Genomic DNA, 72,089 nt, shown 5'->3' on the forward strand with positions numbered 1-72,089 from the left:
TCCAGAAAGGATTCTATAAATTTTGGTAACTTCTCTCGAAGATTGTATTTATACATATTTTGCAATATTCCATATCTCCAAGTCATGTCGTAAGCACCCTTTATATCAAAGAAAACCGCAACCAGGTGTTCACCACTGTCAAATGCACTCGGAATTCTCTCGGTCAATTTGACCATATGGTCAGCCGTTGCCCGTCCCTTCCAGAAACCCGTTTGATAAGGTACGTATATATTGTTATCTTCAAGAAATGTTTGCAGCCGCACATTAACCATTTTCTCTAGCAGTTTTCCAAGCAAGATGTTAAACTAATTGGGCGATAACTTTGTGCCAGCAACGGATCTTTTCCAGGTTTCGGTATAGGAATGACAACGACCTGTTCATTCCAACAAATATTAAAGAAATTTAATATACTTTGTTGCATTTCAGGAGTACAGTGATGAAACATCTGGTTGTGGATATCGTCTTCTCCCGGTGAACATAACTTGGTGTTACGGATAGCGATATTCAACTCTTCTAAGGTAAACGGAGTATTATAATTTAATTTTTCGTTAGTATAAAAAATAATAGGAATGGATTCTGTATGTTCTTTAGTGTGAAGAAACGTATCCGCATAATTTCTGGAGGTACTAACTTGGTAAAATTGGGTTACTATGATATCCGATATATCCTCTGGTTTATTTGTGATTTGTCCCTCCGAATCTCGCAAGAAGACCAGATAGTGCAGGCGCTGGATGGATTTGAGTGTGCAAAAACCGAGGACCGTATTCTGTCAATTGATCCCAGTTCAGAAAAGCTTGTAGATTAATAATTCGGATGTTGCCGGAACACCTCTTGGTCCAATTTTGTGTTATGCCGAGAGAAGTTGCCTGAGTGCATGTTATATTTCTATCCTGATGATAATTTTGTGACAATTATTGTTTTTTTTAATGATTAACCATAATTAAAGGTTGACAAATGAAATTAAAACAGAAATGATGAATAAATAATTCATAAATTAAATAGGTACACGAGAAAAATCAATAATCTTCCTGCAAAAAATGCAAATATATCGATATGAGAAAATGTGAAAAGAGGGTCGACATTGTCCTTGTTAGATATCATATCAAGCACATCATATATTTGCAAAAGAAATTGCAATAACAATTATTATTTACACATCAATAAAAATAATAATATATAAATATAACATATATTATAACGCAACTCACAAGTAATTACAATGAAGACGAATATATAGCAGCAACAAATATGATGATACAACTTTAAAATATAAAATTTGGACGCAGAAGGAGGAGGAGAAGGAAATTTTCAAAATGGGAACTGGCTCTGGAAATTGAAAATAACCACAAACACGCGACAGAGGACGTTTTAAATTTGAATACTACAAAAATTAATATTGTCAATAATGGAATGGCACTTGTTCATTGAATTCAATTAAAAAAAGTTCAACACCTTTGGCGATTTTCTGAGGCATTCTTCAAAAAAATCTGTAACCTTTTCTTGCAGCTAAATATATAAGACGAATTGATGATATTGCGATAAAAACTTTACGTAGTAAAGGTCAAAAGATTAAAAATTTTATCATATCAAATGATCGCACAAAAATGCCAAAAATTGTAATAATTTCTTTTCAAACCCTGAAAATAAATTAGATACAGCTCGTTCGAATGCTCTGTACTGCCACTCCTAGATACACACAAGTACAAGAAGATCGCGATCTGTATATCTGTGGAGGATTTGATGATCCAACGAAATGTTTCAAGGCTCTTCATAATTGGAAGTACCTGACTTGAATTTGAACCATTTAGAAGCCGATTCAGGGATGTTTTATAACATATTTCACGCAGTAAAAACTCAATCTGCTCACATCATAATCCTTAGCCTGATACAGATGGTTTCATCCTAGGAATCTATTTCTGGAAGAAGCTAGCTCGTCTAGGTTGTTTAGGTGTATGGTTTGAATGTTCTTATGACTTATATAAGAGGAAATACATTTCAGGATGTCATTTGGCTGCTCAATCCCTTGGCGAAAACATTTGTCGTATTTTGCCATCATTACACTCTGTGATTCAACTAGCAGATTGGGTTCGAAATAGTTTACAAGCTGCATCGTTGAATTTTGTACAGAAAGCTCTTTTGCTTTATGGATAACTTATGTTAACATTTGCTTTTTCGTATGAAATAATTTCTTTTGTCAACAGTTCTTGTTTTTATTTCAATTATTTTATATTGTTGTGACAATTGACTAGCTAAAAGTTAAACATAAGAAGCAACTGGATATTGTCATTAAAATAGTTCCAAAGCATAATTTGTTCAGTCTATTTACATGATATCTAAAGAGGTAGGGTATAAAAAATAAATGGACCAACAAAGCTGCTGGCAACATCCAGAATTATATTCTGCAAGCTTTTCAGAGTTCAAAACTATTTACAGAATGCGGTCCTCATATTTTGCACACTCAAGTCTATCTAGCGCCCGGTCTAAGACTATTGCAACCAATTTTACCTGATACGGCTCCAACCTTTTACCACACTTCCTTGCTAGTAGTGTCCGGTGTAATCGTGGACACGTATAGATTCCAGAAGCTCCTCTGTGCTTCCAGTATTTTTCGGTGACACTCTGAACGACGTTTTTTTAAAAACTATTAAATTGTCCAACATAGGATTACGTCTAAATCTATATAACGCTTGATTTTTTAATGATATTTTTCTTTTATTTCAGACGACCACCACAGAACCATTTTTGTTTTATTGCCAGGTTTGAATTTTGGAATACTGGCGTTCGCAGCGTCTAATATAGCAGATGTAAGAGTTTTTAAATTTAAGCTATCTAGGGTTGGAGGAACGAACTTCCTTGCGAAAAGTTCCCAATCTGCTCGTGGGATTTTAAATCTAGCCACTGATCTTATCGTGGGATTTTTGCCTCTAACAGTAATGATTATGGTAAAATGATCACTGTGATGGAGATCAGTTTCCACCTCCCATTCAAAATTGCACTATATATTTGGAGAACATATAGAGAGATCAATTGCGTCGAATGTTCCGGATCACATGTCGAAAAACGTGGCCGAACCGTTATTCAAGATACTTAAGTTATCGTTTTCTACGAGTTCCAATAACTCTTTGCCTCGGGCATCATTTGAGGTAGAGTCCCAAACAATGTTGTGGGAATTGAAATCTCCGACAACAACAAAGGGGGTTGGGAGCTGATTTATAATTTATCTAATTTGCTCAACTTCATATTGGAATGGTTAGATAGTCCCCGACAGTTCCATTGGATAATTTTTGTTGTATCCAGTAAGTAGAAACAAACAGTTGAATAATTTAACATAAATAAAAATAACCATTTACAGTGTATATTGGGACTATTACAAACAATTAATTAACAGTATCACATGGTAGACAAAGACAAGAAAACATTTATATCACAGATGTAATCACAGATTAAATTTAATGACCAAAAATTTGCGGATCACCTGCCGTTTTATGAGGCAATGTGGGCTTGCCTTTCGTCCAACCTTTCTTTTTCTTTTGTTGTTTGGCCTCCTGCACTGTCTGCGAATCGACAGAGGTGATGCTGGAGGACCTTGTCCTAGCCAATGACATCCTACGCTTTGACCCTCGCGTTTCGACGTCTATGGTCTCAACTTCCGATGCAGTGGTCGGCTGTAAAGAACTGAGTAATTGTTTCGCTTACTTGTGAGATAGGCTTTAGGCTTTGATTTATGAAGTCCAGATGCATGTCGAGAAAGTTGTTCGATTTTGGTGGTAAGTGCCTTCATACAACTTTTCATCTCTTCCTGTATTATTTTTCCGATTTCTGATTTTAGTCAGCGTTAATCGGATTTCCTACGCAGGCTATTCAAGTTTTTGAGATCAATCAGTCAAGGCACCACCTTCAGCCTTCGGTTTGAGCGTGGGAACGTTTTTCGTGCGCAATCATCAGTGTATTTTAAGAAGAACTGTACAATGAGGATTCCCATGATGTTCCAATGCAAGCAATGGTTAGAGGAGCAGCTCATACCAAGGTAACCATCAAATTCAATTGTGGTTATGGATAACGCACCGTACACCATAGGGTTCAAATAAACAAGCACCTAGGTTTTCAATGCGATTGCTTTAAGAACTGCCCATATTCATACAACAGAAGTGCATGAGAATTGAAAATTGTTCATGAAAGTCTGATACCCTTGTGAAAGAGACAAGTCTAATTTTTGGAAAAACACAATGTTAAGTGAACTGGGGTGGAAATTACAACTTGGTTTACATGACCCGCAAGCCCTGAAGAAAAAGTAATTATTCAAGAGTCGGAAACTCTGAATTTTGTGACAAAAGCTTAAAAAGATCCATATTCTGTGAAAATGGATGTAAAAATGAAAGTAAGCAACATTTCTTAGTTTATCAAACAATACAATAACAATATATATATATATATAATATATAAACAGTAGACTTGTTTGTGTCGACGAAAGTTATGTATCACATAAGTTGTTGCAATTGCTTTTATGGCCTACGACTTCCCTTAAGGTATTTTATTGAATGTTATTTTTTGTATTTTATATTTCAAAGATTACACAATTTTAAAATGTATTATACTAACTAAATAAATAGAACGCGAAAAAATTAAAATATATTTTATTTATATCGAAATGTGGTGATTCGGAGTACTACGTTCCTTTCCCCTTTCTTAATTTTAAACTAACATCTTAATAACTTTCTCTCCTAACAGTTTTTATCATTAGAACAATGTACAATTCTGGCAAATTCATTACTTGTAGTATCACAATCAAACACAAGTTAAAAAGTAATCGTAAACGATTTACATAAAGCGCATTTCCACTTGCATTCATTTCCCATTTGTAAGATGCAACTTCTGTTAAAATCGTAAAAATCCGCCCACAAATATGAAAGATAGCGTTGCACATGGGCAATCCATTGTTGACGTGCTACTTCAATTTCAGTTTATGCGAAGAATTTCATTTCAATGCTTTTCTAAATAAGAAAGTTGGAACTGCGCATGCGCAAACCTAAATTTTAAAACTAATGTTAGATTTTCCTTTGTTCCAAGCGCCTAAGTATCAAATTTCACTTAAATAGTTCCATAGATAAAAAAGTTGGCACTGCGCATGCGCAAAATAAAATTTTGAAACTGGCGCTAGATTTTCCTTTATTCCAAGTGCCTATGTATCACATTTCATTTAAATTCTTCCATAAATAAAAAAGTTGGCACTGCGCATGCGCAAAACCAAATTTTGAAATTGGCGTTTGATTTTCCTTTATCCCAAGTGCCTATGTATCAAATTTCGTTTAAATTCTTCCATAAATAAAAAAGTTGGCACTGCGCATGCGCAAAACCAAATTTTGAAATTGGCGTTTGATTTTCCTTTATTCGAAGTGCTTATGTATCAAATTTCGTTTAAATTCTTCCATAAATAAAAAAGTTGGCACTGCGCATGCGCAAAACCAAATTTTGAAATTGGCGTTTGATTTTCCTTTATCCCAAGTGCCTATGTATCAAATTTCGTTTAAATTCTTCCATAAATAAAAAAGTTGGCACTGCGCATGCGCAAAACCAAATTTTGAAATTGGCGTTTGATTTTCCTTTATCCCAAGTGCCTATGTATCAAATTTCGTTTAAATTCTTCCATAAATAAAAAAGTTGACACTGCGCATGCGCAAAACCAAATTTTGAAATTGGCGTTTGATTTTCCTTTATTCCAAGTGCCTATGTATCAAATTTCATTCAAATACTTTTATAAGTAAAAAAGTTTGCAATTCGGCTTATAAATGGTCGAGATGCGAAAAGGGCACTGTGAATTTTGAATCGATTCGATTCAACTTTTGGCATTGCGTATTATATGGCTAAATCTATGCCCATATTGAATTTCATGCAATTCAGTTCATAACTAACGGAGATGTAAAAGCGATCGAACATTTCTAAACAAAGTTATCGTTCACACGGACAGATAGATGGACAGACAGACAAAGGAACAGACGGAGAGACCAACCGGCAGGCGACAGATAGCAATGCAAAATTATAAACGATCTCTAGGCTGAGTCCCGGCCACGGCTACTGGGCCTGGCCCAGCGCGCTGGCCCTTTTTAGGGCCTCTCTCCATAAGCCCCATCCTTCCTTGGTGGAGGGGGGGCTCATGCCGTCGGGGGGCGTTCTGCTCCCTGACATCAAGGTGGAGGTATCCCCTCCACCCTCGCCGCCCATCTGGCCAGCGGCTGCGTAGCAGCAAGCGCCCGAGGCTGGCTAATCTTCAAGAACTGCCTGCCCACCCAATCCCACCCAAGCCAAGAGGCGGCGTGGAGCCAGAGGTCCCAGTCCGCCGCAGACCGCTGAACCGGCTGATGCGGCCCTCTGCTCTGTGGTTCTAGACCGACGCTCAGTCCGTAAGTGGAAGAGGCGCCCGGGCTGGGGGTGGAACGTGGATCGGGAGGTGGTCCGGGCTGCCTCTCGTTGGTGCTCCTGAAGGAGATGCTTCCAACCCGCGCGCGGTCCACAAGAAGATGCGTGAGTTGGCACGCCTAACTTCCCGTGGATTCGCAGGCCCGACACACCCCGACGAACCGGTGCGCACCAACACGAAAATCCCGACGTCAATTTACAACAAACATCAGATCAGATTTATGACTCTGATGTTGGATTTCGCTGCTCACAATGCAATCATTTGTGCATGACGAAACATGGTTTGAAAAGACACTTTAACTCGGTTAAATGTAAGAAGCTTCTTCTGACAAAAAAAAATCAGACGGTTCAAAATGATAGGACAACTCCAGATGTCATTAATCACGATAATCTGCTTTCTACTTTGCAGACACTAAAACATTCATTTACACTGATAAAAAGGATTCCACGGTCTCTCTGTGAACTTATTGCTGATTCTTTGTCCGACACTATCAATAATTGCATTGATAAAAACTCTTTTGAAAGTTGGAAGCAACTGTCTTTGTTTGCATATAAGGTTTTCAAATTACCTGGATAAAAAAAAACTGACCGAAAAACTTCTCTTACTACTGTGATTAAACGAAACCTCAAGAATCTTTCTAATTTAAGTGATACATCAGATCTTTTTGGAGAGGGTAAATCTGCAAACAGAGTTTTTGGACACGGCGATAATCTTTTAGGTCGTCGGGTTACTTCGAAAATTGAAGCTGGAAATATTAGCGGAGCTGTACGTATTCTATGTTCAGATGACTCTATCGCTGCTTACTCTGAGGATTCCCTTCGAATGCTGGAAATGAAACATCCACTGTCTCCCCCTGATATTGATCTCTTGCCTATTCCAGATGATTTGCCACCATTTCCGGAAATTACTTTGAAAGAATTGTTATCTGCTGTAGCAAGTTTTCCTCACGATTCCGCTGGAAGTATTGATGGTTTTCGACCACAACATTTTAAAGATTTGCTTGGAAAGTCATTGGATCTTCAACATCCGTCATATCAGCTTGGATTATCACTAACACGACTTGTGAATTTGATAGTACGAGGGGAAATACCTGAATTCTTCCGTCATATTTTCTTTGGAGCTTCACTGATAGCTCTGAATAAAAAGGATGGAGGAGTACGGCCTATTGCCGTTGGAATGACTCTACGGCGTTTAGTTGCGAAAATCATCTGTTCCCGTGTACATCAGAGAGCTGGAGAGTTTTGTAGACCTTACCAATTGGGTTTTGGAACTAAGGGAGGTGCAGAAGCAGTTGTTCATGGTGCTAGAAGATTCATTGAAGTTAATTCTGACTCTTGCAAGGTTTTACTGAAATTGGATTTTACTAATGCCTTTAATATGGTTCGTCGTGACAAAGTTCTTTCTGCTTGGATGAACCTTTTCCCAGCATACTACAAATTTATACATCAAGCCTATGGATTTCCATCTTCGTTATCATACGGCAAGAATGTCATTTTATCAGCTTGTGGAGTACAACAAGGTGACCCGTTAGGACCTTTGTTATTTTGTCTAATGTGCTTGGATAAACTGAAAACCTGAAATCTCCTTTTAAAGTTGGCTACCTTGACGATTGGACTTTAGGTGGTGAATTTGACACAGTTTTAGATGATCTCTAATCCATCAAAAATTCAACTATTGAATTAGGACTGCATCTAAATGTAGCAAAATGTGAAGCTTTTTGTACAGGCGGATCCGAAGAACAGAAACAGGAGGTTTTTTCTCGTATCCTTCGTGCAGCTCCAGGTATTCAGTTTCCAGATCTGAAATCCTTTATGTTATTGGGATCTCCTCTGAATACATCCTCTATAAAGACTTGTCTTATGGCCAAATTAGAAAATTTCAAAATTTTGTCGACTCGTTTAAAATTAATATCAGCTCATCATGGACTATTTTTACTCAAGAATTGTCTAGCTGTACCAAAGCTGTTGTACGTTTTACGTACTTCTCCTGCATTCCTTGTTACTGACTGCCTAGCTGCTCTTGATAATGAATTTATAAAAGCTATTGGATCTGTTTGTAATATTGAAATGACTGATACAGTATCGTTACAGTCCAATCTGCCTGTTAATAATAGTGGTTTGGGAGTCAGAAGTACGGAAAGATTAGCCCTTCCAGCCTATTTGGCTTCGATCTTTTTCGTGCTTCCTGTCGTTTCTCAGATTATTGATTGCAATGATGCAGAATGGATTTCTGATACAATTAACCAATGGAAGATACTTGCTGAATCTCAAGAACCTGCTGAAGAAATTCGTCACATCCAAAAATCTTGGGACACTCCTTTGGTTGAAAAGTGATTCGATCAATTGTTCAATAAATTCGTCAATGATCCAGTACACCAAGCAAGGCTGTTAGCACTGAAAGAAAAAGAGTCAGGCGCTTGGTTACTAGCTCTTCCTGCAAGGCAAATCTCCACACATCTTGAAGATTCTGTTTTGCAGATAAGTGTTGCTTTACGCTTAGGTGCTACAGTTTGTACTCCTCATATTTGTAAATGTGGTGTCAATGTGGATAAGTTTAGGCATCATGGTTTATCTTGTCAGAAGAACACAGGAAAGTACAGTCGCCATCGAAACATCTTAGAATGTCAGAAAAGAGCATTCCATGAGGCTGGTTATTCAGTCATCTTAGAACCTGCTCGTCTTTTTGGAATTGATAAAAAACGACCCGATGGGAGAACTTTAACACCTTGGATGGAAGGAAGATGTCTGGCATGGGACTTCACTTGTGTTGATACCTTATGTCCTTCATATCTCTTCTCCTCGGTGAAGAAAGCAGGTTCTGCAGCCGCTTTAGCTGAACGCAGAAAAAAAAATACTTGGTTATTCAGTCATCTTAGAACCTCCTCATCTTTTTGGAATTGATAAAAAACGACCCGATGGGAGAACTTTAACACCATGGCATGGGACTTTACTTGTGTTGATACCTTATGTCCTTCATATCTCTTCTCCTCGGTGAAAAAAGCAGGTTCTGCAGCCGCTTTAGCTGAACGCAGAAAGAAAAATACTTACGCTGCTTTAGAACCTACATTTATTTTTAACGGATTCGCTGTAGAAACCATGGGTCCGTGGGGAAATGAAGCCAAAATGATGACAGCGGCAATTGGTAAAAGACTCAGGCAAAAAACAGGAGAGTCCCGCTCAACCCAGTTTATTTACCAACGGATAGGTATAGAAATTCAAAAAGGCAACGCCGAATGTGTTTTAGGAACTTTACCTTTTTTTAGTAATTCTTTTCATGAAATTTATTATGTTTTAAAACCTCGTTCTTATATGTAATTTGTTCTTGTTCTATTATTTTCATTAAACAATTTGTTCCTTTCAAAAAAAAAAAATCTCTAGGATCGTTAATAAACGGCAAAAGTGTAAAATTATGGAACATGTGAAAAACGGTTTTTTGTTTTTTTTACAATAACTTTTTTTGTAAGCGGTACAGAAAAAATTCCTTCCTTGGTACAAGACTCGACACCATAACGAACCAAATAGCGAAAAAAGTAGAACAATAGCTCTTAAGATAAAAAACTAGTAGCGTCGCAAAGTTAGCGGACGGACGGACAAAGTGGCCACAATAGCGCATTTTTTTTTTATTTTTGTGGAAATGCGCTAAAAATACCTAAATTGTAATTACGTTCACTACCCAGTACAAACTCTATCTTTACAATAAGCATCGGTGGTTCAGTGGTAGAATGCTCGCCTGCCACGCGGGCGGCCCGGGTTCGATTCCCGGCCGATGCAAGTTTTTATTTTGTGAAAGATAATTTATAATAATAGTATATTATGCAATGAGCATTATTAATGATGGCTATTAAGACACGAGTATGAGAATTGGCGAGTTTCGTAATGAATATGAGTGTCATAATAGCCATTAAATGCGAGTTTCATACACTATTTTTTCTACGACTATAATAATAATATATTTATCCAGTTATAAGACGTTTACAAAAATGTATATGGACATGTCACTAATGTACAAGTATTCACAAACAATACAACGTACAACAAAAACTATTAAAAAAATCTTGGTAAAAATCTAAATATCTAGAGTGGACTCATAAAACTCGTTTATGTTGTAAAAACTACCATTTAACAGCAGATATCTGATTTTACTTTTGAATTTGATTAAATTAACTAGTTCCTTAATATCATCTGGTAATTTATTAGAAAGTTTTATGCCGACAATACAAAATTTTTGTGAAAAAATTCCGTCCTATGCTGTGGCCCTTGTAGGAGGATTTTTTATTCTTGCTTCTTGTGTTGTGCTCCGGAACCGTAGCTACAGTGTTCGCTATGATACGCTTTTATTTAAAGGTATGGATTAAACATTCTTGGATGTATAAACTTGCTAATGGCATTATTTTCAGGTTTTTAAATGATGAGCTACAAGAGGTGATTCCACGGTGGCTTCAAAAGCGGTCCAAAATTTGAGATTTTTATTACGTGCAGATAGTGAAGTCAGGGACCTTAAAGCATGCGCAGTCATGGTAATGCGTTTCAGCGGAGAGTCACTGTCAAATTTAATGACCGCTGATTGAAATCTTACGATTAAGAGCCCTATTCTTGAACGCGTGACTACCGTGTGAGTGAGTGAGTATGACGTCATCTCGAGCGATTTTCATATTTTCGTATTCTTGACGCTTTAAACCGTTCGAGTGGTTGACTCACACTGTCACATGTCGAGCGCTTTCAGTCGATCAGTTTTTTTTCAGTGACTTGAGTTGTGCGATCCTTTTAAACTGATTTTTGGTGATCTTACTCGTATATTTTCCTAAAGTATAGGCAATAAATAAAACCGTCACGCTTTTCGTGAGTATTTTATGCATCCTTTCACCTTGTCGTTTCTCAGTGTTTATATGATTTATGAATGAAATCTAACCTCGCTTTTGATAAATTTTCGTGCTCGTTCTCCTGTGATTTCTAGGCGATTTTTATTATTTATTTATACGAAACTGTTTATTAAACTTCCTTCTTTTTAACGATTATCATTTTGCTCGCGAAAGTGTGCATAATCCGTGTGAAGTGTACAATTTTTACACCTCTGTTTTTACCACAGTTTTGCTAAGTATATAAAGATTCATTCAAGAAATTAAAATGGACGAACTGGTTATGTTGGATTTGCTGGACGCCGAAGAGGAAGCAGAAGAAGTTGTCCGTGTTCAAAGACCCCGGGCTGACGCAATTGCCATTCTTAGCGATGTCCAGTTTAAAAACATGTTTCGTTTTCCCAAGGAACTGTTTAGGATTATTGTGGAGGTGTTGTCCCCCCATATGAGACCAACAAATCGAGCTTCAGATTTGGAGATTCCCATTCGTGTAAGTAAAGAAAATTTTCCACTTACAGCTTATTGGTTTCTTTTCTTATATGGCAGATATTGATTGCATTACGCTTTTTTGCTTCGGGATCTTATCAGATGGATGTAGGCTCCAACTTGTTCATGTCTGTCTCCCAACCGACTGTAAGTCGATGCATCAGTGAAGTGAGCGATGCTTTCAATGTCCCAGCGATTTTCAATCGATTTGTAAGATTCCCTCATAACTTCGAGGAACTGGACCGAGTACGAATGGGTTTTTTCGAAAAGTACAACTTCCCTGGTGTTGTCGGCTGTATAGATTGTACTCACGTGGCAATTGTGGCGCCCCCCGCGGAAGATCCCGATCGACCAGGACACTTGTACATAAATCGCAAAGGATTTCATTCGATAAACGTTCAGCTCATTTGCGATTCAAATCTTAAGATATTGAACGTAAAAGCATCTCATCCTGGAAGTACCCACGATGCATTCATTTGGAATAATTCTAATGTCCAAGAGGTAATGCGTACCATCCATGCAGAGAGACGAGGAACCTATTTTTTACTTGGTTAGTACATTCTCAATAAAATCAATGAAATGATAAAACGTGTTGTACGTTTTTGTAGGAGATAGTGGCTATCCTTTACGGCCTTGGCTTTTAACACCTTTGGAAGTTGAACCTGAAGAGGGTACACCAGAACACAATTACAACTGTGCCCATAAACGCGCAAGGGCTTCCATAGAGCGCTGCAATGGTGTTTTGAAAAGCAGGTTCCGGTGTCTTTTGAAACATCGAGTTTTACATTATTCCCCTCATAGGGCAGCTCTAATTATAAATTCGTGTGTAGTTTTGCATAATATTTGTATGGAGCGCAATTTGGTGGAGGATCTGGATGAGTTTGATAATCAGGACATTAATGACGGTGAGACTTTACATTACTCCGGACTGCACTGATTGCTGGCCGATTCATAAATAATTAATTTGTTAAAAGTCGTTTGAGAGAGCAATTATGTTTAATTAATATTTTCATAAAAATCTGGCATATTTTTCACAATGTAAATGTGAATGAATTGCTATAGGCTTGACAATATTTCATAAAACAGAATTCGTGAAATCTTATCAAACTAGACCTTGAATATTTTGGTATGCTACATTTGTGGTTAACCTCTGTACGAATCACTCACATTTAATATAGATCAATGCTTGTATAGTTATTTTCTAGTTTAGCTTATTACTTATCGTCATAATCACTAGAGCTGGCGTGTGATTATATAAGAAATTCTGTATAAAATAGGTTCTCACCTACTGAAATACATGTGTTGATGTACATTTCAAATGTGCACAATAGAATAATCATAAACTAGTAGACACAATCACTACAGACCGACGAAAGGGTATTTTCTCAGGAAGGAAGTGACTAGTCCAAAAAATCTTTTGTCGATCTGGTCTTGAAGCAGTGCTACACTGTATAAGAAAAAAATCACGAAGAAAAAGCTTAAAACGGAGGAGTAGTAGTGGCCCAGATGGACCAAGTGCAGGCAACAGCTTTAATTTTCTTTTAGGAAAATGCACTGAAAAATTTATTAGCCGCTCCCCAGCACTTGTAATTATACAACTAGAAAATTTATATCATTATGTAATTATCAATAAAAATCGTTTGTCGTTATATTTTACATATTACCATTAGTTGGAGCTATATTTAAGTTTTTTTAATTCTAGCAATTGTGTATTAATAATGAGTTGCTGTTCCATTAAAACAGTTTGTTGCCGTAAGTGCTCAATTTTTGCGTCGTAATAGTCTTTTTTTATTTTTAATTTTTTATTCAAATATTCTGCATATTCCGCCCTCGATTCTTCTGCCGTTCGCTTCTTCCCTTTTTTAACAATTTCTGAAGCTGCTGAACTGGTTAGATTCTTGGATGTCGTGGGTTGCGTAGGTGGGATTTTGGTTACCTCGTCAATGTTGATAACCTCGATGTCGACTTCGTCAACAGGGTTCAATATTATGGGATGAACAATTGCACCACTGGAATTGGAGATCATGGATGTGGCTAAAAGGACAAGGAAAAATTGTAACGTGAAAGTTGTTACAAAATCGTAGCCTATATACTTGTATCATTCGCATGGAAATTGCAGACACTTTCTTTAATTAATGAATCTCCTTCTACCACTACCGGCTTGATAAAAGTGTCCACAATATCCTGCTCGAATGTGGTCAATTTTTCATCACTGGGGGGACCGCCACCTGTTTGGTTTGTTGACCGGTTGATTCTGGCAGCTTTCGCCTTTACGCGAGAATATAAATCTTGCCAAGTCTAAAATTGCAACAATATATATAGCTTTAATAAGGTATTGAGTTGCATATTAATGAAAACATTACTTTTCGCCAATTTTTCCAATCTTTGTAAGGCCTTCCAGTGCTATTCAAAGATGCTGCAACCGTCTTCCACTTCTCGTGTATATTTTTGTTGGTAAAATTAGGTGACGTTTTCCCTGCCACGACGTTTTTATTTTTTTTTAAAAACTGAACAAGTATCAGCTTTTGCTCTTCTGAAGCGCGAGACATATTTTAATTTTAAATTTGAATAAATCGCAAAAATTACAAACGCAAGCGCAATGAATCACAATTTGACAGATTCAAACAAGTGACATGAGAAAAAAGTGAGAATACAGTGGTGCCAAGTTGACAAACTCGAGCGGTTTTCAATTAGTGTCAAGAATACGGAATTTGGTGAGTGAGTGAGTCACCGATGACAAAGTTACCCACTCACCGATTTTTATCGAGCGGTTCAAGAATAGGAGTCTAAGTTCGTATGGGAATTGGGAGAGAACACAAATTCGCTATGCCCAGCAGCTGTCAAAACTAATAAATATTAGATCTGTCATTGGTATGGCAACTTTGATTTTCATAAACTATGCGTCGTTATTCCGTGATTCTGCATTTCTATTGGTCGTAAACTTGGATCTTAATGAAAATCTGTATCGAAATGACTATCGTTTAAGTACAGGTGGCCAGTGGCGTACCTAGGCCTTTTTAGGGAGGGCAGCAGCTCCTCCAATTCTGTATCCAGCCCCCCTTTATATAATTTAAAAGTTTTTATTATAAGGGTATTTAGGCGCGCTTAATGTTTTTAATGGTAACCGAGGTAAAACAATTTGCGTTAATTTTGGTATATAACATGCGCAAAAAAATGAAGAAAACCACAAAGAATCACATCATATCTTCTTAGAGGGACAAGCGGCTCGAAGCCGCGCTATAGAGAGCAATAACAGGTCTGTGATGCCATTAGATGTCCTGGGCCGCACGCGCGCTACACTGAAGGAATCAGCATGTGTGCAGATAGCCCTCGGCCGAGAGGCCCGGATAATCCGCTGAAACTCCTTCGTGCTAGGGATTGGGGCTTGAAATTCTTCCCCATGAACGAGGAATTCCCAGTCTAGTCCAGGCGCTAATATACGTATTGAGCATGCATTGAAAGTCGAACGCAGTTTGACTTTTGATTACTGTTGGGGGCATATAGTAGATGAAAAATATCGATGTCGTCGCATTTCCGCGGTGGGCATAACATGAAGGGGAGGGGGCAAAGTCGCGCGCGCGGCGATTCACTTTATCGTTTCTAACTCAAAGACGGTAATAGTTACCTACGGTTAAAGGTACGACTTTTATCCTTAGGGCCTTTTTTGTAGGCAATATAAGTAGCTGAAAATAGCCGCTTCAAGCATTGCTCTAACTATTACCGTCTTTGAGTTAGAAACTATAAAGTGAATCGCCACGCGCGCGACCTTGCCCCCTTCCCCTCATGTGATGTTCACTGCGGAAATGCGACGACATCGATTTTTTTCATCTACTATATGATCCCAACAATAATCAAAAGTCAAACTGCGTTCGACTTTCAATGCATGCTCAAACCCTTTAGCGCCCGGACTAGTAAGCGCGAGTCATAAGCTCGCGTTGATTACGTCCCTGCCATTTGTACACACCGCCAGTCGCTACTACCCATGATACTAGTAGTATCATTCTACTACCGATCGAACGATTTAGCGAGGTCTTCGGACCGACGCCCGTCGGCCTACCGTCGACGGACACGTGGGAAAGTCGACCGAACTTGATCCTTTAGACCGGTTTAGAGGAAGTAAAAGTCGTAGTTCGTCGTCGAGCTTAGTTTTTTCGCGAGGGGGTCTACGGTTCTTAAATACACTGGACATGGACTAATATTATATTTTAATTTAAATGAAAGTCAATTTACGTTAAATTTATCTCTTTTTTTGTATGTTTTGTACCGACTGAATATGTAGAGGGGGGTTAAACTGGCCTTAATTGGCTTCGCCAAACCCTTAATAAAGATTATTATTATTATTAAAGAATCTGTTATCAAAACGTCTGGAATGGAATCGCCAAACTTATCCAGGAGAAATATTTCAAGGATTTACAATACAAAAATTGATCCCTTCCGGACATTGAATTGAAGACTGCACTAGACGCCCGTAATTGTAAACGTCGAAAACTTCAAAATATTCCCGAAAAGAGAAAATCATCTTCTGTAGCTCTCAGGAAAGAATTGGTGCAATATTTTAGAGAAGAACTAGGTCATTATGGAAATTATACTGGCAGGATAGAATATAACCCAATCATTTCTAAAACCACACAAGGTGGATCGCGCAGGTTAGCCGATAGCAAATTTCTAACACCAAATGACACTGACAAATGTCCGATACGTCTTTTTCATAAATTAATGTCAAAAAGAACTGAAAATATCCAAATTGATGGTTTCTTTTTGACACCTAATACAAATTGGCAGGAATCTTTATCTAAGGGGTGGTATAAAAATCTCCCTGTAGGGCAAAACGAAATGGGAAAATGGACAAAACAAGCGGCCCAAAAATTGGCTTGGATCCTACCAAAATAAAAATTACAAACCATTCAAATCGTTCTTCTGCTATAACACAACTAGCTAGAAGTGGAGTAGGCGATCAACAGTTGTTAAAGATAACAGGACATTCTTCTGCAAGCTCCACCAAACGTTATCTACAACTTGACGAGGAGCATCATACCACAATAATCAACAATTTCAGAAAAAAAACGCCGTTTCATCCTCATCTCAAGGAAATTGTACAATTACCCACAATAATTGCACAATTAATTACAATAATTTTGTAATCATTCTTAATTATATAATAAAAATACTTAGTACTTGCTCGAAATGTTAAGAATATAGTTTAAAAAATAACACATTTATGTGTGGGGTTTAAGTTAAAGCAGCGTCAGCTTAATACATTGGTAACTTTAACATAGGATTTGGCAGCCCACCAATAATGTACCTATGTAATTTTTGTGTTAGATCAGCAACCCAAATCACTTTGAAGAAACTTGAACCAGGATAATATCGTACAAAATGTTAAGATACATTATGCAGCGTACAAACATCAGCGCCCTTATTTGTAAGGAGCCGATAAAAAAAGGTAGAGATATAATTTCGTTTTTCTCGCACTAATTTTTGTGCAATAAACGATGTACGTTGATCTATAATGGGATTGAGGGGAATTGGCTGATGCTAATGGATACCTTTACTTAATTAATTTCATAAAACTTTGACGACGTATATTTCAAAACGGTCAACGAACATAACGGAGCGTCAAGTGCAAAAGAAAATCGCCCTTCCCTGTCATTATAAACAAGCCTTATCGCGAACCACTTCTCCTTTTCTTTTTAAAACGTAAATTTTCCGGAAATCCCACTATATTGCCGTTCTATTAAAACAAAATGTTATCAAGTATTTATGTCTTATTTGGATAGAGCCGAGTCCTAGGATGGCTCGAAGAAAAACATAATATCGACACTGGACCAAGAGCAGCTGGGACTGCACTGCCACCAGGCATGATCACCGTGCCCCGCATGGCAGACTGTTTTCCTACGAGAATGTGTGACATTACAACTTTGAAAAAGCAGCGGAGACTCTTCAAGATATTAGTCTCCCTGAAGGAACCATTGTTCGCAAGGGGCCACTTCTCTGGTCCATCCATCCACCTTATACTCCCGACTTATTTAGGTTTCAAAAATCCTCTTTTGCGGTAGTTAAATATTCGAGTTACAGTGCTATTCATTTAGAAATAGAGATGGGATTTTTACAAATGACAAAAATCCTCCTCAAGAGGCCTAATTTTATGTAACCGATATAACATGCGCACGCATTTTTCATTGTCATTCTAGATTTTAGTAAAAACGACATATAGTAAATAGTACGCTTTTAGGTTTAGGAGTAGGGGAGAGGGGGGGAATGCCGCCATAGGAGGGAATACCGCCACCCGTCTTATTTTAGTAGTTGCCGCCAATATGATTCTTAATTATGTACTGTCCTCTAGTACTATAGGTTTTAAATGTCTGCTTGAAATTTGAGGAATCTACAATACCGACAGATCGTCGTTCGTGCGAGTCAACAAATTCGACTTGGTTCGTTATAACTTTGGCGCTCTCAAAAATAGCGGTGAGTAGATAAACGAAAAAAGGAGTTCACTTTATTTTGGCATGTGCAGCATCGGCACAGTTTAGTGCTTACGTAGTGGTATGTATTTTTCTGCAAAAGACACACTGTGTGACTAGTAGAAAAAACATTGTGCTATTATCAGTGCGGGGGAATGCCGCCAGTCACCGTTGGGAAAATTTAGTAGAGGCTTATATTATTTGTGGGGAGAAAGGCAAGGATCAAGTGTGGTACAGATGTGTCCTTTGTGGAAAATGGGCCCATACGGAGTGTAGTGGGGTTGTTACTGCCAGAAATTTCAAGTGTGACTGTTGTCAATTTTGAAATTTACTGGAAACCTAAGAATTACAATCATTTTGATTTTGAAATATTTTATTTTCGAAGAAAAACGTTTTGTTTTGCATTAACAAATAAAGTTTATTAAAAAACAACTGACCCTCATTCAAGTTACTACAAAAGGTAGGCACTTAAGGTAATGGCAGTATTACCCCAAATGAATGGCGGTATTGCCCCCACACGTCGGGGTTATTCCGCCATAACTGACATTTTTTCATTCCTTAGCAACTGAAATGTGTGTTAGAGAAGCGCTTTTTTAAGGATACATATTTGTTGGTAAAGGTTTCAAGTATTTAAAAAAAAATTCATTTGTTAATAAACAACGTGTACTTCCAAATAATAACCATATTCTCTTAAGGTGGCGGCATTCCCCCCTTCTCCCCTACACCAGATCTTATTATCCCCTGGAACTTATGGAATGTGTTGGTTAATATTAGCACTACACTATATTCACCTATTCGCGTTTTTAATTGAGCGAAATTTTCATGCAAAAATACACTATGCTACGTATCCTGCAAAGTATAGACCGACCCGAAAGTAATACGCTTACGTTCCTGACATAGGTCCGACCTCACAAGATTATGAAGAAACCTCAGTTACGCGACTCATTTGTAGAGGAAGCACTGTGTGATCTAGTTGAATCACGAAGTGCATTTAATGAGTACACCAGATGTTATTATACCCTGGAAGGGCATTACGTCAACCTTTGGTTGTATGACCGCCCTATCACATCCCCCGTTGTTGATCCTTGCTATAGTGAAGCTATAAGGATAACACGTGAAGCTTTTTATCTCTTCGAGAGACCAAGCTTTATCCCCGGGGATCGTCTGAAAGATGTTCAGGAGTTCCGGCGCAGGTTGGAACTATGTTGGAAAGAAGGGAAACCCTGGGACAATCTAGAGCATTTGGTCATTTACGATCTTGGAAAGAAGCCCAAGCATCCTTGGGTTATACACCAGACTTAACTTGGACTCGCACCCAATTAGGGACTTTCGAATCACCTAAAATGCGGAACGTATGGGGAAAGGCCTTCCACTATATTATTATAGAGGGAATGATCGCCGCGCCACTAATACGTTGATACCAGGCATACCAACACATCAACCAACTCTTCCAACAAAAATTAAAACATTCAGTTTCATGTCCTACGTTAAAATTGAGGATTGTCCTATGTGGATCACATTTAAATATCCACTTATTTTAAAGTGACAAGTAACGCTTCTAAATCTATTACCGATACTATTCCAATTGACAATATCAACCTTCACTTAATACATCGCACACGGACGAAAATAAAGATACGGAAGTTAAAGCAATATTTCGATTAATTAATATGACAGGAAAATCTTCATTTGTTTTAAGAAGTTATTTTGGTTGCATAAAATTAGGCGTCCCTCAGAAGAGTTTTTGTCATTTAAAACTAGACATAGGAATTCCCTGTGTCTACTTCTAAATGAATATCACTGTATAATCTCTCGCGTTTCATTCTAATTTATTCTATCGTGGAGATAATGTTTCCGGCGGTTCACTCTCAATCATTTTTCTTTAGCGATGTTATTCCAGATTTGAAGGTTTTTGTTGGCGTATTCTGAGTATATTAATATCGCATCAAATAAATAGTCACAATTTGAAGTTGCCGTCTGTGATCGCATGATATTTTGCATCGTAATCATTTTTCTCATCTATCATTATGTTTACGTTTTTAGATAAATTGCGCAACAAGTTTGCTGAGAGCTAGTAAATCATTTTCTGTTTATTTTTCTTATGTGATTTTGCCAACTAACTGTTAATACGTTTCGCTGAACACTCTCAGAATAATAATATAACTGAAGAACCAGTAATGATTTTTATCACCTCTTCACGTAAACGACGGATAGAAAAATTTATTGTTAAATTGATACAACTCCACTTCGGCAGACGCAATTTGTGAAATGGGATGCGATTTGCATATAAGTGTTAACTCTGTCGGGTATGGTTATGTCGGCCAGGGCCATATCGAAATTGCCCCTCCGAAATAATCGGCGAATGGAAATAACTTTTTCTTATCTACAACATGCGGGTGCCCAATTATTTATGCATGATATGTATCAACATCTTTGAAATCCTGTTGTGTACTACTATTTAAATATAACTAACCATAGGGTTAACCTGAGAATAATAGAGGGCGATACAGTGCTATTCCCACATCGTTTCGCCGCAAAGGGAAATAATATTTCATTTTAATTTAACGATTTAAACCACTTTTTCGGCAGTCAAAAGCCCTACTTTTACAAACGTGTGCCATTGGATATTATATAAGAAATACAGGACACAATCAATTTTCTTTATGGCAAAAATTACGCTGCCAATCAAGTGTGTATCGACAGTGATTTATTAATTGTGTACAAAAGCCTCAAAGGAACAGTTTTAATTTTTATGGATTTTTCGCTTCTCTTATTTCTTCTTCAACACAAACTGATTCTGTTCGGAAATTATTGAGAAACTCGACTACTCATTTTTACTATTAAAATCGACGGAGAGCTTAATGAAATGAGACGATCTAAAGAGTAAACTCGCCGTTATACACTATTGAAAAGCAAAGCATGTAAAAGAACAGCCATCAGCCGCCTCAGTAAATTCACTTTACGCGATCGCTGCTTTCTAAGACCTGCTTTGTATGCAAATGCGGGGTTTCTTTTGCATTGTTTTAATCCTAGCTCCTTTCTTGTCCAGGAGACAGAGGTCCCTATAAATGCCCGATTAAATCAGATCTTTCTTTATACTCAAGTGCATTTTTGTTCCGGATATCTCACTACCGACGCAAATTAAATTTCATTTTTATACGAAGGGAACCGCTTTATTGTTAACGTTCTCTCTTATACAAAGTTAATATAGGGAAACGGTGAAAATGGGAAAATGCAAACGCAATCCTTTTCTGGAAAGGACTCAGATTAATTGTAACTTCTTCCGAATTAGCCTAATCTTGTTTAAATATGAGCGCGGTAACACGATTCTACGTAACGCAAATTTTATCGTTTTAAGTGTGTATATATCCAATTGAATTTCAAATTTATGGAAATCAGCGACTATAGCTAAGGTGTGCGGAGATTGAACATTCTCAGCTTTCTTTGTTTTTGTCCTTTTTGTTTACTTTAATTTAACAGCGACACTTTGTTATTTTTATAACGAGGTTCAATTTCTTGCCTCAACCACTTTCTAAAAATATTAAAATTAGTTGCTCTGATTACGGTCGGCCGCCTTTTTAACTCCGATAATGTCAATGTGTAAATATTGATTGGGTTGCAGAATTGAATTAATAGCTAGCTATAAGGCGAAATCTCACCTCGTGTATAAGACACGCCAAGCTGAAGCGTCACCACCATTTACACTTGAAACGGTCTCGCTTGAAAAGATTTATCTAGAAGCAAGGCAGGAGCCGGCTTTAATACAAGTAGATTACCATATTTCCGCTATAACTGGAACGCACCACCGAGCAGCACTTTCAAGAAAATTATACCACCTTCTTTTCACAAAGAAAAGAAATTATATACAGTAAAAAGTATTTGTGCCACTATTTACTACGAAACATACCAAGAGATATATCATGTTTTGCTACCACTCGAACACAATTATAATGGAAAACGCAGATCGGAAGACATCATATTCCTTTTTTGTAGCTACACGGTGCGAACCCTTAATTTCAAGTACAGACAGATACAGTTGTACATTATTTTTCATTATTTACGAAAATGGCATCACTCATTCAATCTTATGCGTATATAAAATGTTTCTGCTCCTATACTTTGATATATTAAACATTTGCTACCTGTACCTAAATGATGGTAATTTCGATACAACATAGAAGTTTACGACCAATAGAAATGTAGCCTCACAGGAAGACGACGTATAATTTATGAAACGCAAAGTTGCCATAACAATGACAGATCTAACATCTATTAGTTGTGACAGCTGCAGCTAGGTCTAGCGAGTTGGTGTTTCGTTTTCTTAAGGCCAATTCACATTGTCGCTCACACGATACACTTACAACGGTATGCTCTTGCGCATCTAGCGTGACGTCACGTGCGAACAAAACCACAGAATATAAGAGCAAAATTACGATGCTTAGATCGACAAATCACAAGGTTAGTTGATGATTTGTGTAGAGATCCTCGCGTAAGTTATTTCTGGGATTTCGTGATCGTATGAAATAAACTCTAACCATAAACATTGGCCCTAAACATGAAATGCGGCTGTTTCAGTAAAAATTATATAATTCATGCATTATCAAAAGATCTAATCGCTCCTCCGTGTCCCTTTTATTTTGATTTTCATTATTACGCGGTAGTTTTAAAGTAGGTAAAGCATCAGGTTTCAAACATCCGCTGTTTTTAAAAGTAGGTCTAATTAAGGAGTCGTTCCCTTGCGGTGCTTCAAAACGGCTGGCTTCAAAATGTTCATAACAAATACAGGATATAGGATTAAACAGCAATGGAAAGACTTAAACACACCACTTAATAATAATGCAACACCATTTTTCAAGGTAATTTTGTCCTTACGACGACTTGCAACAATCCATTTTAGAGAAAAGTCTTCAATTTTCGGAAATCGAAAGTACCTATTTTATTTCCACACACAACCTGGCATTTTGGAATTTTCACTAATGATTACTTAGCTATCAACAAATTAATGCTTAGCTATCAACAAATTAACGCTATAAAACTCGTAAATACAACTGAAAAGGTGCAAACTGTCACGCGTGACATCTGTACTGGATTTTTCCGTGCGTAAACATTTGAATTTTGGCGCCACACGTTCGCAGGTGACGTAATGCGCAGTAGAAAACGCGTTTGAGAAAAATAATGAGCATACCGTGTGTAAGTGTATCGTGGTCGCTCACATTACGGTCAGATCACGGTCCGGTCAATTATTGTAACGTGTATTTCTACGGTCAGGTCACAGTACGTTCACAGTCAATTCACTGGCGCTCATTTTAGTCAGTGTCATCAAAAACGTCGACAGATCCGTGTTGTAAAATGGAAACATTTTCAATAGTCAATTTAGCAATTGCCGTATGTTTGGATGAAGAGCAAAAAAACAAAAAACGCAAGAAGATATGGGTTCATGACATCTTGAAAAGCGGAAAAAAAAACAAAAAAACATTTTTTTTACATATTAATATAGAATTGTTACAACTTCTGTTACAATATACAAGAGCACGCGAGGTGTATCTGGAAAGAAATGTTCACAATAGGATGACGCAGATGATAAAGGTGTATGTATGGTTACTGAAGCAGAATGTGATTGTGTATATGAAGAGTGTGACGAAGGACAGCCTTCATTGTTATAATTCGTATTATATTCACATCCTGAATGTACATGATTGTAGTCTGCCATTTCAAAATGATGCTGATTTCCAGAGGACTGATTGTTGGAAGAAAATATATCTTTTCTTTCAATTTCCGCCACTATATTAAAGATTCTTGTTTTTGCGGTATGATAATCACGAGGTGAAAAAGTGCGCGCAGTGGCCTTAATACTATCAATCTAAACTGTATTTTTCTTTTACCGGTGCTTTTGTTTGTTCCCCATCTTTTTGACTAAGTGTCGAACTCGCAGGTTCTGTTGAACGCCTTCTTCGAGGTAATACCTTCCTTTTTTTGGGTATTTTGAGACATTAAATCAAAGCGCCGGACATTTAGGATTGGTAACATAGACAGATGTAAGTTGGGTTTCATCCACCATGATGAACTATGGACAAGAGATCCTATATAAGAGGGCGTACATGGCACAAGGATCAAAAAGAATGTCCACAACAATGTCTGATATCAATGAGGTGTACTCCACTCTATTCAACAAAATTTCAGCAATGGAAACTACCGAATTAGCTACCTCTCAGAAGGGGTATGGTTTATTTGTTGAATATCATCTGTACTACAGTGACTTTATAGGGACAGTGGCGACAACTTATCATAAATCGGCCATATTGGAGCAAACTAATAATAACAATCATAACTAATAGATGGCGCCAACCATTTATCCGATTTACAGCGACTGTAGTAAGTACTGGTTACACCTCTGAGGTTTACACTAACTGATTGTGACGAAACTCTGGGGAATGGTTAGACGCTATAGTTGGACGTACAGTGACTGTGTTAGGGACATGACAACAGTTCTCAGAGATTTAGAAATAGGTAAAGACAAAATTCATTCATAGAAAAATGTGTTTATTTACAATGGCCAGCAACTGATTTGCTGGCGTATATTGCACTTGAGGCCTTGCGTTTCATTGATCTTATTTTTAACCTGAATGTTACAAATCTATTAATAAATTTATATTTTAACCGGTGACATTCGGGGATTGAAACATCTTTGGAGTTCATTTTCTCCAAGTAAAACTCCTTTAAATTAATATTTTGAGTTGAAATTATGGGAAAAAACTTTTGAAATATCCATTCTAATTGCAAAACAAAATGAAAAAATTCTTCTGTACAGAAGAAAAGTGTATTTTCTTTGAATCTTTTAAGATTAGTAAACTTAGAAAACACATTTTTTATCGGTTTTTTGGAACCCACAGCCGCCAAACATCGTGGACATGTTTTTGAAGTTTTCATTATACTGTGGACTAAATATCCACAAACGTTGTACAAAGAATTTAGTTCACTAAAATTTAAATTATATCCATCGTAATTTACTTGTTCTGGAATCTTTACTTCATCATATTTTCGGATAAGATGAGGTAAGGTGTCTAAAAAACCTGACAAAAATTCTCTATCATCTTCATCGTAGCTGCCTCTGATGGGGTTTTTTAAATACTGCGCGACACAAATCAACTTTAAATGGTTTTTGACTTGTAAAGCATTTGGTACTACTTGTTTGCTTCTTAAAACACAAAACAGATTTTCCAAGCAGTCCTGAGTAAACCTACTAGTCAGAATAAACTTATATTGTTTGTTTTCTAGAAGATGTTCTTGGAGTTCTAACAGTGACTGCGTTGTAATTAACACACCTGTCTGCGAAGGTTTCCAAACTTTCTTCACTCCAACTTCTAAAGATTTAAAAATGTGCATAAAATCCTTTAAAAAGGTTATGGAATCCGTATATGCACATTTATTATACTTGCTTAATGCACTCGATGGATGTCGGGATGTCATTAAATAAAACCATTGTTCGACTTGATCCAAAAACCAAGCAGTTGTCAAGTACTCGGGTTTTTTCATTTCTTCTGCAAGAAACTTGAGGGCACTGCTAACATTGTGGCTAATTATGTTGGTAGAAGTAGATACCTTCATCTTATTAAAATGTGATGGCAGCAAATCAGCTTCTGACAATCTTGGTGCCAATTTAAATTCGTGTTCTTCTTGGTATGCCGCAATTTCCGAAATATGATTTGCTCTTATTTCATTGGTGGGCAATTTATATTTTTCTTTTAGCGTGTCGGGTATTCTTATTATTTTATTTGACAAAAGCATAGATTTAATATTCTTAAAAAGATGTGGTGCATCAGCAAACATATATACATACTCATTGTTATTTATTGGGTGGGGAATTTTGCATTTAGTTTCAGAATGCCTTCCTGCCATAACACCCAATGCTTTCCACAATGCTTGATTAGAAGCACCCATATCTGATGTTACGCTTAGAATGTTCAGTTTTAATTCTTCCGCTCTTTTAAGGATTTCCATTATAATGTCTTTAAAAACTGTACCATTCACCGAATTGCTAGTATAATAGTAAGCAACGACCTGTTTCCAACGCACAGTAATTCCACCCAACATAAAAACTAGCACATGAGTTGCTATTCCAGTATGCTCTGGTAAAGTCACATCACCAAAATATTTGGAAAGAGATGAATCGTACGTGTTGCCTGGAGTGATGGCCATTTCGTCTAACACTAAAACACAATCTTTTTCAAATTCACAAAATGATTCAACTTTTGTTTGTAAAAACTCGAAAACTTCAATTAAAATCCCACTATCAAATGTTAGATTCTGTAGTCTTCTTTGCAGGGTTCGTTTTGAAGGAAGAGGATGGCCTTGTTTTAGCAGCTCCTCATAGCCATTACCTCCACAACTGAATTTGAGTTTGAGCGATTTAGTAATTGTAGAATTTGACCACTTCAAGCCCTTACTTGATCGGTTGCTTTTTCGTTTCTTCAAAACCTCTACTTGATCCTCATTAAAAATATTTCTTAATATAGGATATTCATCTGGAATATTGCTTGCCTTATCTTTTAAGGTTTTGTTTTCCTTCTTAATGTTACATAACATTTGTTTGTACCGTCTGGCCTTTTGTCTTTCTCTTATATACATTTTTTCATATCGCAAAAATTTAGATTTGCAGTCTTTATGAACATCAATGAATGAAGTCGAAGCTGTTAAGGTTGACGGTGACGATTCTCGAATATTTTCATCTAACGTGACAGAAAGGATGTCTGATGATGCCGCTGATGTTGAAGGTTCTGGATCACTGATACCATAATCCGTGGTTTGATCTAAGACATAAAAAATGTATTTTACATCTGCTAGTAGGTATACTACTATACACATTTTGCAATTTTAGAATAGCAATTTATATAACCAGTTTTGATGTTTGTTTACGGAAATTGTCAATGAAAAAGGTATAGGTACAGTAATTATTTTTAAGCAATTGAGTATAAACTTACTTAATTCTTGGACTGACGTATTTTCTGGTGTAGGTGCTTTTCTTGTTAATGTTGATTTGGAGAAAGCAAACATTGTCGGAACAGCATTACATTTTAGTACACGCTTTCCATCTACGCGGGTCTTTTCCCACATCTCGGGACCAAAGTGGACCTACAGAAATAACTAGTTATTTAATAATATATGTACTCCATGTTAATTAAGAAGTGTAAAAGTTATCTCGTAGGACATGATTAAATAAACTTAGAATAAACTTACTTCGCATAAGCGCATTGCATCAGTTGGTTGCCAGTTGCCTTTTTTCATTTTGATTATCCATTCCATCCATTCCTGCTTTCTTTTTGGGTCCCTCGGAAATCGTTTCATCAAGAAACCTTTCTTTGCGGAATTGCTGCATCCTTCAGCGGCACACCCACCCATTATATCTAAAAACTAGACACATGTCCTTCGTCAAACAAACAAAATTGTATTACCCAATTAAGAAAATACTTACATTTCTATTAACTTTTAACACACTAAACTACGTCTTTACGTAGAACCGATTATTTGCAATACAAATTTTAGTTTAAACAGCACCTTTAATGACAAATTTCGTAAAACAAAAAACACGTGTAAAAATATTAGCGATTTACAAATTGTGAGGCGCCCTCTCCCGACAGTTATTTGAGTTAGTATTGTGCTGTCAGCGTATTATCTGAACGTCAAAAACAGTTTCAAACGGTAATGTAAATCACGAATAGCCATGATTTTGCTCCAATATGGCGATCGGAACCAACTTCCAATCAAAAACGAGTACCGGGTTGTCGCCACTGTGCCTATAAAGTCACTGTAATCTGTACAACCAAAACCTTGATGATCAATTGACAATAGAAGTCAAACACTCATTGTTATTAGGAGGGTTAATGCCAAAACTAAGCAAAAACTGGGCATCTGACCTGGCCGTACAACTCTTCATGCTGTACGGTATGTTTTTAGTCTCTCTCTATTCATAGGGGACATCCCGATCCTTTAACCACTTGTATTACTTTCATCTTTGATAACATCACCCACTGTTCCACATGTCGGGATATTATATTCGTGTATCACCAGGTTGGGGGAGACTTTGGGTCATGGTCGCGCGGCTGCTTCATTCAATACGGTTGACGGTTGTAGTGAGGCTCGAAACTCACGGAATTAGAGTGAGAAGTGCGAAGAGAGATGCAGTAAATCGTCCGCACGGCGGGTGCTTCAGAATAAGTTAAATACCCCCTTCGTTGACTTTTTATCTTTTTTATCGTGTTACTTTAATTTAATCAGTACTATAGTAAATGTATGTAACGTTTCAGCTTACAAAAAAAAACGTTACATGAACTTTTTCAAACCCATTTGGAATTTGTTGTTTTTTGTAATTCGCATAAAAGTCGAGATAAAAGGAGGATTTTGGCAAAAGCTGTTCACTTTTTTATGTAGTAATGCGAATTAAACAATTTTAGGAAGAAAACAACATAAGCATTTGGTAAATTGAAGAATTTGGCCACCACACTGGGAATACCACCAACTTTGTGAACCCCTACAGGTTGAACCGTGCACTTTCCATTCTGATAATTGATAAAAAATCTGTTGTGTGACGTTACTTTAGGACGAATGGCTATGTATTTTCTAATTATGTGAGTAAATTGTGTTTTCCTGGTAATATGACGCTGTCTTTTTTTTTAGTAAAGACTTTCTCAGATACTTTCATAATATTACAAAATAAAAGTGGAAATTATGATATTTAAAAGTTTCTTTGTTGTAGTCGGAGAATTTATTACAAACATGGCATTTTAAAACGCCTTATCTTTTTTGGTTTTTGTATCGATGATCTCGACTAGAAAATGTTTTTCCTGATCTTCAACATTTGTCGTCTGCAAAAAAAAAACAATTTCTGACGTCTACAGGCACCCGCCACTCCAAAGATAAGAATGACCTTAAAACATATCTTCAACAATTATGCCTCTAAAAATACGGACATACCTTATTTAGCAAATGGTGTTCATCCTGAGCGCTTAATAAAGAGGAATCCACCTTTTCATCCGTTAGAATCAGCGATTTTGTTGGCGTACATCCTTCTCCTTTTCTTTTAAGAAACGAAATAACACTGTGAAACTTGCTAATATCTACTCCTTCGTTCAATTGAATCGTAGTGCAAAATATTTACACCATAAGCTTGATGCTTTATACGATGAGAGATCGGTAGTGAAGTAAGCCAGAATTGTATCTTCAACGGTTTTTTTTACATTTCTCTTCACGCACCATTTCTTGTATGCATTGTAAGCTTCTTCATATACCGTTCTCGATTTGCAGGGAAGAAGAGTTTCCTTCGCTGCGGATGCAATTTGCGATATTTCTTCCACATGTTTGAAACTGTTCCAGTCGTCCTCGGGCAGTGCAATGGCTGACGATCTTGCGTATGCTAGTGCGAATTTTCTCGTTGTAAATTATTTGTGTTGGTAGAAAACACGTCCACATTGAGCACGTACCGCGCACGCACCGAGGACGAATCTCTTTGATGTACCGACCGACGATGGATCGAGTCGAGGACATACCGAGGACGATCTGAGGCATGTGCCTCGCCTCAATTCGGCGTCCACACTCACGTGCTCATGCATCCTCGGGCTGCCTCATTCGCGTGCGTGCTCAAGTCTGGACGCGCCTTTATGATAACGACCGCGGGTTTGTCATCCACTAGTTTAGAGGCGTTGTGGGCGAAACCTTAAGTGGAACCTTGTGAGAACGCCGGTATGACATCTGACGTGTGAGTGAACAGTTTTCCAACATGGATGCCGTTAAGGTGATCGTAATGCGTAAAAAATACGAAAGTGAATATTCATCGAGTTCTGATGATGAGTGGGAATTAGTGCTATGTAAATGTAAAAGGAAGAAGAGAACGTCCGCGAATTCCCATAATTACAGCGATATTGTGGATCGCTATGCGGACTATGAATGCTCACTTTATTAGGTTGGAGTAAATATTCATTTTTCCCTACCAATATTGACATATACTTCTTCATTTTGCACAAGATGTTGATGAGAGTGATTAAAATAAAATAAATGATATTTTCTCCATAGCTCAAACGAAAGATTTGTAACGCATGCGTAGTCAACCGATCAGTGTATGACAGCTAAATGTCTCCTGTCAAGAATGTAAGTGACCAAGCAGGTTTCGCGCGCTGTGACTGCACACAATAAAAGCGAGAAAAAGCGAAGCCGGTGGCGCAGTGGTTGCGTTGCCGACTGCTATTCGGGAGGTTGTGGGTTCGATTCCCGCTGCAGACTGCTCTGTCTGGGGTTTCCCTCAGACGTACGTAGCTTCGCATAATGCTAGCATTATGTTGAAATCTACGAGCCGAATGCTGGGGCAGTACTCTCCCCCTCAGCACCCTAACTCCGTTCCTTCCGTTCCCATCCTTAACTGTACCCATCCATACATTCCCGTTCTCTGGCTGAAGAGGGTCAGGAAACCCCGAGCAGCCCGCCTCCGGTATCCCTCGAGATGTCGGAGGAATAAAACACGTTGGCCTTTTCCTTATTTCCTAATCTGGCAGTCTGCTTTTAATCCTGATGTAAAAATATCTTCATCTGACGACGACCTATTTATTTTGGAGTTTGTATTAAGCAAGGGTAAAAGAAATAAAGTTGGTATATATCCCCTTAATCGGGGACTATGGAGAATATTATCATTTATTTAAATCGTTAAAAAATGATAGTGACCGCTTTTTTCAGTACCTATGTAATTTATTTCAATTATCCCTTATAGATGTTCTCTCAAACACTGTCCTTACAAGAGCTTCTTTATCCAAAACTCGCGCGAGAATCGGCAGAAAAAACTAAATTTTTGTTCAGACAAAAGCGTGGACGCAGGCGACCGGCGCGGCGGCGACAAGTTTTAACCTGCGTTGACTACATACAAGCTACTTTTGAAAACATTATATGGTTTCCAAAGCAAGAAGCGCGAGTCGGCGCTGGTAACCGGTAAGCGAGAAACCTGCCTCCACTCTGTTCGTACCCTTAGGAGCACCGTGGGCTCGTTGCCGTCGAGACTGCGACCATAACAACTGCCGCCGTTATGTGGAACGGTCGCCGGGCGTTAAGTGGAACGTACCCAAAGTGTCATATCTAACGCCGCGCCGTCAATGACAACGACGACTTTTTATACGCTGCCAATGCCAACGCACATACGTCTAAAATATCTAACTTTTATGTCATGAAATATAAGTTGAAAAATGTAATGTTTTATTGAAATCCTTTTTTCGTAATGTGCTTGTTACAAAAAGGGGCGCCATTTAAAAAATAATAGGCACGAAAGTGTGATTTTGCCGCGTTATTCATATCTATCACACTAGTTACTAAAACTGGGCCATTGTAATTTTCTCACATCATCCGAGGTCGTTACATTCATTAGTCATTCGTGACGTTTAATCAGTTTAGTGCCGTTATGATAGTTTTCTACAGCTTTGGACAGTAATAACGGCCAGTCGTCTTTGATATAAATCACGACAGGCTAACATCAGATTCCGCATAATTTCTAAACAACCAATCTAAGAGCAAGTGGAAGAATTGTGTATTTAATTAGAAGCAAACTGTGGACTATATATCGGCGTAATTGGAGAACGCAGGTCTTGCAAACGACCGGCTAATTTCACACAAAGTCTCAGCAGTGCAATTCTTACAATACATTGACAATAAACCTTTTGTTTCTAGCCTGAAATGAAAGGAGCTAATCTAAATATTTAATTTCTTAACATGGAAAATGAAATTCCATTTCAGAATAAAGTTTTTAACTGCCTTCATTCTAAGTAATAGTTCCTCCAAGAGAACTACAAAATTAATTTTTCTTTTTGTTCTATACTTTAATGAAATGGTGTGGGCTCAAAATTTGCAATTTTATCCAATACGTTATTCAAATGGCCTCGCAGATAGCAGTTAATGCGTCCTGCATCAGGATCACACAAAATTATAATGGGAGGAATAAGCGTTTACTTGCCACTTCTGAAGAGGTCAGAAGAATGCGCGTAGAAAAGGGGAATGTTTCGGCACGCTTCGAAGCAGGCTTTAAAATTAGTGAAGAAGTTCGTTTAGCTTTTGTCAAATTTTATCAGCCTATAGTAGTTTTAATATCATCGGTGTTCAAACTACTCTTACGGAAGTATTCATATGACACTTTTAGATGTTATCCGAGGTTTGAAGGTATAAGTATACAAGTATAAATTGTGCACAACTGTTGTGCAAATAAAGCGCATTTTTTTAAACCGAAATAGCTTAGAAAATGGTTGGGATATAAGCCAGTAGCATGCTATTGATGTTTACTTTACCGTTGTAGTTTGTAATATGTCTATTTTAAAGCCCGTAAAATCATTGCAAAGAAGAATGAAGGCATGGTTCGAAAACGAGTTGTCGGTACAAAATAAATATATAATATAATTGGAAATATCGATGTCGATTTAGAAATGGTCTCAATTGTATCCAAACAGTTAGCGGATCTAAAAAAGCGGCAGAGCACCTTAGTATGACCCTACGGGATCATAGGATTTGACCCATTTTCAATAGGCCTATTACATGTGGCATATAGGTCAACCTGTGCAAAGATTGAACCGAATAGCCCATGCGCTTGACAGTTATCGTGTTCACGGACATATGCACACCATCGACTCCCCTATAAAAGTTGCATTGCTTTGCTCTGCCGATGAGTCTTCGAGGTATAATCATTTCTGCATACGCCAAAAGAACTAACTACGTCACTGTCTAGGTATGTCAAAATTGCGGGGAATTTCTTACTGTTGTGCAATAATAGGTAATCCAAATTGTACGTAGAGATTTCACAAAGGATACCGATGTAGATCGTAGTATTCAGGTAGAAGAACAGGAAGGAAAAGCTTCCAATGTTAACCAAATGTTGCGCAGTGTTAAACAATATATCCAACGGACTTAAACTTGTAAATATATCCGCCAGTGCATCAGCAATGCAAAAGAAAGGGAATATCACAGAGAAATCACAACGCCAGCAAATCCCTTTTTAGGTAAGACAAAATTGTCAAAGTAAAAATGGGGCATTGTTTTAATTTAAAAGTAAGCAACCAACAGCAAATCTCTCGTTCTTCTAAAGGATTACGTTATGCGCAAGCGAAAGGAAAAAGAAAGAAAGATATCAAAGCGGAGGTTTCCACGGTCAGAGTCATTAATATGCGAGCTTCCGGGACGCATTTAAGCATACTGTACAGTCGCTGGACGATCAGGCCAAGTGATGCAATTGGTCCACTCAAGGACGGGCGGCGACAGCAATCCGAATGAGACCGATAAGAGCTGCCTGCAAACGCGCAATAACCCGGTGTTCGTTTTAGCAGTGTAAATTATGTTCAATTGTTTCGTCCAAATACGAAAATAATATGAGCCGTTTTTTGCTTCAAATAAGTGATACGCCTTTAAAAATAAAAACCTTACATTTGGCTCACGGCACTGATGATAACCAAATTGTAATTCGAAGCAATATAAAGACATTTCATGAAATTAATAAATGGATTAACGAGTTTGCCATCCACTGGAGAAAAGGTTATAAAAAACGTTCTAGCTCTTGTCATCCACATGCCGGGCAACAACATCATCGTGGCAGACGTGCAGGTCTGCTGGGAAGGCTCGGACCGCTCCTTGGCGGAGTCGTGGGAGGCCAAGCGAGTGGTATACTATAACCCAAGGTTTCGGGAGGCTGCCCCGTTCGTCCGCCGGAGAAAATCGCAATCATGCTCGATCGCGATCCGATTCGAGGACACCGCCAGGCGGAGAGTTTGACTGGGGCGGTACATCTGGCAAAGAGTAACGCAGGTGTCGCAAGGCCAGCTCAGCGAGGACAGAAACTTCGCATAGAGCAAAAGGGCAAATGCTGGCTTGATCCCGATGCTCAGTAAGCAGCGGGGCCTATCGATCCTTTTCGCTTTTAGGAGTTTTAAGCAAGAGGTGTCAGAAAAGTTACCACAGGGATAACTGGCTTGTGGCGGCCAAGCGTTCATAGTGACGTCGCTTTTTGATCCTTCGATTGGTTAAGCACTCGCCCGAGCGGGCGTTGGTGCGAAGCTACCATCCGTGGGACTAGGCCTAAACGCCTCTAAGGCCGCATTCCGTCTAGACGAAGGGTGCAACGATGCCAACTTAGAAGTTTTGGGAGTCGGAAGGCTCGATAACCTCCTTAGGCCGCTCGGTCGTTTCGCGTTTGACGACCGCGGTCGCCAGAGCCCTTTAAGGCCGAAACCCATTTTCAACACGCCACGCCACGCCATGTGACGAAAATGTATGCGTATATTCATCCATTTATTTACATGTACCGCGTACACACTTGACACACGCTATGCCACGCCACGCCACGCCACGCCACCTCACGTGTGACGATTCAAAACCCTCAGATGTGACCGACGCGTGTTGGTACGTGTGAATGTTCCCCGGTCGCCTCTCCACTCCCGCGGCAATCTGTTTCCGGATTTATTTTAGTATTAATAGTTTAAGGATAAAATCAGTAGCAGGACATTGGTCCTGTGCAGGTGCGTCCAGCGTGGTTTGTCGATTGGGAGCTGGTACTGGAAGCAGGGGAAGCGTTTTTTGTTATTGTTGTGGGTTTGCTGAAAAGGGGTGCTGATAAGCTAAGGAAAGATTCAGGAGCCCGTGGAGTGCATCCGACATCTGTTCACCCACTATTTCGATTCCGGTTACGCACCTAATCATTCGGCAGTCCGCCGCTTCTTCGCCGTGTATTACCAGTTGTTCTTTTGTGATACGAGATAGAGAGGAGTTGGGTCGTGATTATCGTTGTCAAGCCAGGTACAGAAATTATCGTCGAATTGGACGAGGATCCACGTGCTCGAGGTCGTCACGTCTAAAGTGCGTGAAAAGAAGGTGAAGGTGGTATTAGCTGTAATCCGTTTGTGTTTGTAAGTCGAGTTGATTTTTTTGTGGTATAAGGGTACCCTAGGAATTATTGTACATAAGTAGGTAATATAAGAATCTTGTTAGAAGTTAAGTAGATTTGGGGTCGTTGTTCCGTTATCTGCTCGAAATATTATTATAAGAAACCCGGCCCACCATATACGTACATGTGAAATGGTAAAATTTGAAATAAAGAAAACAAAAAGGTTTTTTTGTAGTTTTGTTAAGAAGTATTATAATTGTTTTTTGTTGTATATTGTGGTGGTAATACTACAAATTGGCTTACTATTAGCAAAGAGTAACCATAATAAGAGATTCAACGGCATAGAGAATAGTGTTGCATATGTATTGTGTGTTGCCTAACCAATTTTACTTTAATCTCATTACATTTCAGTCCGACCGACCCACGCATTCCGGAGATATTTAAACGCTCCAGAAACCCTATATTTGGAGTGGAAGCCAACAGTCATTACTGTCTATTCAATAGACGCCAACTAAACAGGAAAATACCAATGTAATTAACAATAGGTACTGAATCGTTGCTGTTTTCTTTTATACGTAAGTAATGTTTTCTAATTATATCATGTCCACATTTTATACAGCCAATAAGAAAGAAAATTAAATGTGACAACCGCGCAAATATTTTAAACCGAAATTCTATAAAGAATTCTGTAAATTTGCAATACGCGCCAATATTTAAAGAGGCGGTTAGTTCTGGCCACCTCTACGCGAGGGCCCGCTTTTGGAATCCTAGCGGGCGAGTTCTTATAGCCAACACGCGTTTATACCATTGCGCTGTATCTCTTATTATGGGTACTCTTTGGTATTACTGACAGTATCTTCGATATTATCTAGTATTATTTGGAGCTATTTTATATTATCAGGTATTATTGGTATTATCTGGTATTCTTGAGTAATCTTTAGTATTATTTGGTATTATGGTATTATAAACAAAATAATACCTTTTTTTTTATTATGGTGTACACAATTTGAGCTTGTAAGCCACCCCTCGATGAGCTCTGAACAACGACTAATGAGATATTACTAGATTATTAACACGGGTATTCAATAGATCTCTCCACGATTGAACTGAGTGCGATGTCGAACCTCTGTGGTTATCCTCAGACACTGCTATGGGTTTGGATAAGATAAGGACAACAACATGAGGTGACAAGGTAAAAAGTGAATCTTCTTTTATGTTCTATAAAGAGAAACTTTATCCATTCACACCTTCTAAGATATAAGAGATGGCATGTATTGCTTTTCAACAACAATGTCAAACCAACATTAGTGTACTGTCGTTTTAAAAATCTATGGATTGATCCCAAATTCCGGACAGATATCCAAAGGTTTCTTTAGCTCTTGAATTCTTGGTTATCAAGCTCACTCAAAAAGAACGAGAGAGGGGAGATTTTTTGACCGATCGCCTTATATAGAAAGAGCTCCAAATTAATGAGCAAATTTAATAAGAATTAGGGGCTATGACACTAAGCGAGCTTCAAAAAAACATACTATCTCGACTTGATTATGTCCAAAGTGACTATACACGGTGTTATATGACCGAATGCAAAACAAAAATTGGGTAATAGAGGGGATCAAGACAAACACTTTTTCCAAATAAACCGATGAATAAAACAGATATTAAGAACTACCGGCCAATATCACTACTATCAGTAATATCAAAAATAATTGAATCTGCTATGAAAACTCGCTTATCTCAATATATTCAAAAAAAAAGTTACTCGCAGAAAAACAATTTGGTTTCCAAAAAAATAAAAATACCTCAGCTGCAGTAGGGAATTTCATGCAGGATATCTTCGATTTTATGTCTCTGAGACAGTTCACTATAGGGATTTTCTGCGACCTTTCAAAAGCCTTCGATTGTGTTTCGCATGAGCTGTTACTACAAAAACTTGAAAAGCTTGGGGTCAGAGGAGTGGCGAAACTGTGGTTTACTTCCTACCTTGAAAATAGACAACAATTGTGTGAAATTAAATATTTAACAAATATTGGCATCATTGATACCTTCCAGTCCGGATACAGAACGGTTAAATGTGGTGTTCCGCAAGGAAGCGTACTTGGTCCACTTCTATTCCTAATGTATATCAACGTCTTAGTTGCTTCATTCCCCACTGTTAAATTTACCTTATTTGCAGATGACACTTCCCTGATCATTCACAACGCTTGCTATAACACACTCTTATTACACGCTAACCATATCATTGGACAAATTAACAATTGGATGAATCATCATAAGCTGTTCTTAAATATCAACAAGTCATGCTACATCTTTTTTCATTCATCGAATGTACAAATCAACTGTCCCGATATAACTGTAGATAACAATCACATTAAACCGGTCTCATGCACCAAATTTCTTGGCATTACAATTGACTATGTACCTTCTCTTGGGCACCGCATATAGAAGACCTTTGCTTCAAACTAGCTAAGTCGATTTTTCTTATTAAAAGCGTAAAGGATATATTGGGTACTAAAACGACTAAGCAAGTGTATCACGCCTGCTTCGAAAGTCTTCTCTTACGGTATTGAGATTTGGGGTAGTAGTGTTCATGTACATAAGGCGTTTAAATTGCAAAAGCGAGCGATTCGCACGATTCTCAATATGAACCGTTTAGATTCTTGCAGAGGAAAGTTTTGTTTCATGCAACTGTTTACATTAACAAATCTCTACATTTTTAGAATATCTTCGTTTACCTAAGGTACATAGTACTCAATTACAAAATTTTCCAATATACCAGGGCCTTAAAATATTCAATAAGTTGCCGTCACATATTACAAATTTACAGTCTATGAATAAATTCAAAAGCAAACTTAAATCGTGGCTAAAACAAAATAAGTTTTATTCACTGGATGAGTTTTTTTCAAGTACAAACGGTTAATATAATTCCTTATTTTTTATTTTTGTGTAATTATTTCCATTTAGTTCATTTAATATTCTATTTTGAAGCTTATATATATAATATGGTTTGGCTGTTTTGCATATTAATTTTTGTTTGTTTGTAAATATACTACTTGTAAAACAGTGGAGGAATAAATATTATTATTATTATGATCCAACGTGTTTCGTTTGGGAGCCACCCCCACAAAAGTGGCGAAATTTGCGTTTCTTTTTAAATTTTTTTCTCAGCAACCATAAGACTTAGAAAGACTGGTGGCACGTCTTTGAATAGGTTTTCGGGTATGCCCTTGCCGATTTTGCAAAAAAATTCAGATTTCGACGAAATTTGGTATCTGGAGGTTATTAAACATGAAACTCACGAATCTGAATGTAGTTTTTGAAAATTCGAAAAAAAAATTCCACCGCCATGGAGAGAATTCCACGAAATTCGTTGTGTATATACTTGATGAGTTAAGGAACAAAATTGTCGAACAGTTTTTTAAAATCACTTTTCAAACAAAAGTTATACTCATTTGAATATTGGGGCTTCTGGTCACAAAGTGTCTCCGTCTGTTTGTTAGTGATCTAATTTTGCATGTAGTGAATTGAAAATATCGCAAATAACAAAAAATTAACGATTTAAGTCGATATTATATCTATCTCCCCCCCCCCCTCGTTATCAGCAGCACTTCAAAAACGCCTCGTGAGAAGGGGTTCTAAGGGCCTTTTCACACGGACCACTGTTTGGCGCTGCTGAGGGGGCTATATTTTGTTTGCCACCAACCAACAGATCAGGTGTAGGTATTCAGTTCACAATGCGTAGTGGAAGTGTAGAATTGTTTTACACTCATTAGTGGACGACTCGAATAAGCACTGTTTCAATCGGTTGTAGAGAGATTTGGAACAAGACGATGAAACATTTTTTAGCTACTTTTGAATGTCGAGAAATTGTTTTATGAAATGAAATCTAAAACACTCAGTTGCGCCACAAAGTGGTCCGTGTAAAAAGGCTCAAGGGTCTAAGTGGTTCACACGGCACACGTTTGCTGGTTATTTTAAAATTTACAGTAAACTATTTAACTATTAGCAATTTAAGTACTGTAACCGCTTACTAGTTTGCAAAGGAAAGGAATTGAGATTTTGTTTTAAGTGTACGTTTGGACTAAATTGCTAATTGTACTACTGAATTGTTTGATTCTCTTGCATTACTATCTAACGTAACTAGTGATTGTAATTATTTGAACGACATTGTACATAATATAACCATGCTTTGAATTTATTACGGAGACACTTACATTTCATAAAATTAATATATGTCATTAAAACGGTTCATGTTATACAGTAATTGAAAATTAAAGAAGTGGTTTAATTAAAATTTAATTGCAACTGTGGAACTTGTAGTTTGAACTAAATTTAACTGTGCGTTATTAAAATTACATGTTACTTTCCACTCATTTTCTACCGTGTAAGTGGCCGCTTTGATGTGTCAACCTTAAAATGTGTGTTTGTAAAAAAGAACTCCCCGAGTTGATACTATTAATGGGGAAATTTCCAAAATTTCACTTGAAATACTTCAGAAGGAAAAAGTGTAAAGCTTTTACTTTTTATTATTTAGGATTGAACTTTTTAAAAAATTTACGACTCGGATAATTGCCAGCTGTTAATGTTTGAAATTTAATTTCCCAAATGTTTCAAACTGAAACTCAAGGGCAAAGTTGTAGGAACTATAAAGTCGCTCGTAAATTAATAATTTTATGGATGTAAATATAAATATAATTGTTTGTTTCGTTACAAATTCGGTCATTAATTTTTTATGTTGTGCTCCCAACCTGAGAACTTAAGGAAATCCGTATTATTAACAATCCTTCCGTCATGTCACAAATTTTCTGTCGGTTTTCGAGCCTCGCTATTGGTTAGATTGCACGATCGCGAACGACATCACTTGCCACGGACGAATTGCTTTCATTGGAAGCTTCCCCAGTAAACAATTTTGTGACATTAACCTCGCAGTTACATAATTTTGGCAGCACAATTTTACGTTAAGTTTGTACGTAGCTGCTATACGGGTGAGACGATTCTGATTTAACCAATAAAGTAACGTTTACATAAATATTACATTTATATAACTCTAACGTAAATACAGGCGTTCGTGCGATGTATTATAATGTTACGTTTAACGTAAACGATATGCACATCAACATATCGTAATGTTAACTTGGCGTTACTTGTGATGAGAAATATAACATAAACTCATAATAACATGTGTGTTAAACAGACGTAAATGCGATGCACAGAATTTTCTGTTCTTACCAAGGTGAACTTGGAAGTCGCCATGTCGATGTTTATTTACTATTTTAAATTTAGCGCCAATATCTTTAGTAACTTTTGTTCGGTATCGGTGGTGTGGTATGGATGGTAAGTATCTGAGGTTAGCGGGTGGAAAAATGGCTGCTTTGTGAGCTTGTTCACTTTTCGCGGTAGTTTGTGTGCTGATTGCTTCAGTTTTTTAACGTTGTGATTTACTTTTGTGTAAAAATCAGGAAAGTATTTAGTTTTATCGTTATTATTCATTGTTGTATAAAAACGACGAATTGGGCTGATATCCTTATATTCATTGTGGGTTCATAGCTGGAACATGCTGGCGAAGTCTGTAATAATTTTTTTCCAACCATGAAATATTTATATACCATTTACTTGTAAAATAATTAGACAATGGATAATATTTTTCACAATGTGTAATGTGTTTCTTTATACAGGGTGTTAATGTGACTATGTTACAACGCTTTAGGGCAGAAAGGGGAGCTCATATCTGATCTTTTTTGCCAATAAACTTATAGTCGGAGATGCCTCTTCTTAGAGATACACGCCTACCAATATTTAAGAAATAGACCTGCACGGTCACCAGATCTTACCCCTTTAGATTTTTATTTGTGGGGGCACATGAAAAGTCTGGTATATGAAACTCCTGTAGAGTCCGAGGAAGATCTGGTGGCCAGAATTACTGTTGCATCAAACATCATCCAGGACACTCCAGGCACATTTGGCAAGATCAATTTTAATATGCTACGCCGATATAATACGTGCATTGAATGTCGTGGTCAAAATTTTGAGCACCTCTTATAAGTTTGACATTAGTTTTTCATTTGTTTTTTGTGTCATATCATAGGAAGTATGATTTTAAATAAAGTTTTGTTCAAACCCAATAAACTATTTCTTAAATATTGGTAGGCGTGTATCTCTAAGAGGAGGCATCTCCGACTATAAGTTTATTGGCAAAAATGATCAGATATGAGCTCCCCTTTCTACCCTAAAGCGTTGTAACATAGTCATTAACACCCTGTATAAAGTACCATATGCCACAAATTTCTCTTCGGCATGGTAATTAGCTGTTAGTACTCGAAGGTGCATAAACCTTTAGTCAAATATTTGTAATTGCCAAACCTCTCATCTTTTTCTTTTCATTATTTATTTCAGATTTCATACATGAAGAATATTGGCGGTCACGACCCAAAGGACAACATTAACCGATGTCTATCCCGTGTTTTTACTAACAATTTAGGGGTACAGTGCTCCTGGATGGGCCACAGAGGCAATTTCAAGGTTCAAAACCTCACGATCATGAACGCTATTATTGGTAAGACGGCACATTTCAAATTTTACGATTAACAATTATAATTGACTAGATATTAGTAGTAGTGTTTTTGTAAGCCTTAGTTTATTGTAAAAAAATTAATCCCACATTTATTTCAATTAAGATTACTGATTCATATTTTGTTTGTTTAGAAGTGGTAATGCTGCGCTACAATAGCTTAATTCAACTCAGCGATCTTGAGCGAAATGTGGGAGAATGGTTTCGTCTTAGCAAACAAAGACTGCAGCGAGGCAAGGAAAAGGATAAGGAAAATGTCAACAATTCGTAGTATACGTTTGTCCTGAAGCAATATTTAAGAATTCATTTTATTTATTTTCCTGTTGATTGTTGTTTTTTATAAATTGTATTTTTTTATATTAATATGGTATTTTATGTTATCAAAAATCTCTAAACCTTCCCCATATAGTTTTATTCGTTGAAGTTTTTAAAAATAACAGCGACTATAGTTTCGGCGTACTGCCATCATCAGGCGACTAGAAGTGTTAAAAATAACAGCGACTATAGTTTCGGCGTACTGCCATCATCAGGCGACTAGAAGTGTTAAAAATAACAGCGACTATAGTTTCGGCGTACTGCCATCATCAGGCGACTTCTAGTCGCAATTCCTAATGTATGATTCAGAAGCTAGACTTCCTTCTGGTCGGATATTAATTTTTTCCACACAATCAAATCTATTACTGTTGGCGGAGAGCAGAGAGTGGTTTGCGGATGGGACTTTCAGCACGGCACTGCTCTTTTTGCACAGATTTAGATGTTGTGCGATATAACATAGTGATTCCTGTGGTGTACGCTCTCCTCCCGAACAAAACACGCGCATCGTACGTTAAGCTCCTTCAAGAACTTAAGCGTATTCAGGTGGGCCTGCAACCTATGCAATTGATGACTGATTTCGAGCACGCCGCGATGCAAGCTTTTCAGCAGGAATTTCCAGAAACCAATAGAAGTGGTTGTTTTTTTCATCTCACTCAATCCGTTTGGAGGAAAGTGCAGGAGCAAGGTTTAAAGGCAAGGACGGACATTTTTCAGTCAGTATGACTATAATAAATTGAAATCATCTCTTGTTAGGTTCGCTACGAACAAGATTACCAATTTGCTCGTTGGGTACGCATGATTCCGGCATTAGCATTTCTTCGTCCTGAGAATGTGTCCGACGCTTTTGAAGACTTAAACCGGAGACGAAGAATTTCCCGAAGATACCATTGTAATAGTGAATAACTTTGAAGACACATACATTGGCCGAAGACAAAGACGAGGGCGACAAAATCCGCAATTTCCAATTCCACTGTGGAACATGTACCAATGAACAATTAATAGGCAGCATCGTACGAACAACGATGTCGAAGGTTGGCATAGAAGTTTCCAGGAAACTTGTGGGTCACTTTTTCCACATATTTACCGGTTTGTAAAATGCTTGAAAGCACAACAAGGGATTCATAATTATGAGATACTCCAGTTAATCGCTGGTAACCCCGGAAATCCACGAAACAAGAAATATGCAGCAATTTCAGCCAGGGTTAAAGCGCTTTGCGAAGACATAGACAATCGTGGAGTGATAGATTTTTTACGCGGCATAGCTTATAACTATGAATTTTAAAAACTACATCTTTCGTATATATTACATTTTTTATATCATTATAGTAAATAAATGAATTGAAAATCGCTTAAGGTGTGTCGTAGTTTTCACCTTTTTTTAAATATTTTATACCTCTGAGATGTGATGATTGAGGTATTCCAGGGATAAAACGTGGGAGGATGAACTTTCCGGGTACGGGATGTAACGGAACGAAGTTTCCCGGGGACAACATGTGAGATACGAACGTTCCCTCTGCTCACCATAAACCACTCAACACTTCACAGTTCAAACCGTATCAAAATGCGTAGTTACATTAAGTTTAAATCGAAACCGTAAAAAGAACACTATGTATTAGTCATTGACACAGTATGTAAGAAAAGGTAACTGCAAAACATAAAATATGTCATCTGGTTGTTCGGAGGAATAAGCCGAACAATGAACCAAAGGTTTGGTGTTTGGTTGATTATCGTGACCAGGACACATAGCTTGTGCTTATGCAACAATATATAAAGAGCGACTCGTACATATGCTCCGATCAATGGGCGAGTCGGTGATGTTTTTTCAGGTCACGACATGGTAAACCACAGTGTGCAGTTAACCCACCAAGAGACGAAGATCCGGTTTGGGTTCCTGAAGGAAGGTTCCACGTCAACTGTTTAGACCACCTCCACGACCTTTATCTTTCAGGATCCACACCAACCGAACAGAGAGATCGTGGCGTGACTTGAAGGAACAGCTCTGAACACTCAACACCCTGGACCTCTGCGACGCATACATCGGGGAGTGTATGTACAGAAGAAATGTGTTAGATGGAGATATCGACACAAGTGCACGTTTCGAGCGGTTTCTTCGTGACATTGCACGAACATATCCCGATTCCCGGTGTGGGACTGGGACCAATTGTCGCCGTTTTAGACGAGTGCGAATGCGTGCCGCCATAATGGGGTTCTTGGGACGATGATAACCTAACTGCATTTGCTGTTTCTATCCATATATCATACTGGTACTCCTACAATCTCCACTTTATACAGTACCATATAGCGGGCAGCTAGAAAACGCCGATAATCCCATTTTTTTTAAATGATAAATATGTATCATTACAATGAAATTTTGTAGCTGGATTCATATTTGTAGATCGGAGTTCGAGAATTGGCAATGTAGGCCAAACAAAAGGGAAGGCACGACATCTCCGTTAGTTATGACACGAATTGCATGGGGGAGTGTAAAGCCTGTATATACATTTTGGGACATATTATCGTAGACACCCCAGAGCCCTACTCTAACCGAGACCTTAGCCGTAAAGAAAAATATGGACATCAAATACCCAAAATTAACTACATTTCTGAAACGCCAGAATGTAAGTTACATACCAACACACGTACGTTTTCATGGAAACTACTTTACCTCCCGTAGGGAGTTTTTGATTACTTTACCTCCCGTAAAAAGTAAACGCATACTTTGCTCTAGCAAATGACTGGGCAAAATCTGGTTTTCGGTAGAGTTCGGAGATAACAAAATTTGTTGTGGCTAGCCCCACTGCACAGATACCACCCGTACACGCGCGATTCTGCCTTTTTATGCCTATGAATATGTGTACCAAATTTGCTTCCAATCGGTTCAATCGGAAATGAGAGTGTGACGCACTTGCGCATGCGCGATCTGCCCAAAAGCTTTTCCTGTTATGTGTAAAGCGGCCTACTCACTACCTATGTGTTGATGCGTTCATTCGTCGGAATGATTCATGAATTTACGTGGCTATGCATCATGATTTTTTGTCGTCTTGCAGGGAGAAACAAAACCGTAGGCATGTTTCCCCTTAAGCAGCGAGTATTGATTAGTTAAAATAAACAAATCTGTAAACTTTCAAACATGTACCTACTGATCACATTTGCTATTTCCTTGAGAATAATAATAAATATCGCTTCATAATATTCATTTCGTGAATGTGAGTACATGCCTTAACAAAATTGTGCTTGCATAATTTCTTAACATCGATTTATAATTCACGAGATTAAAATTATTAAGTTCTTTCCTTCCTTAAGTAAATTGCTAGCAGAAAAGTTGATGTGAAAGTCAATATTACTGGAGAGTTCAAAGTTTCATACATGTTGAAGTTGAAACTAGAAACAAATACTCATATTGTTACATTTATTCCGATAAGTTGAGGTTTTAGAAAGTCGCGCAAAAGCTTCATTGTAAGCATACCTACGTTTTACGGAGGTAACAAGTTTAAATCATGGCTTATTTATTTTGGACGTGTCCGAGACCATCGCTGACCGGAAACAAACTACGCGCATTTAAACCTCATAAAAGAACCTTATTACTACTTTTTAATACGTTTCACAACTTTACGGCAAAATAGGGGATAGTTGTTATTGGTCTATAAAACCCATTGCTGAAAGAAGTACGTTTAAAACCAAGTAAAGGCATGAATCGCCCTAAAGTTATTTGTATTCCGCTCCAGAATTTGCTGTTATAGTCACAAACAATTTCGAATCAATTTGTAATGTGCTACGTGTTATATTGTCTTTTTCGCATTATTTTGAAGATGTCCAGACAAATATATCTTTATACTCGGCTCTAAGAAAAGCGATTATAAGACCCCTACTAGGGATGGTATAAGCTTAATATGAGTTTATTTATTGCTGAGAAGTAGATCCACCGACTAGCTAGGAAGCATCGAAGGTTTAACGAAGAATTATTTTTGTTTTACGGTCCCTCTATTAAACCTATATATTTTTATTACGATCAATCGTTGAAATTTGCAGCTTTCCAGATCCCTTCAATATTTGTTCAAATAGAGTTTACCTCGTTTTGGTAGTAGCCGAGTGATCATGCGTCGGGTCATAATGTATAAAAATGAATCCCTATTTCCCTTGGTTACGCCATAACTTTTACCGATTTCATTCATCTTTTCGTTGGAGTTGTAGGTATGCATTTGTATAAGGTGTTACCAGTGGTAATAGACACACCACACCGATTGGGATCCGAATCGATTTCACGAGCTTTGACGGTAGCCCTGCATGATCAAAATGCGTTCAACAATCGGAAGAACTTCACCTCTAGTGAGGAAGGTATTGCGTAGGAATTCAGGGAAAAGTATTTCGTTGAGACACCCGCAACTACGGAATGGGACATTTCATTGCCGCCATTTCTAGACCGCCACTTCATTGCCGTGTCAACTCTTTGCAGACCCATCTCATTACCGATCCAACTCATAGCCAGTACGAATTGGTTATAGAATGAAATTTGAGACCGGTCCTGTTTTAGGTGAAGGCACCTAATCTTAGGTAAAGAATCCAATAATTGGTTTCCGCGGTAAATTCGCGTTTATTGTTTACAAACACAAGCATTACGTACCTAGGTATGTGTTTGTGTTTTCCAATAAATCTCAATTCGGATACTCAGGATTAACTTTATTTGAAACTTAAAACGAATTCTTTACAACGTTCATCAAAGTGTGTCTAAAAATAGCTAATAATCTAATGGCGATCAACTTAAAAGTAACTAACTTCGTGTAGCTTACAAAACTACAACGTTGCCAAATTAACTAAATTACGATATCAAACAGTATGCTTTTGTGATAAGAAAGATTATTATAATGTAAAGTACAATTTCAAAGGAAAATCATCAATATAACTAGAATAACTAGAATAGTTCTTGTCTAGGTTCTTGTTTTCCTTTGAAATTGTACTTTACATTATAATAATGAAAGTCATTAAGTGTAGGTACCTGTTACCATTGTATTAGGTGTACATTCAAGTTAAGAGGGTAGGTAGGTATTATACATACTTAGTCAAGATTAATAGAATAAAGACTGGGTGTGCCACGGGTACCTAATGATATTGTTATTTCCCTCCTAATTACCTTCCCGTTGTTCTTTCACTTTTGGGGTAGAAATATAATTTTTCACCGTAACTAGTTTAGTCTATGCCACCGTTTCTCAAAGTGGGGTACGCGTACCACTGGGGGTACGCCATTGAATGATAGGGGGTACGCGAAAAAATTTACGTAATGGTGGCAGCTTACAATAAGCGTGACGGCGCACGGGCAAAGTCGCACTTATTTATGTGAGAGTGGGGTTTCACACCTGGTCATGTTAAAGACGAAATATAGGAATCGACTGACCGCCGAATATCAATCAAGACTAAAAAATTGAGCAAAATTGCTCCGAGAATCGACTCCATTTGCGAAAAAAAACAAGCCCACCCACCACATTAATTTCAGTAGGTATAAGGTAGCTACTTATTGAAGTGAAGGGTTGTAGGGTGAGTAGGCTCAAATTTTTTTGAACCTACTCACCCTATACAAACCTTCACTTCAACACCACCTAAAGCCGAAAGAAAAATAAACCTTTTAGTAGCTACTTATGTTATTTTTTAAATTATTTTATTTTTTATTAAAAATAGTTCTTTTGTTTTTTTTTTAGAAAATACCTTATTTGTTTTACCAAATTTAAAACATGATTTTTTAAATAAAATGCCTATCTGTAGTCTGTATTTTTTAAAGGGGTTCGCCGTGGGCTTGACAGTCCAATAGGGGTACGTGGAACAATTAAGTTTGAGAAACCCTGCTATGCAAACAAGTTCTAGGAACGACAACGTGGTAAAGAATATAATTATAAAATATGAATAATGATATCTTAACTCAACGAGGGCGCGAAAAGTTTAATCACTCAAATTATTTATATGTGTACGAAAAAACTAGTAAGCGTGATGAATCAGTGAAGTTTTGGATTTCTGAGCAAATTGGGAGATGTGCTAGAATCCATGTTCAAAATGGAACTGTGATTAAAGAAATAAATCATCACACACATGATCCGAGTCCTGCAAATGTGGAGGTTGAAACATTTATAAGTAACATTAAAAGACGTGCAGAAGCAACACAAGAAAGTGAGTATATTGATTGTTTTTTTTTTAATATTTTGCAATGAAATACTATTCGAAAAAGTACCTACATAATTAAAATTTAAGTTTTTTACCATCCTGTGGTTTTTTATTCTTAACCTCTGTTGGTTATTATGTAATGTACATCAATTTTATAATTTGGTACTTTATAGCTACAGCACAAGTGATAAATGCTATCTCGGAGAATACAGACAGATGTATATTAGGGAATGTACCTAATATAGCTGCTTTAAAAAAATGTGTTAGAAGAAAAAGAAGAGAAATTCTCGCACCGCCAGTCCCGATGAATTTAACGGAATTAGTGATTCCCCAAGACTATATTATTTATAACGTTGCAGGGGTAGAAGAATTGTTTCTAGTAGCCGAAAGAGGAGTTGATAATAAAAAATACTCATATTTGGCCGCGAATCATGGCCACCCTTTTTACAGACTGATGTATGGTATGCGGATGGAACCTTCTCTATAGCACCATCACTATTTCACCAAGTGTATGTCATTTCTGTGAAAAAGCATGGTGGAGTATTGCCGGTAATTTATGCTGTCCTTCCTAATAAAAGAAGAACGCCGTACAACTTGTTATTCGAAACATTGAAAGAGCTTGTGCAAAATTTGAATCCTGGTTCTATTTGTTGCGACTTTGAATCGGCAGATTTTACGGCAATGCAACAGAATTTTGATGGTGTTACAATAAAAGGCTGTTTTTTTCACCTTGTGAAGAATATGAAACATAAACTGTCGCAGTTAGGTCTGCTGAGAAGGTATGCAAATGAAGTGCAATTCGCACTGCACGCAAAAATGATTGTAGCTGTAGCATTTGTGCCACTTGAGCATATCGATGCTGTAATACTTGAATTGGACAATTTTTCGCATGCTGATTTGCGTCCATTACTTAACTGGTTCGAAGATAATTACATGGGGCGTCCAAATCGGCGAGAGGATGGACAAGAGGCGCCAATTTTCCCTATTTCTATGTGGAATCTTTACAATAGGGTGCTGAACAACGAAGACAGGACGAATAACCATCCTGAAGAGATTAATCGTATGTTGAAAAGTCAACTCGGTATACAACATCCAACAATATGGCAATTCATCAACACCATTAGAAAACTGCAGAAAGGCAGAGACTTGTACTACGAGCAGTTAATTGCAGGTAAGGTGGTAAACATAATCGAATAATTGAAACTAACCCTTATTTATTTATTACGCAGGTAACCGTCCTCCGCTAAAACTGCGAAAATACAGGGACACTGATCAACGAATTCTTCGGTTAGTAGAAGATTTTATTAATAGAGTTAGAGAACCCATTGACTTTTTACGAGGGATAGCCTATAATTATGGAACAATAAAACTAGTCTTAGTTACCTTTTACATTTGTTACCGATAGAAATTATAGTGATATAAATTGTACTTATTCAGAAGTTTGTTTATTATATGATCAATAGTGATATATGGCAATCAGAGGGCAATACTTATCTATAGGAAATTTCAAGGAAATAGCTGGGAAATATGTAGAAAACGGAAGAAATTAGAGAACGTTCTGCGGAAATAGGAGGAATTGTCAATTCCTATCTAAAATAAGTCTTGACCAACCCTCGTAAAAACCTCGAATTCTCGACCTTTTCTGCTGTGGGTGAAACAAGGGGCAAATTACTTGTATGCAAGGGGCAAATTCTCTCTTTTAAGTCATCCTTCCCGATCTCCAGAGTGTTTCTTGACAAATAAACTGGCTGTATCTAGAGCAATAAAAACTTTTATCCAGTGCGCTACAATATTAAATACATACACGACGATAACTGCCGATTTCATGTAACTGGCGATGAACTGGCCGGCGATGAATCGGCCGCGCAGGATAAACGTAGTACCAGTAACTGGGATTATTACACAATGTTGCGGAATTACACTAATATGGCAATTGACAATGAAAAAAAAGCTTACTTCAATCACAAATTGCGTAATTCAGATAAAAAATCTATGTGGAATGAACTTAAAACACCTATCGGCCGACAAAAAAAACAATTTTTAGATGATAATTTTGATGTAGATTTTTTTTAATAATGATATTGTTCCTGACATTTCAATTGATCATAATCTGCTCTCATTCTATTCAAACAATTCTGCATCAAATTTCGATGATCAATTTCATTTCAGAGCCGTCAGCTGCCACACGGTGCTTGAGATAATTGATTCTAACAAGAGTAAAGCCATGGGTGCCGATGGGATCAGTGGCGTTATGTTAAAAATGTGCCGTCCTTATGTTGTGCAGTTCATTACTCACATATAAATTGCTGTTTACTGGATGCCGTTTTCCCTAATGCATGGAAGTACGCTCTAGTAACCCCTGTAGCAAAAAATAATCAACTCTCTGGCTATAATGATTTCAGGCTCCCGTTTCTATTTATAATTATAGAAAAAATAATTAGCCATCAACTAAAGAATCATTTGCAGACTCATAATATTATCCCCCCCATTTAATCAGGTGTTCGTTCGTCATATAGCTGTACAACTGCACGTGTTTTTTGTGATTTTTATATCAAAATCAAAATGAACATAAATATTTTCGACTCTGACGAATTTCTTTGAAGAATATGACGATTTGGAATTCTTTACACAGTTTCGTCTACAAAAGCGTACATGTGAAATGCTCCTAGAAATGATTCAGCATAGAATTCAAAGTACCACAGACAAATCATGCGATAACACCAACAGGAAAGTATCTCTTAAGTTTACGTTTTTATGCAACATGCTCATTTGAGTTGCAGATTTTGCAGGTGTTAGCAAAACCTCTGCCTGTGGCATTGTAACTCAGGTGACCAATGCAATCACCTCTTTTCATAATAACTTCATAACACTTCCTACTATACCCTTGAATTTTTCAACCAAGCTAACTAGCACATCTACTTCATCAGATGTAAAATTACTGCACCTTTTTTTACCCTCGCCACTTTCCATCATTTCTAAGACCCGCGAAATCAATACACAAATCACAAAAAATTCTGTAATCAGTACAAATGTCAGAACAAACTGAACTAATAGGCGTACAAATGAGCTACTCCCCGGATATACGAGGTATAGCTATTCTAGGGTGATCGGATGACTGTAGAACGCAACTCAAAAATTTAACCGTGTAGGTATAAGCTTATCCCTGGTATACCAATTCTCGGTTTTATTCTCGCATTCTAGAACCGGCCCTTAAGAGCTCATGATAATAATCAAAACTTTATTAACTCTATTGTATTTTACAAAGGCGTTCGATACCATAAATCATGAACTCCTTCTGTCAATTTTAAAGTATATCGGTTTGTCTCAAGCCACCTGGATTGTTTAAATGTTACCTTACTAATAGGAGTCAATGGGCCGTATGAATAAAAGTAAGCAATGCTTATACTTGCAAAATTCAAAGTAAATACTCGTAACAGTCCCTTCATACTGGTCTGTTTAGCATGGTTTAGCAGCGCTGCACTGCGTCCTGTCCTTCTGCTTAGAAGCGCTGCTAAGTCGCCCAGTGCGAAGGAGCACTTAAGAGTATTTACTTTGAATTTTGTAAGTATAAGCATTTGCTTACTTTTATTCATACGGGCCAATGTGTAAAGCTACCTAAATCTAGATCAAGTTTTAAACGTCTGCATAAAGGTGTACCACAAGGGTCAATTCTCGGTCCACTACTATTTGTAATTTACACAATGAACATTTCGAAGTACGTGTCTCATTGTAAGGTACACGAATGCCGATGATTTATCTTCCCTTTAAAGTTGATAATGTAGAAGACGCAGTATCTCGCATGAACGAAGATTTGAGTAAACTTTTAAGAGGCGTGTCAAAAACATGCGCTGATCTTAAATCCGTCGAAATCTTGTGCTGTTATGTTTGGTCGTATAAGTGACAGATTGGTGGTGTTCTATTAGATAATTATTTTCGGTTTAGAGATCAAATTTGGGTGTACCTGCAACGAGCGTACCTTAACCTAAAACTAATCTACCCACATTTGTTTTTGTATTATCGTTGTTTTTTTTACGAGTTGTACTAAAGGTTGTTTTGCTGACAAGATCAAATAAAGACATTTATGATTATTAGTATTCTACCAAATTCAGATATGGCTTGGTAGTAACAAAAATACCGAACAGTGGGGATGGAAGAAAACGAACGGCTCATTGCAACCTATTACAACACTCCTTTACTCGACCACCACAATTGGTACTAGTGTACTACACCTTATTTCGTATAACTGTACAGGTGATTGTTCCTCCAAGTGTGGGTGCAGAAAAGCAGGATTAAGATACTCGCAAATATGCGGAAATGGTCAGGGAGTACAATGCATACATGGAGTAAATTTGCGAAAATCTTGACGATCCCGAAGACAGATCCAGTGCACGATTAACAACACAGATGTACAATTGTGAAAAAAATATTTCATTATTAAAAAATGCCCCAACGTATTTTTTAATAGGATTTTACTGCCACTTCCTGTTAAAAACGTGAAAATCCAGTGCACCCTAGGTTTTTTGAGCATGACCACTCCGGCACACCTTTTGTGGTTAGGGACTCCTTGCTTCTTTGAAATATACATATTTTCAAACGTCTATACCAAGTTTCAACCGCTTCGCAATTTTTTGCCTATTTTGGACAATTTGCCTGTACCATTGTTTTGATAGTACTGTGTGCAGTGGCCCCGCTATTATTGGTTTTGATTCCAAGAATGGGCTGTAGAAATTGACCAATTCCAAGAAGGCTTGGACTTTTTCCTCGGCCAGCTCTAGTCCTTTGGAACTAATTGTATGACTTTGAAAGTAGAATACACATTTTCCTTCTTTAAGTTTAAGGTAATCTTCCCTTCCCTTCTTTAACACCTTGTTCACCGTTATATGATAATTGGCACATATCCGGATTTCGTTGCGACGTGTTAAACCACCGCAACTATGGGCGTGGTCCACATGAGTTGAGTCACACGTTCAATGACTCCTTGCTACTGAAGGCGATCCAGTTCATCCTCAATCATAGGCCTTCCGTACCTTACATACAATCGGACTAATATCTCGTGGCAAATTGAGGCTAATTGGAGGGCCTCGGAACACGCCCAATGTTCCATCAAACTCTTTCACAGGTTCCCGTTCTAATTCAAATGGATTCACGCTATAAAGTACCGAGTCGTGCACTTTGTTAATTCCAGATACGTTAATGTTCAACGGCTCAAACCAGTTTCGTCCTAAAATGTTCACCACTAGCGTTCTCTTAATTATGATCACAGGAAGAGCTCTGGTAGTTCCCCAATACTATCGAATTCCATTCTAATTTGGGCTTCCTCTTCGCAATTTATTGAAGCAGCCGGCACTAATTACGATATAGGCCGCGCCACTGTCTACTTCCATGCAGTATGCAGTACTATTAAGTAAGCTTGTCAGGATCCCACGTCGATACTTTGTGAATCGAATACTCGCTATTCACTGTCGCTCTCCTTATCTTGTTGACCGGAGTCGTTATCAGGCCCCACTCCTCTTACCTGTTCCGACCGCCTGTTAACTCGGTTTCGCTTCTTCTTCAGACATGCTCTCTCGATATGCCCCACTTTCGCGCAAAAACGACATGCCACTGTTTTAAACCTGCATGTTTCGGCCGATTGCCATTTGTCACACCGAAAACATAACCTTGTCGCTGTCTTCCGATTGTCTTATTTTCTTTAAAAACTCATCGGGAGTTCCCGCAGGGCTGGCACATTTCTTGCAGTAAGTAATACACGAATTTGTTGAACTAGATGAGGAATTTGAACACGGATCAGACGGGAACCAAAGCTTTATGGATAGGAATGGTAACGATGTGCGAAATGACTGCACGACGACAGTAGACCTAAAAATCCTGGAATATATGAATGACGCTGACAATATGATTAATACCTCCCTAAATAAATACCCTCTCCTCAAACTTTATTTTATGCGTTAATACGTGACATCCTCGGTTCCTGTAGATTCGCCGAAATTGTCAATGCTTCAAGACGCCACACACTTTTTGATGGTAATAGTTATTAAAGAAGTAAGTAATGTTTTTAGCTATTATTTTTATTTATAAACAATTGATTCATTACTTTTTATTGGTACTTTAACATACGCTGTATTTTTGTGTAAGATAGTTTTTAAGAATAAAATATTTGCGTTAACTTTTCTTTATTTGCCACTTACGCATTCACCATTCTTTCTCACACGTTTTTTACAGCGGAGAATATAGTGATAATTGAATTAGCCGTTCAAAAAAGTGCATTATCAAAAGAAAATCAGATAATTCTTTTTGTGGTAACTATAGTAATTAATAATTTTGATTAAGACAGGAAATAAACTTTTTTATAATCTAATTACGTAGACATAACACAATTTGTTCTGTTGTCAGACACCGATTTACAGTATATGTGCGTACATTATTTAGATTGAAAAGTTTCGGCAAACTACACCCAGTAAGCGGTTCTTTGATTTAATTCGTCTTTAATTTAATTCTAGCTATGGCTACTGTTAGTTGTAAGAGTACTAAAGTAACAAAATAGTTTTAATAGAAAATCCTGGTGCGACATACAACATGGAATACAACGAAGTTACTGAATACATTTTTAATGTTAACACAATAACGGATCTAATTCGTAATTGATTGTTTGCTCTTATACACTATGACTGACGAGAAAAAGCAGCAACAAAAATTGATTATGATACTACTAGAGAAGAACCGTAGATATCATCAATCATAGCTGGCAATGATGAAGTGTCCGGTTTCCTTCGTGACAGGTATATAAACCAATATATGAGTTACATTCCTGTACCTTCTTGTAAATAGTAGCAACTGAGATTCTGTTTCACGAGAACATCCATCCCGGCGACTTACACCCCGGCACCGTTTTCCCGGCGACCATTATCCAGACATCGGTCATCCCGTCGACGACCTATCCCGATCATGCACACTTTCCTAACGTCGCGTTGTCTGTCCAACCCCATGGTTCTTTTGTTGGACATAAACAATGATATAGCGATGATGTAGCGGTTGTCAAATTAGGTGCCGAAAGTGGTGACGACGCATTGTAATTATATAAATACAGGAGACCGAGATATGCAAGGAAGCTCAAATAAGCCGTCTTGTTTACACAATTGCCATCGGTGCAAACGATTCATTTTTAGAAAATTGTGTTTTACCATTTACCTACGCAGGTAGATACCAGAAAACTTTATCTATCTATAAATGGCGTAATTTCAGTTTGATACTATAGTGATAGTCCCTATTCAGAAAATCACACTCTATAAAATAACAAATATGAAAACATAATTCCAGTAAATTGGTTCAATATAATAAACATGAATTTACTTCATATGTTTACCGCGTCTTAAATGTTTTCTATCTCCCCGATCGCAGAGTTCAAACTGCCTGGACGACCGAAGCCGGGATGGTCATGTTGATTCTTGACTCTTGAAGAGCTCTCGAACTTCGAAAGGGTATTCTGTTGTACAGTATTATTGAATCGAAATGTTCCAAAAAGGTACTTTGTAGGTATAGGCGATATTCCCAAAAAACAAAAATATCTCTCACAAATTCAAAAAAATTAGGAATTCAGTCGGTTCCATAGCACACTAACACTTAAACTGAGAAATTGTCTTCGTTCAAATCTCATAGTGCGGGTTAATATCCAACAAAGGAAAAAATTTCAGTGGTAGTGGCGAAACTTTTGCTTCAAGATTCGTTATACTGTGATGTTGAACCCCTACCGATAGGCAACACATCTTACAACTAAAGGAATTTTAGAATCCCGTTTTGCGCAGACGTGAATTTAGTACAGAAAGCTGGAGAGTGGCGTCGGCGGGAGCACTGGTGGTCCAGATTTTGATGGTGGAGTAGCGGTTTTGTGTGCTTTTCAAAGTTTAGTTAGTGTTTGATATATTTTTTCCAAGCGATATCAAGGTAGTACTCGTTTTATTTAAGCTATTTTAAATTCTATGTTTAAATTTCATGCCTTATTTGTTTTCGTTTTGACTTTTTCTTTAGATTTGACCTCTGCTGATTGCAGGCATGGCGTGGGCGGCTATTGTTTGAGTTTAGCGTTAAATGAGTCATGTTTTAGCTTGGCTCCTTGTGCGCCTGATTATGCCGCAATGTTTCCCATGATTATTTGATTTGAATGTGTGGTGTGGTCTGCTTCCGCTTGAATACCCGTGTTGGCATTCTCAGGTGCACTTGCACTTGTTACGTAATAAATGAATGATAAGCAAGGTCGGGACAAGGTCATGCCTGCTCTACGTGGTTTAAAATGAACTCTTGATGTTTTTTTTTCAGGTAGTGTTTTTATACCCCAATGATTTATTTTGTTCACAATTTGTAATTATGTCAAGTGTATCTATCGTTTTTGATTAATTTGTTCAAGCCACATTTGCCTTTATTACTTGATTTTTGTTGTACGATTTGAGATGTTTGATTTTCGTATTTCTGTTTGTACATTGCTACCTGTAATTGATTTATTTCTTGTATTTGTGTTTAGCCAGGTTTTTTTTATTGCTGGTTCTTTTTTCCTGGCTTTTCGGTTTGGATTTGCTCTGCTGAACCAAGCCCCGTGCGTAATAAATTTCATTTTCTCTTTCCCTTTCGGCCGCACAAAAATTCTGTCTTTTATTTAATTCCCTTCCCGATTGTGTCTCACGTACAAACGCATAAAAGACCGCCATAGGAAAATGACAACGTAGGAGTCAATTCGTACAAATTCGTCCAAGTCGAATATTACCGAGATCTGAATGGCGCGAACTTCCGACATTTTGACAGCTAAAGTTAGATGGCGCTGTCTGCGATTTGTTTCCCCAGAGTGGCCAACTGTAAGTACAGGGTAAGTCAATATTTCCAGCACCTCCTGAGGACCCCTAGGAACATTACAATACATAGAAGAACTTTTAAGTAAGTATTAACAGTAAGTTTTTAGAAGATAGAATTGTACATTTTCGATCTCTGTAAGTAGCTACTAAGTGCAGCTAAATAATTTCTTACAGGGCACACCCTGATATTGAGATTTAGTTTAGTTAGAAATTTGATTAGAATAGAGTATATAAAATACGATCCTACAAAATAGCTAACGTTATAGTTCTAATTAAAACTTAGATGAAACAATTTTAACAAGTTGTATCCATTAAAAGTTGCACGAAATAATTTACGAGAGACCTTTTACAAAGAGGGAACTAGGCTTTCAAGTTCTAAATTATAGTAAGTGTACGTTGTTAAGATTTTATACATTAGCATCATAATTTCCAGTGAAAAGATATTTTATATTTCTCCCTCTCCTGAACCATTTATTAAACGTTACTCCCTATAGCAGTTCAATAAAAGTACAAAGTTCTGAGTGTCATATTTTCTTCGTAGGCGAGAGAGGCATTGGCGATGGTAAATGTAAAGCAGGAATTAATTGTAACGATTGTAAGCACAGCATCATTTGGGTGGATAGAAGGCTTACATCAATCAAAAGCTACGTAATTAAGGAAGGTGAGAACCAACAGTCGTTATTTGGGCGTTAATTTCGTTAGGAAAACTTTCAAACATATTTACGACGCAGTCTTCCAAAATCCAAATCGATTTACAAAGCAAAAATGATTGATTCTACGCCAGTTTTCTAAACGTTCATTTTTTCTTATGTCACCTTTTTGCAGATGTATAAGTCCTGAATTTTTTGACCTACGAGTTATTCGAATTAGACATATTCATTATCGAAATAAACGCGTAATTACACGTTTCGACAAAGATTGTCGTACCTTCTCTATTTTTATTAATCGCGCTCGGTATCCACTATAGCGTTTGCGCCAAAAATAATTCAAATTCAAAGAAGTCTTCTACACATTATTATTAAGTGCATGATTTAACTTAGAGGTCGTTACGCGAATTTCAATCGTTCGAATTTGAAATCTATAGATAACCTTGGATATCTTCCGATTGCGGGGCCATTATAAAGTTTCGCCTATTATTTTTAGGTATAAACTTAGTGTAAGGCCGTTAGCGTTGCTCAACAAAGATTTTTTTAAATTATTTCTTTCCTTGCCGACGACTTTGAACCAGTCCTGTACCACCAAGGGTCTGTCACGTTACATCTTGGCAGCCAACGTAGGGTTACGCTACACCAAATTATCATATAAAAGAGACGAGTAACAAACAAAAGGAAAATGATGCTCTTGTTCCAGTAAGTACGGTAACGTGGTTGGTTCATTCTTCTTCACTAATCTCTCTTATCAACATCGAAGGTGGTGAGCGTCGAGATCTCTTTTAAATACCTACCACCATCATAACAATTCAACAAATTGTGGAGTGGAGCGTGTGCGACAATCGTAACTGTCCTTTGCCTGAAAAGTCAGGCCATATTTTTCCTTGATAACAGCGTGACTGATAAATTCCTCTCTAGCAGTATGCCCACAAACTGTAGTTGAAGCTTATGGTTAGTTAATTTCGGTTGCATGCTTGTGAAATCTTAAATTAGTCAACAGTAACTCCTACATTACGGAGTGCATGTGGTAATATTATCAATATTAATTGTAATGTTCTCCAGCTACCAAAACGCAAAATTTATTAACAAGTTTATTATCCGGGGGGTAACACCGATTTCAACCAAATTTCACAGGGGTCAAGGGGGGGAGGGGATCCCACGATACTAAAAAACCATACCAAACCCACCGCAATTGTTTATAACAAATAATAGCTAATCACAAATTTTATGCAATGTTTCGTTACAAAAATGAAGGTGGCGCTGTGTGTATATAAATCAATAATAATCTGATTATTCATGTACGCAGGTGCAATTATTCTACCCAGCGGACACCACTTCACGGTAGACGCAATTTCGCTTTGCACCTGCTGAAAAAAACAGGCGCTTTACCTTCGCTTCGTTTATCGTTTGTATTCTGCTTTTTTCAAAGCAATCATGGCGTGTCATAGCTGTTATAATACACTTCTTTCTTTTTCAGATTTGTGGAACCGCGAACGGGACCTTATTTCTTTTTTGCAGGACCATCTTCGAGGATCTCATCTGGACGTCCCAACCGTGTGTCGATTCGTTGCGTGCTGGCTCATGGTTCACCATTCGAAGAAGATGGAAGAGCTGCAAGTTTCGTCCAGGACCTTCGTCGACTGGAGCAGTTTCTGTCGAGAGGTATGTATGCATTATTTAACACGTCGTTCCGTTCTTTTAGGTGGAGAAGGAGTAACCGTTGAGATTGACGAAGCGAAGATCGGCAAGAGGAAGTACAACCGTGGGAGAAGAATCGAGGACCAGTGGATCTTCGGAGGGTACGAGCGAGCTCGGGCAACGTTTTCATCGTTCCAGTTCCGGATCGAACCACGGATACCTTGCTTGAGCTCATACGAGAGCACATACGACCTGGTACGTAGCAGACTAGTGCGATGCTTATTTTAACGTTTACATTTTTAGGCACCACAATCATTTCCGATTGTTGGCGCTCTTACCAGTGTTTAGGTACCGAAGGCTTCCGTCACCTCTCCGTTAACCACAGCTTGACCTTCGTGGATCCCCACACAGGCGCGCACACCCACATCGAGAGGCCGTGGAGACGTGCAAGGAGGAATTCCACGATATGGTCGCAGGGAGGCGCATATGTCAGGGTATCTTGCGGAATTACCCTACTACCTCGAATTACGAATCAGGTCTGGACCATGACACTGATCATACAGGATCAAACGGACCTAGAGCAAAATCTTTCCGAAGATATCATAACCTTACTGGGAGACGACCTACAACCTGCACGAGACAGTTGCTTTGCGTTGCTCGCACGTACTCTCTAAAGCTGGAAACATACGATCTTTCATTACGACAAACATGTCCGCGCTTATATGTTCGTCAAACATTATCAATAAACGCATGATCAAACATTTCTTTAGTGATCACAGTCAGCCCTGGACGGGGCCCTCGTGGAATCGCGAACCGGAGCCTCCGTCGCGGGGCCCCGCTAAGCGCGAACCCGAGGCTCCGCCATGTGGAGTAACGAGTCAACTGGGCTCGCTCGCTTGCTGCGGCAGCGCTCCCCCTCCTCGCTCTAAATTTTCTCATGCACTAAATGTCTTGCGTGTGCGTTTCGGTTGTTTGATAAGTATCCGGTGCTGCGTTCAACCTACACCGATTTGTACGCCTGTTACAAATACGCCCTCACTCTGCCGACAACTCAAGTATCTTGTGAACGTATATTTTCTGTTCCCAAATTTGTAAAGGATAGACTCAGAAGGTCTTTGGGTCAGTCAATTTTTGAAGCATTAATGTTTGTAAATGTTGAGCGTATTGTTAGTTTAAATTTGGAGAAGGATAAATTAATTGATAAATTTGCCAATACGTCATTGGAGCCTTCTCCTTTAATTTAATGTTCAATACTGTTCAGCAAGTTGTTTGAAATACATTTTAAAAAATCTGCAAATCCCTTGTCTTCTTTTTCGGGGGAGGGTCCATGAGTTTGGGGACCTTTTGGTCATGGAGCGCCCGGGACCCTTACCCACCCAGTCTGGCCCTGATCACAGTAGAGTTAGCAACTAACCCGTTTGGTGACGTTTAAAACGATGTCTGAAGAGTTCTGTTTGGTAGCAGTGGCGTGTTCTATTGTAGTTAAACGAGCTGTTGGTGAGTTTTTGCAGTCAAAAAATTTAGACCATTTGTTCGGCAGAAAATTTTTACTGACCATAAACCACGTTTGTAATTATTTGGTATGCATATTCCATCTAACAGTCTCACAAAATGTACTTGAATATGATTTCACAGTTTTCATTACGCGAGAGGAAAAGATAACGTTTTAGCAGACGCATTAACTGACTCGGATGAATTCAAAAATATATTCCGTTCAATAGTTATTGTCCAAGTAGGTAGCCATGAAATTTTGTTTTTATGTTTAATAAAATTAAAACTCCCTATCAGAATCAGCTGTGAAGTACAGGAATGCCTAATTTGACTATGTGAGGTTAAACGTACAATGTTGTCAGTGCTTTCACACTTTGCCACTAGACCTAAAGTTTGTATATCGGCATCATGGATACGTATCAGTCAATTGTGAATTATAATTAAGCAAATATGCCGAAAATCATAAACTCAGCTGCGAAAATGCAAATTTTAAAAGTCTACAGGCATTATAAAACAGACAGGCCAGACCTAAGGAAAGCGGAAATCTTGGCCCGGCTTAGTGACATTTGGGATGTGAGGATTTATGCATTGAACTTAACTTTCGGTCTAATTTTGGGGTTTATATCATTCTAGGTATCAGAAAAAAACCATTGAAAGAATTATCCGGCTGGATACTTTTGAATTGAAACCTTTCGGCCCAAGACCTAAAACTGATATTCTATATAAAAATTTTTCATTTCGGGAAGATTTGCATCGACTGATTTCGAATTATCACTCGAAAAATGAACACTTTCCTTTGGCCGACTTACTAAGGGACGCGCGGGAAAATTTTGATTTTGTTAAGGGGAAAACTACTTTATATAACATTCTAAAATCCATGGGTTATAAATACAAACACGTAAATGGACGTAAATTTCTCTGGGAACAAAAACATGACATTCTTGCAATACCAAAATTCAAGTGAAAATACAACATTCGTGTATCTGGGCGAAACTTGGATTTTTCAAAATGGATCCAGCGTCCGAAAATGGGTACACGATTCTGAAATTAAAAGTAATCCGTCTAATATTAAATCAGAAGGAAAGCGTTTTACTGTTTTGCATGCGGAGTCTCGTTTTGGATTTTTGGAAGGGTGTAATCTATTACAAACTTCAAATAGTAACGATAGCGATTATCACAAAACTATGAACGGGGAGATTTTTCAAAATTGGGTCCAAATCCAAAACTAAATCTGGCAACTAGGTTTTGCACATTGACAGGAAATTATCGTTTTGTATAAAATGGGCATAACCTCATGAGTGATAGCAGTCCAGAGTTGGACTGGGTCAAGCATAGAGTGACCCAGTGAGTTTACTGACCCGGTAACCCAGTGACCCAGCTTGACCCGGTGACCCAGCTTGACCCGGTGACCCAGTTTGACCCGGTGACCCAGTTTGACCCATCTTTACTCAGTGACCCGTCCTGACCCGGTGGCCCAGTAATTAAATTATTGTTAGGTATCATGCAAAACAATTTCAAGTAACTTTTAATTAAAAAAAAAAACTTCCTCAATAATATTCGGCAATAAGCACGTAGCCCAATTTCATTCAAGAGAACTAATACCTAAAAAAATCAAATGCATTTGTTTATAGTTTGTAGTCATGTAGTCAACAAAAGTATTTAGAGAAAAGATTTATTTGGATTAAGCTAACTAGTAGAAAAAAATTAAATGTGAATGAACACCTGTAAGCAAACTGGTAAGCCCTGAAGCAAAGAAATAACATTATTCTAATACAATCCGGGACATGGAAAGTTTTTTACGGCAGTATTAAAGCAAACATCACAGAAATGGCAGTTGTCAAGCAATCGAGTATTATTTTCAACAAACCAGCATTTCATTTATTTCATAAACTGTACACTTGAACCGAGGGCACTGACTTAACTGCGTTATTCGATCAAACTAGGTGACTGGGTCGAATTGGGTCCCCGGGTGAAATTGGGTCGCTTGGTCAAACTGGGTCTAACTGAAAAGAGTATGAAGTGACCCAGCGACCCAGTTTAATTTAGTGACCCAGTTGACCCAGTCCAACTCTGGATAGCACATATACACAGTGAATTTCATCACCTTAACATGGCCTACTACTGGGACAATAACTATTGAACGGAGTATATCTCCGACAGTTTGGCGAAACGCTGCCCAGGAACAATCGTGCACTCCCGATGGTTAACTACGGGCAACAGAATTATCTTTTTTCTCCTCGACCTTCATCCATTTTAATTATTTTAGTACAATTTATATGCCGCGATGTGCAAGTATTCTTAAATATGGAAGTTCAATTATTCAGTATCTTGTAAAGCTGAAATTCCAATATTAAGGGTTCCTTGTTGTATTAAATAATAGTTCGCAGACCAGAAATGTACCCAAACTGTGACATTTCCAACATCAGTGCACAATGTAGAGTGACATAAATTGAACTGGAATCTCACTGGTTCATAATATTTGATTGTAGGTAATCACTTTAATTACACCACTTTGAAGACCAATGTAATTGTGTAATGTACAAGCTGACGAAGACGGGCAGACAAAAAAGATGCTATGGTGCATTATAAAAACATAAACGTACAAAGAAGTCTCACGTGTATATTGCAATAAACCTAAAATGTATTCCCAAGTCTGTTTGTGTGGGCAAGAAATCGTTTCACGCGTTATGTAAACAAACGAAGAGTTCGATTTACCTTTTTGGCGCCAATAAACCGACCAACTATTGTAGTTTGCCGTCGCATTTCTGTTTGATGAATGTGGCTGATGTTTTGATGTTCTCCCAAACAACTTTTTCGGTTGCTCTATGATCTTTATGTAAACTGTAACTGTGAAATCGGGTAAGTTTTCTTTTTACTATAAGGAGCTAGAAATACACAAAGCCATAAAATAATGGATGTGTAATTTAAATCGTTTTCAAAGTCTGCCATTGCGGTTTCGTGTTCGTATAATGCATTGCATATAATATCATATCTATAGTTTTGCAAACACCTGTAATTATCGACGCGGTGGAACACTGTGAAAAGTACAAAAAGAAAACAGATTGAGACTATTATTATTAGTTGAAAACCCAATGCCTTTATGAAAGGTTCATTTCTACGCTTTCCTACAAAATTGTGTAATTTATTTCAATTCGTTGGTATTTTCGTCTAGCTAGTGCTATAAATCGCGAGCAGTTTGCACAATACAGATAAGAGATAACAAGTTCCCTAAAAGTAGTTCAAAACCGCAGTAGATTCGGATGGACTGACAAAACGCAGAGAATAAAACTTTTTTAATATCGCAAATTTGGAGTAAATCGGCAATGCTACGACTACAACATTTTTTAAGCTCACAGTTGTCATTCTTTGAAGTACATATGAATTTATATGGAGTTATTTTGGACAAACGAAAAGATCACTGAAAATTCGATTTAAAGAGCATACGGTTCACTAATATAGGTACAATCGCTAGAACTAGAATAAATCTAGAGTTGCCGCACATATAAGGTGTCCCAACGAAAATTTGAAAACTACGACAAAGATTTATCGCCGAATAACTCAAGAGATTGAAAATTTTAAGTTCGGGGTTTGAATCAAGATTGCCTGTATGCAGATTAGTGGACATCCGCTTCGAGCAATAGGAACATTAGTTTGATTAAACCATTTTGATCTTTTGCCGTATATTTGTGGAGTCGACCAGCTCTGCTGAACACTACAAGCGTTTTAAGTTGGGCGCTTCGTTGCGAAAGTGTCGTGCCGACAGTATTTGCGTTGGCTCTAGGAGTTGAAGAAGCTAAAGGTAATGGATTACATTTGTAGTTGTGTTTCAGCTGCCGCTACCGTTATTGAAGCTGCAATTAATCCGCAGTGCGCCTCCGTTCCCGTCAAGATATTCCATTTTTCTTTGTTACGTCCGAAAACTCTTCTCATTTAGAGGACGAGTGAAAATTAATACGTATTTTAGAATTTTCAGTCACGTTAAGCCATTATTAATGATCCTCAGATCCTTTATAGTTTTGTCTAGTTGCCCGTCCCTTTGTCCGGTCGTTCGTCCTTGTGCGCTATAACTCTTTAAAAGTGGCCGATCGTGTTGAAATTTGGCGACGAGTAGTTTGGACATTAAGATAGGACGCTATAGGACTTCCGAGTGAATCGCGAACAGGAAAAACTGTTAGCTCAATATACTAGAAATCAACATATTTCATTCCCTAACTCACATATCAAGTTTGGACTTTCGCTAGGTTGCACGTTAAAAATTGACGTAGCGGTAGTACTTCCCCAACCTAGTAAAAAGAAATGCGAGTATAGTTAACATGAAAACAAAGAAGAGAAAGTATGACAATGTTAAATTATGAACAAGAATAAGTTGGGGGTTCGGAAAAAAAAATCTAAAGGGGAGGTTCGTTCTTAGTGAAAGGTTGGGAACCACTGGTATAAGCGAAGTAACTATCTTGAAAGTTGAAGGATTCGTTAAATTTTCCTTTTCTCCACTCAAAGGGGGTTGTTAGGAATCATTCGAGACTGTAAAGGGAAGGTTTAGCTTCTGACTGTTGATACCAGCTGTACAATGTATGTAGCAGATGACGATAGACAGGTGGAACAAAGTGCATAAAATAGCAACTATTAGTAAAGTAGCATATTGCGTGCCTCTTACTAATAAAGGGCACGAAAATTTCAATAATTACAGGATGGTATAAGAATGTTTAGCTATCTTGAACAATCCTAGAGAGGCCCGTAATCCTTTAATTAAATATAACTAGTCCTGACACTTGGACCGATATTAAATATGCAATATCAACTTTTCTTGCAATGTTATAAGCGCCCAGTTACGGAACGTGGAAATGAAACTAACTGAATGGAATATTAGATATTAAAGTTTAAATATGAACATTAAAATAAGTGGCGACATCTCTTGGGTTTATGTGGCATTGTAACTTGGAGTGGAATCGCAGTTTTGCGAGCGCACTGTAAATATATACCGACCACTATAAATACTGAAAGGAAACTGATGAGCACCCTACGTGCAAAAATTACACTTCCAAACTAAATGGCATTCAAATGAAATAACTATTTCTGCCAGTAGTACATATAATTGGTATTTCACCATCGCCAACGATGAAATTATGAATATTTTTATGAGCTTATTTGAACAAGCACAGATAGATATTGCCTGTTCTAATAACTTTTTATGTTTATAACACCGGATTTATGGGAATGGGCGAAGTCAGAGGCCCATAAAAAGGCTTTAAACGAATATATCTGTTTCCCTTGCCCAACTATCATGAGTGTGTACCTTGATATTAACCTTAGAGTTGAAAGTGGCATAAAAATTGCCCTTATGTTCGTTAGAGGAACATGACAATTTAAGCATACGTGCTTTGTACATAACTTCATTTGTGGCAACTAAATTTAACTACAAAATTGCAACCATCCCGGGACTGGGCACAAATATAGATCACATACAAGGGATTTACTCAGTTCAATCCCCTATGCAACACAAGCCGACAAACACCACCCTCCATTTAGTAATACTGTTTGTGTAAGATTTAATATTCTGACGATACGAGTGAAAAAAATGTATTCCTAACACGATGTGCGTGTGAATCCGCACACAACCTTCTCTCTAGTATATTCCAAAGCAAACGCATATAAAACTTCAACCTCTTGTGTTTGCTTGTGTAATCTTCTTCATACAAGGGATTTACTCAGTTCAATCCCCTATCCAACACAAGCCGACAAACACCGCCCTCCATTTAGTTATACTGCTTGAGTAAGATTTAATATTCTGACATACGAGTGGAAAAAATGTATTCCTAACACGATGTGCGTGTGAATCCCCACACAACCTTCTCTCTAGTATATTCCAAAGCAAACGCATATAAAACTTCAACCTCTTGTTGTTTGCTTGTGAATCTTCTTCATACAAGGGATTTACTCAGTTCAATCCCCTATTCAACACAAGCCGACAAACACCACCCTCCATTTAGTTATACTGCTTGTGTACGATTTAATATTCTGACGATACGAGTGGAAAAAATGTATTCTTAACACGATGTGCGTGTGAATCCGTACACAACCTTCTATCTCTAGTATATTCCAAAGCAAGCGCATATAAAACTTCTACCTCTTGCTGTTTGCTTGTGTAATCTTCTTCATACATGGGATTTACTCAGTTCAATCCCCTATTCAACACAAGCCGACAAAACACCACCCTCCATTTAGTAATACTGCTTGTGTACGATTTAATATTCTGACGATACGAGTGGAAAAAATATATTCCAAACACGACGATGTGCGTGTGAGTCCTCACACAACCTTCTATCGCGAGTATATTCCAAAGCAAGTGCATATAAAACTTCAACCTCTTGCTGTTTGTGTAATCTTCTTTATACAAGGGATTTACTCAGTTCAATCCCCTATCCAACACAAGCCGACAAACACCGCCCTCCATTTAGTTACACTGCTTGAGTAAGATTTAATATTCTGACGATACGAGTGGAAAAAATGTATTCCTAACACGATGTGCGTGTGAATCCGCACACAACCTTCTCTCTAGTATATTCCAAAGCAAACGCATATAAAACTTCAACCTCTTGTTGTTTGCTTGTGTAATCTTCTTCATACAAGGGATTTACTAAGTTCAATCCCCTATTCAACACAAGCCGACAAACACCACCCTCCATTTAGTAATACTGCTTGTGTACGATTTAATATTCTGACGATACGAGTGGAAAAAATGTATTCCTAACACGATGTGCGTGTGAATCCGCACACAACCTTCTATCTCTAGTATATTCCAAAGCAAGCGCATATAAAACTTCAACCTCTTGCTGTTTGCTTGTGTAATCTTCTTCATACAAGGGATTTACTCAGTTCAATCCCCTATCCAACACAAGCCGACAAACACCGCCCTCCATTTAGTTACACTGCTTGAGTAAGATTTAATATTCTGACGATACGAGTGGAAAAAATGTATTCCTAACACGATGTGCGTGTGAATCCGCACACAACCTTCTCTCTAGTATATTCCAAAGCAAACGCATATAAAACTTCAACCTCTTGTTGTTTGCTTGTGCAATCTTCTTCATACAAGGGATTTACTCAGTTCAATCCCCTATTCAACACAAGCCGACAAACACCACCCTCCATTTAGTTATACTGCTTGTGTACGATTTAATATTCTGACGATACGAGTGGAAAAATGTATTCCTAACACGATGTGCGTGTGAATCCGCACACAACCTTCTATCTCTAGTATATTCCAAAGCAAGCGGATATAAAACTTCTACCTCTTGCTGTTTGCTGGTGTAATCTTCTTCATACAAGGGATTTACTAAGTTCAATCCCCTATCCAACACAAGCCGACAAACACCACCCTCCATTTAGTTATACTGCTTGAGTAAGATTTAATATTCTGACGATACGAGTGGAAAAAATGTATTCCTAACACGACGATGTGCGTGTGAATCCGCACACAACCTTGTATCCTTGTTATATTCCAAAGCAAGCGCATCTCTGTCTGCTGGTATAATCTTTTGAATAATTCTTCATATAAGGGATCTACTCATTTCAAACAAACACCACCTTGCATTTAATTATATTGCTTGTGTAAGATATGATGATACAAATGGAAACTAACTCCATTGTCACTACATTCCAAAGCATGCAGTTTTCGTTTGCTATATTTCAGGAATCGGACAATCGATGTTCGTGTCTTGTGAACAGTTCATACAGCCAAGGATCTACTTAGTTCAACCCCGCTCTGAACACAAGCTGACAAACACTGCCCGCTAGTTATAACTATAGCCTTCGTCTGATTTTTATAGTGTAGACTTGGTGGTGCGTCTCTCCATTCAGTTGTGAACACCTTTGATAAGCAGGCACACTCCTTGAAAATAAAGCGTAATATACTCTAATTATTGATCCCATATACCCAATGACGTGAAGAATGAAATTCCTTGATTTTAGGTTTCAGCAGGTTTCCAGATTTTTCTCCTGTCATCTGAGTAGTTTATTTGGGACCCATTTTTTCGGTTTTAAATCATGTTTTCCATGGAGCTCATTTGGTAGAGTTGCCACAAAGCTGGAATAGCAATTTCAGTAGTGTTCTTTCACATTCTTGGAAGTGGTGCTGTTAGATGGATGTTATGGCACCCATCGTTAGTTCAATGTTCTCCCATTATGAGCTTTAGAAATGATTTGGGAGGCATATCTCCATGGTTTTAACCTGTCTCTGTGGAACTAATGGGTTGCTCTTGGTTATTTATCCTACTGCTCCAATTGAAACCATACCATACAAGTCCTTCCACAGCATCTAGGTGGCTGATTAATTTTGATAGATATATAATCCCAAAATCAATAACAGATTTTCGGAATAGGTACTCTTGTTAAAATCTGAAAAAAAAAACAAGTATAAGTTATATGCACAAAAACTGCTCCAACAACATAAGGGTCGATTTTTCATGTTTCCGTTAAACTTTACAAGAAAATTAATTCACAATTAAGGAAGTGTGTTCATATAGAAGCACAGATTTAAATAGTATATTTAAATCTGTGATAGAAGGTTACAGATAAGTTTAACCAGAAACATGCATAACCGACCCAATAGGTTTAAACGCCACTAAACATAATTTAATATTATAGTAAATATTTGACTAGAGTTACTAAACTCCAACCACTTGAATATTTAGTCACACTTTTAGGTACAAAAAAGGGGCGATTTCGGGAGTCATCGATATCTCCATGGTAATTTCAAAAAGTAGGTACTTTTCCAAGAAATAATTTAACTTTGAAGACGAATGTTAACCAATCAAAAAATTACAAGTGCGGCTGGTAAAGTGACAAGCAGCAGGAAACGTAGTCTGCTCGACCTCTGTCATGGAAACTAAAATTCCCCGACAGAAAGTAGACATGACAATGAAGGTTTCATGACGATTTTGGGTAAAAAATGTTGGTAGACGACGTTTCCTACCTCGTCCCGAAAACGCCCATTTTTCATACTTATGAAACAAAAACAAATAACTATTACCTACTGACCATTGGGTCAGCCCACTGCACAAATATTGTACATTTGCATTTATAGTTTTAGTTAACCATACCGATATGGACAATTTCAATTTAGCGATAGTGTTCATACCTACAAGGATAGATTCGCACGCAATATCATAAGGGCATCTAATTTTTCCGAAAAAAAATACGTTTCTAAGTACTATTTTAACAAGAAGCACGAGTGCTGATGGCAACAAAAATCAGAGTCACGATTTTTGCACCTGCACGAATGCTTTTTGTTTAATAAATACTACTTTGCATTGTTTTTTTGATTTTTTCACAGGAAAATTAGATGCTCGAATGATATTTGACAAGACTATTTCATGAGTAACAGACTATTACTTTGTAACCCTTTTTGTTTATTGCACAAGGTGTGCACCCTGAGATAAGAAATTGATGATTGATGGACTGATACGTGATAAAAAATTGGATTACAGCACAGGTGTAACTTTGAGATTTTCCAGTTGGTGGTGTAGATTTAAATGCTTTTCGCAAATGAAATGCCCAATTTAAAAAAAAAACCTGAAAGATGTAATTTCCAGACCAGTATTTAACGTTTTTTATAACTCACCTCAATGAGGATTTTTTCGATCACAAAAAAAATGTAATTAACTATTCAATAAATAATCGGCTTAATCATTCCCTGAAATAATGATTTCAATTGGAATAGGATTTATTAGGTTTGAACTCACCTCAATGAGGGTTTTTTTGGGTCCTACTGAGATAATGTAAATGCTTTGAGTATATAGGTAGTATGACAGATTTACACTCATAACATTCAAAGTTGACGGTAAGTATTAATGCGACTATAAATCAGCTCAGATCTATGGGCGACAATTCGATGACTAATATCTTTCATTCCTCTCATTTTTAAAGATACCAATTTATCAGCGCCCAACACTCATGCGCTTCGATATACGGGCTAGAATTTTGCATATTGCATTCCCAAACGTTGTGCAACCAAAATGACATGGGGCATGAAGAAATAAATGCTACAACTTGTTATCAAAGGTAAATTGTAATTTTTGGTGACAACAGCTGTCGAGTTTTGACACGGGTAAACTAAAAAAAACTGCTGACACGTGCTGTCATCCAGTTTTTCTATCTAGAAACCATTTGTAATTCAAAGTTGCACGTTTATGTCTTTATTTCATACTGTCCGGTAGATGTTCGATTACACTATCATTTTGAGTCCGGTAGGTGAGTTATTACAGCATCGGAGCCGGTAAGTGTCGCTAAGCAACACTTACCGGACTGTTATTTGTATACATCAAATTTGACATCTTCACACAATTAATTGAAAACCCCAACATAAATTTGACTGTAATTCTTTATTTCAAACATTAATATTGATTGTAATGAAACAATTTGTATTGCTCTCAACACTACGCCTGGGTTATTACTGGATGTCGAGTTAGTAATGTTTGATTCCTTCTGCTGTAGAACTTCAATGAAATTTTCGCCGCCTTGTATCAGTTGTATCATACGGGCAATCTTAACTTTTCCTTCTACCGAGCCTTCGATGTATTTTTCTGCCGTCGATGAACTTTTCCATGCTCCATGACGCTTTAACACCGATACCCAGACAAAAAAATCTCAATTCAAAAACTTACTGCGTCCAAAAAGTATGCTAACATGACTTTTTCCTCTACTTGTTTCGTCCCATGTTCGTTCCTCAATTGGCAAAACACTTAGTACTCTTTTTCATACCTTGCGGCCGACTTCTTAGGAACCAACTTTTCGGTTGCTTCATGAGATTTCGACAGGATTGTATCGGGAACAGTGGAACATCCCACAACGTTTATAACGTCAATTTTTCAGTGATAAAATTCAATAATTGTCAACAAACTACAAACTATAGCAACGGCCGTTGCCACAGAAACAAGGTAATGCGATTTTTACAATATAATGAAATTTTGTAATCTTTGAAATGAAATAATGATACAAAACAGACTTACAGTATGAAATAATAGTATATTGAAAGACAAGTGTTACAATGCGACCTATTGTAATACGACTATCTTGTGGCACGAGTTGCGACGCGAAGCGTAGCCACGAGTGTCCGCAAGTTAGGAGTATTACAATAAAGCATTGTAACACGCGTTTTTCATACTATTTTTTCTATTTCGGTGGTTTAATTTAATTTAAAAAATCATTATCAGAAACTATAGGGAACATTAGAACTAACATGTTTTATGTTGGGAACGCTTTTTATGCCGTTAAGTTTTAGGTTGGCAGCGTAGTAAGACTGACATTTTGAAGTTCAAACATGGAAGTACCCAACGAAGTATCT

General features: G+C 37.7%; 3 protein-coding genes, 2 long non-coding RNA genes and 1 other non-coding gene across 6 annotated transcripts; 4 read left to right on the plus strand and 2 right to left on the minus strand.

Annotated features, from left to right (window-relative positions):
- Positions 1-10,114: 10,114 nt before the first annotated feature.
- Positions 10,115-10,185, plus strand: Trnag-gcc. The gene has a single exon. It is a non-coding gene; the product is annotated as a tRNA-Gly (tRNA).
- A 268-nt stretch (positions 10,186-10,453) lies between these two features.
- LOC116167391 (putative nuclease HARBI1) lies at positions 10,454-13,525 on the plus strand. The gene is made up of 5 exons (XM_031482745.1): positions 10,454-10,758; positions 10,812-11,034; positions 11,501-11,760; positions 11,817-12,306; positions 12,365-13,525. The coding sequence occupies exons 3-5, from the start codon at positions 11,539-11,541 to the stop codon at positions 12,691-12,693; spliced, it is 1,041 nt and encodes a 346-aa protein (XP_031338605.1). The 5' UTR covers positions 10,454-10,758; positions 10,812-11,034; positions 11,501-11,538; the 3' UTR covers positions 12,694-13,525.
- Positions 13,360-14,511, minus strand: LOC116167392. Its single transcript, XM_031482746.1, has 3 exons — positions 14,120-14,511; positions 13,850-14,054; positions 13,360-13,790 (listed from the first exon to the last, which is right to left on the minus strand). The coding sequence occupies exons 1-3, from the start codon at positions 14,303-14,305 to the stop codon at positions 13,423-13,425; spliced, it is 759 nt and encodes a 252-aa protein (XP_031338606.1). The 5' UTR covers positions 14,306-14,511; the 3' UTR covers positions 13,360-13,422.
- A 564-nt stretch (positions 14,512-15,075) lies between these two features.
- On the minus strand, positions 15,076-22,189 carry LOC116167320. Its single transcript, XR_004144503.1, has 3 exons — positions 22,177-22,189; positions 17,414-17,417; positions 15,076-15,176 (listed from the first exon to the last, which is right to left on the minus strand). It is a non-coding gene; the product is annotated as an uncharacterized LOC116167320 (long non-coding RNA).
- Positions 22,190-40,418: 18,229 nt separating this feature from the next.
- On the plus strand, positions 40,419-42,016 carry LOC116166956. The gene is made up of 3 exons (XR_004144442.1): positions 40,419-40,433; positions 41,493-41,652; positions 41,802-42,016. It is a non-coding gene; the product is annotated as an uncharacterized LOC116166956 (long non-coding RNA).
- A 15,380-nt stretch (positions 42,017-57,396) lies between these two features.
- Positions 57,397-60,018, plus strand: LOC116167416. The gene is made up of 3 exons (XM_031482777.1): positions 57,397-57,630; positions 59,097-59,512; positions 59,561-60,018. The coding sequence occupies exons 2-3, from the start codon at positions 59,201-59,203 to the stop codon at positions 59,603-59,605; spliced, it is 357 nt and encodes a 118-aa protein (XP_031338637.1). The 5' UTR covers positions 57,397-57,630; positions 59,097-59,200; the 3' UTR covers positions 59,606-60,018.
- Positions 60,019-72,089: the final 12,071 nt, after the last annotated feature.

Source organism: Photinus pyralis, unplaced genomic scaffold (assembly GCF_008802855.1).
Source record: "Photinus pyralis isolate 1611_PpyrPB1 unplaced genomic scaffold, Ppyr1.3 Ppyr1.4_LG3b, whole genome shotgun sequence".
NCBI lineage: Eukaryota > Metazoa > Arthropoda > Insecta > Coleoptera > Lampyridae > Photinus > Photinus pyralis.

Coding starts and splice junctions, on each gene's coding strand:
- LOC116167391 (XM_031482745.1), top strand. CDS start 11,539: ATGGACGAACTGGTTATGTTGGATTTGCTGGACGCCGAAGAGGAAGCA. Junction 11,761..11,816: donor ATTTGGAGATTCCCATTCGT/GTAAGTAAAGAA, acceptor CTTATATGGCAG/ATATTGATTGCATTACGCTT. Junction 12,307..12,364: donor AGGAACCTATTTTTTACTTG/GTTAGTACATTC, acceptor ACGTTTTTGTAG/GAGATAGTGGCTATCCTTTA.
- LOC116167392 (XM_031482746.1), bottom strand. CDS start 14,305: ATGTCTCGCGCTTCAGAAGAGCAAAAGCTGATACTTGTTCAGTTTTTA. Junction 14,055..14,119: donor ATTGGAAAAATTGGCGAAAA/GTAATGTTTTCA, acceptor TTGCAATTTTAG/ACTTGGCAAGATTTATATTC. Junction 13,791..13,849: donor TTTCCATGCGAATGATACAA/GTATATAGGCTA, acceptor TTGTCCTTTTAG/CCACATCCATGATCTCCAAT.
- LOC116167416 (XM_031482777.1), top strand. CDS start 59,201: ATGGTTCACCATTCGAAGAAGATGGAAGAGCTGCAAGTTTCGTCCAGG. Junction 59,513..59,560: donor ACGAGAGCACATACGACCTG/GTACGTAGCAGA, acceptor TTACATTTTTAG/GCACCACAATCATTTCCGAT.